Here is a 72,089-nt window from a genome sequence, read left to right as displayed (position 1 = left end):
ACAAGTATACATATGTAACAAACCTGCACATTATGCACATGTACCCTAGAACTTAAAGTATAATAAAAAAAAAAATAGTGAACTAAACTTTGAAAAAAAAAAAATCGCCGAAGATTATGAATAATGGCTGAGGCTGGAGACGGGCAAAGATTTCCAGAAGAAAACATGTGTGCTTTCTCAGGGTCAATGCACAGCACTTAAAACTTCAGACACGGAACTCTTACAACATTGCAACACCCTTCAGTGTTGGCAAGGGTACAGGGAAGTGAGCACTGTCACAGGACTTGGCAAAGCATTTCAAGGGCTTTATGCATGTCCACAACCTCTGGCCAGTAATTGCTCTTAGGGAATTTATACATAGGAAATGATCAGAAATACAGGCAAAGATTGACATTTAGAAATACTTAATGCAGCATTTTGTGTGTGACCCACATGCCATCTGAGGCCTTCCTGTCCTTTGAAAATTAAATAACGTCATTCCGAGACCCTATCTCATATCCTCTGGAAATTCCATTGTCTTCCTCAAGATTTCTAATGATTCTTGGGGGCTTCACCTTTAAGTTCCTGTAATGAATGAACTCTAAATCTTCCCAACATCAACCTAAACTCACAGCTTTATACCAACAGAGGTCAGGGAATATAGTCCCTCTTCTTTACTTTCTCTCCAAAACAAACTCATGGAATTTGTATATGCCTCAGTTTTGATAGAAGAATCAGAAAACTGGAGAGAATAACACCACAGGAACACTTTAAATTTTAAAATTAAAAGACACTTCTCAAAAAATTCCTTCAGTCACCCAGATTTCCAATAGTGCTAGCCCCTGTAATGTTGCTCAACTCATGGCCCATTTTTGTTTCAATCTCTTTACTTCCCCTTCTCTTACTTCTCTACTTGCCCTAACCCTAAATGTTGTCCAACACAATAAACAGAGCATTATAACTGTCTCTGTTTTACTGTCTGTAGGTACACCATACCCTCACAGTCACACCAAAGGGCCTATTGAGACATTCTCCTAAATATGGGCAGTTATGAAGGATTTCTTTTCTTTCCTAATAAAGACATGCAGAGAGTAAGCTTTTCTTTTTGTGAGCTAATATCATCATGCTTTCATGTGATGTCTGAAACTACAGCAGTCATTTTGTAACCATAGCGAGAAAACACAAAAGCCAAGAAAGGAAGAGCAGAAAGGGCCTGGGGCCCTAATAACATTATTGACCTGCAAAAATTAATTCTAAAAGGAATTACTATCATAATTCTTTTTTATGACAAATAATAAATGTTCCTTACTTTTTAAATCATTATTTAAAATATTTTTAGACAGAGAAAACTTTACTTGCCAGCTAATGGCATCTTTTTTTTTTTTTTTTTTTTTTGAGAGTCTTACTCTGGCACCAGGGTAGGAGTACAGTGGTGTGATCTCAGCTCACTACAACCTCCACCTCCTGTGTTCAAGTGATTCTCCTGCCTCAGCCTCCCAAGTAGCTGGGATTACAGGTGCACTCCACCACGCCCAGCTAATTTTGTATTTTTAGTAGACACAGGGTTTCGTCATGTTGGCCAGGCTGGTCTCAAACTCCTGACCTCAGGTGGTCCACCTGCCCCAGCCTCCCAAAGTGCTGAATCGCAGGCATGACATCTTAACAGATGTGTGATACATCAAACTCTTTCAATATCTCTAAGCCTCATTTTTCCCATCTTTACTATGGGCATAACAATAGTAATTCACTACATTGAATTCTTGTGGAGACATAATAATCTACTGTCTACACACAGTGAATATCCTATAGATATTATGATTGCTATTTATGCACTAATTTATTTATTTCTTGAATAATGATTATGTGCCTATTTTGTTTTAGGCAGTGTAGTAAGTATTAGAGATTCCAAAATTTAAAAATTAGAGCTTTAAGGTGCTTATTGACTAATAGCCTTTAACAATATGGTCTTTCGTGCCTTGTTATTTGACAAACCCCACAACAAAGCCTTTGCTCTGAATCCATCTTATTCACATGTCATTCACCTAGTATGCTGTGCTCTTTATTGACTCTTTATTTGCTCTTCCTTCTGTCCTACTCTCTCCTCTCATTCTTCAAGACTTATGGAATTCATCCCTCCCTGACTTACCTACCTGCACAGTATATTGGTCATTTGTTCTTCTCTGCGATCCATAAAATGTGCATATGCCTCCATCAGCATGTCTCATGAATAGTGATGGGAATTTGATGATACAAAGGCAAGGGCTCAAAAAAGAAAAATTGAATTCTACTAATCAATGCTTCTCCCCAATGGGATTCTGAGAGAAATACTCTCAAAGAACTGTAGCCAAACAGGAAGCAAGGCACTGCTATCAGCTTAAAGAGTGCGTACACCCAGCACTGAGCCTCATGAAAATTTGGGTTAGAGAAATGAGTTTAGTTCAAGGCCAAAATAGGGCCTCCTATTTCTTTCTTCCCACTGCTGTGAACTATAAACTTTGCCTCTTGCCACTATCATAGAGGCCACATATAGAAAGAAAGATCAAAGCAAAGAGAAAAGGGAATGGCCAGGTATCAAAGAAGGTGCAACCTTGGGTTGCCAATTCTATAAAATACTGCAGAACAGAGAGAGAGGGACGCAGCCAGCCCCTTCCTAAGGACTAGCTCCATGCAGGTACGTTAACCCAGGGCAACAAGAAGTGCCAGAAGGCACAATCAGTGCCTTGAAGTCAGGTTAATTATATTAGTAAGATTTTCTTCCTTGGGACATTGCTGATGAAGGGAGAGGAGATTAAAGCTTCCTTTCTCAATAGCATGTGTATGACCAACTTCTAAATATTAATATATTTGCTAAGCTATAGTAGTGGCAGGCTATATTACTGTTCAACAATATATACTGCCCTCCCCAAGACAGTTCTGCCTGTGGCCATGTGACTTTCTTTGGCCAATGAAGTACGAGCTTCTAACCAGATGACAACACTCCTGATTAGAAACTTTGAGAACCTGAACTTGCTTCCTCAAAGTACTATTTCACTGTCAAGGTAACCAACCACATTCCAGAAAGTGGTGGTTCCATTACACAGGGCTCTAAGAAGAGGTAGATGAAACAGTGCAGCCCTCAGCCAACCATCAATAGGCAAGTGGTGTGTGAAAACTAAAGTTCATGTTTTTGAAGTGACTGAGAAGTTTGAGGTGTTTGTTTCAGCAGCACAGTCTCACTAATCCTGAGGATCCCAGGAGTTCCTCTAGAAACATATCCAACATGGTGTCATCAGAGCCTGATTCATTATGGTATCAACAGATACCACGATAGCATCATCAGAGCCCAGCACATATCCACGCTCAGTGCATCTGCTGAATAAACTAATGAATGTTTTAAATCAAAACTAGTATTTTCTTCACTTAAAAGCAACATATAGTAAAAGATATTAGACTTTGGAGTCACAAATACTAATTTTAAATCCCATTTGCCACTTGCTAGCTATGAAACCTTAGGCAGTTCAACTTTCTAAGGCTCAGTTTCCTCATGTAAAGAAACATGTTGTTTGCAATACCTTTCTTAAAGAGGTTCTTGTGAGTGTTAAATGAGATAACATATATAAAGAAGCCAGTGTGTTATCAGGACACTGTATATTGTATTTATTCTTAATAATACTATTTTAAAATTTTATTCAAGAAAACTGCACACAAGTAATAACAGTGGAGATAAAAAATGAGTAATGTATCACAAATATTTCTACAGTACAACAGTTCTGAATAATTGATTGGTTATACAGAATTGAGGAAGAAGAGGGGAGAAGTAAAATAGAGGATAATTACTAGATTTACGAAAGAGATGGCACAGGTACTGGTCTTTGATCTAGACAGAGCAGGCTGAGAAGAGTGTATGTGACTTGGTTTAGCTGCTGGGCAGCGGCATGGGATTGTAAATTCGATTTTCAGTATCTGGAATTCCAGAGAGCCATGGATCGCTCAGGTAGAGTTGCTGAATTGATAACTGAATGGACGGGTCTGAAAGTTGGCAAAGATACATGTCTGAGAATATAAATGCTTGTTGACCAAATGAGTGGTTAAATGAACAGTGGAATGCAGGTCAAGAGAGCTAAGGTAACTCTTACGAATTCTTCATAAGCATGTTTCATATTTTATTTTTACATTTTTTGCATAACCCTGCATTGTTTATGGGTAAAAGGATTACTTTGAGCCAGATTTGTATATTATATTCTAAGAAAAATTTTTAAAACTATTCTGAAATTTCAAATTTTGATAAAACAGAGACCATGTCTATTTAACCAAATACAAAGATAGCCACTGAAAATAAACCATTTAGGAAGCATGAAAGAATTAGCCTCATTATGCAAAATTTTCAGAATGCTAATTGTTTAACACTCATTTCTGTGGTTTATACATTTTAGTCAGAAGCATCTGAATGAGTACTAATGATTAAAAGAAAGATGGTAGTTAGAAGATAGCGTGCATTTCTCAAAAGTATTAATTCAACATTTTTTTAAACATCAACTCTGAGAAAGTTGTCCATACCACAAGATGATAAATTAATATCAGATATGACTCTTACCTTAAGGAGGTCACAGCTTCAGATGGGGTGGCGATGTATAGCACGACAGGGCTACACAATGTATAGCATGGCAGGGCTACACGGCAAGACCAGTTTATAGGGAGCAGGCAGTGGCAACTTCAATTAAGGAGGTGGGTGGTTTTTATTTTTCTGGAGATCGTGACTTCCGAGCTTCTTAAAAGTTTAGCATTATTTGTATATGTAGATAAAGTGGTTTGAGGAGGGAATTATAAAGGGAGGAATTACAGGGGAAAGGGTATAGAAGTGAGACAGGTTTTGGTACTTTGTAAAAAGGGAAAAACCTCAATTTGATTAGAGCTGAGTATTTATAAAGTAGTGAACATTAGCAGAGAGAAATGTAGACTGGGGCCAGGTCCCGAGGGATTTTGGAGTATCAGGCTAAGGAATGTGGTCTTTATTCTGTAGTAGATAATAGAACTCCATTGAAAGAACTTGAGCAGAAGAGAGATTGACTCTTACAGGGAGTTTCAAAAGAATGACATATGGGGGCTTTCCTGGGGATAGGTTTTCTCATCATAAAGTCAGGGAAATAATATTTACTGCATGAGGATGGTTTTAAATGAGATAACCTATATAATTCCTTTGCTGGTAATAGATTCCCTTTCCATCCTCTTTCCTGAAAGTGACCTGATAATATCCACCTGCTCCTCATTAAGACCCCAGGGGCAGCAACTGCAACAACATGGAGATATTAACAAGGGCAGGTGCTGTAAAGGCAGCTGGAGCCCCAGAAGCAGGGATTTAGCAGATAAAGTAAAGGCAAGCAATAAAAAGAGAAAGGGGGAAAGAAATGTTTGCCAAGGGCTGTTGAAAAGAAATAAATTGGAAACCTGTTATGCATGTATCTGGGACACTGCTGTTAGGAAGGGAGGGACAGCTTACAAAGGGAGCTCCAGTGACCCTAGAGTGCCCAGGAAGCTGGACCCTTGGGTTGTGTGTGCATATGTGAGGGGACACTGCCACACATCCCAGCTGTATTGACTGGCAGAAGGAAGCTGAAGCTCATCACCGTGACTGTTTCATTTAGAAAAATTGTTCTCATCAAGTCGCAATTGTGACACCATAGCAGTATCTACAGGCAAATTGACACGTGCAAATTTCCTACAGGAAAATCTGCTGAGATGGGAGCAAGAACCCTAAGGGCACCATTAAGGACAAAACAAAGTGTGGAAACAGCTGAAGTTGAGCCTCAACTGTTGCACAGATTAAATCCTTGAACATATGCAGAAAACCCTATCGAGGTAACCTCACAGTCTGGTCCAAATACCAATCTGGTAATTAGTTGGCCTGGCCTCTGAAATATTATTGTCATCAGTACCCAGGGAAAAATGTGCTCACTGTTCAAGAAAGGGGCAGGAAGGACAATGCTTAATACTTGCTCTCCAAAGAGGTCGGAGTCTGGATATCGAGAGACAGTATGCCTTTTTGGAATTATGAAGCCCTCAAGGTCTCCATGAAATGTGTAGACAGATACTGAGGTGTAGAGCCGCTCAGATGGGTTGTATATAATCAAGCTGCTATAATCAGGGTGTTTGCTGAAAGAGGGGGCACATGAGTTAAAGCTTGAAGAATGGGTAACGGAAACAAATAGGGTTGATAATACAAGGTAAACAATAACAATAACAAGGGTGTGTCATTAATAATAGCAAAGTTAACTCAAAGACACCATGACTCTACTCTTTCTGCTTAGTGCTTACTCAGGTTTACAAGTTTTACAGGCATATGACCGTAAAACATCTATGAAAATGTTTTATTTCACCATATACAAAAATCACATTAAAATGGATGAGAGACTTTGGAACTCAAACTATGAAACTACTACAAGAAAAAAAGGGAAGAAATCACTAGGACATTGGTCTGGGTACACATTTCGTGAGTAATACCCCACAAGCACAGGCAACCAAAGTAAACATGGACACAAATGGGATCATATCAAGTTAAGAAGCTTCTGCACAGCAAAGGAAGTAATCAACAAAGTCAAGAGACAACCCACACAATGGAAGAAAATATTTGCAAATATTTTCTACCCATCTAACAAGGGATTAACCAGAATATATAAGGAGCTCAAACAACTCTATAGAAAAAAAGAAAATCTTGCAATCTGATTTTTTTAAATGGTCAAAATATTTGAACAGACATTTCTTAAAAGACATACAAATCGCAAACAGGTATATGAAAAGGTGCTCAACATCACTGATCATCAGAGAAATGCAAATCAAACTACAATGAAGTACTATTTCACCCCAGTTAAAATGGCTTATATCCAAAAGACAGTCAATAACAAATGCTAGCAAGGAAATGGAGAAAAGGGAACCCATGTATGGGAATATAAATTAGTATAGCTGCTATGTAGAAATGTTTGGAAGTTCCCAAAACAACCTAAAAATAGAGCTACCATATGACCCAGCAATCCCACTGCTGGGTATATACCCAAACGAAGGGAAATCAGTTTATCAAAGAGATACTCCATGCTTGTTGCAGCACTGTTCACAATAGCCAAAATTTGGAAGCAACCTACGTATCCATCAGCAGATGAATGGATAAAGGAAATTTAGTGCTTATATACAATGGAGTATTATTCAGCTATTAAAAAAGAATGACATCCTATCATTTGCAACAACATGAATGGAACTGGAGGTCATTCTGTTAAGTGAGTCAGGAACAGAAAGACAAGTATCACATGTTCTCACTTATTTGTGGGACCTAAAAACCAAAACAATTGAAGTCATGGAGAGAAATAGAGAGTAGAAGGATGGTTACCAGAGTCTGGGAAGGGTGGGGAAGTAGGAAGGGAGGTGAGAATGGTTAATAGGTACCAAAAATACAGAAAGAATGAATAGAGTCTAGTATTTGATAGCACAACAGGGTGACTATAGTAAATAACTTAATTGAACATTTAAAAATAACTTAAAACAGTATAATTGGATTGTAACGTGAAGGATAAGTGCTTGAGGGGATAATCATACCCCACTCTCCATGATGTGCTTATTTCACATTTGCATGCCTGTATCAAAACATCTTGTGCAACCCATAAATATATGCATATACTATGTAGCCACAAAAATAAAAAATATCAAAGAAAATGTTTTTAAAAATTATGAATCATTTCTCCTCCTCCTAACCTATCTCCTCAAGGGCCTCTACTAAAAGCTCTTCCACAGGACCCTGCCAGGCAAGCCTTCTGTCTGACTCTGAGATGGTTTTAGAGCTTAGGTTATCTTCTAAGCAGCCACAAAACATCCCAGCTCCAGGCCAGAGAACCTGAGCAAATAATTGCTTGTTTTTCTCTTCTAAAGAGAGAATGTAAGCTCTATAGGATAAGAATGTTATTGAATGAATGGATGGATGAATGAATGGGATAAACTTTTCAAAAGAACCTAAACTAGAGGCCTCATACATACCCTAGCAAGTGGAGTTGGCAACTGTACACACGTATCATTATCTGTTGAATGACTGAATGAAATAATGTAAAAAGTACAGACTAAATAAATGAATAAATTAACTAATGAATATCCTACTTTAAATGATATCACAGTTTTCACCACTGAGAAAACCATCTTTCTGAAGGCGTGCCATGGGGAAGCTTTGTGATGTGTTCACTGTAGCACTCACCTCGTTAGCAGAGCTGAAGGTTCCAGTTCCCCTCTGAGTCCCATGGGACATCTAACCCTGTTCATACCCCCACCCCAAATACACGAGCACACACGACCCACCCACCTTGCTCAATGTAATAGGTGTGTGTGACCATGAAACCTAATGAGTTACCTTGTAAGTTTTTAGGGACATCAAAATCAGTCCATTTTATAGATAAGAAAAATGATACTGGTCCAGACTGAGCTGGAGTTGCAATGATTTCAGGACTCTGTGATTCGGACTGTGTGCCCTTCATGGATTAGGACACTGGTGCCAGGAGAGGGCTCAAGAGTAGTGTTATATCATCGCTCCTATCTCTTTTGGCTTAACACATTTGTGATCTCCTTTTCCAGACATACCTAAGGGACTTGACTTTGCCCTACTAGTAAGTCATCAAGTCCCCTGTGGCAATACCTAGAATCAAGGTATCATAGCCTCCAGCCCATGTTTGTCCCATGCACAGCACACCTGACAACTTTAGCAATGTGTTTCCCCTCCTGGTTGGAAACGAGGTTCTTTGGGGTTGTGAACATCTACAAAATTTTCTGTATAAACCTTCATGTTCTAAGAGCACACGAGTGCTTCCCAAAGAGCACAATCTATAGACAGAGGCTCCTAGCAGAGCTTCAACTCTGAAACTCAGGGTGGATAAAGCCTATTTGCTCATTACCAAAATGTTGCTGGCCACTCTTCCTTCTGCAGAGTGGCACTGCCCACATCGCCAGGAAGTGGCCTTCAACTCAAGGAGCAGCCCACCAGCATGACTCAGACAAGCTCGAGTTTTGTGTGGCATTTCATTTAGTGAACCACCATAAAGTGGTAGCTTGCTTTGGCTCCCTTATGGCAGGCAGTTATCCTCCTAATAATGAAAATGTTGAGGAATGGCACTGCCTTTAGCATCCATTAAGTTCCTGGTTTGCATGAGAGTTTTGTTTAGTTCATAAATCTCAAGCCTCAGTCTTTGCTTCTGAATATAAGCAGACCCTTTACCTGTGGAGACTTGTATCCCATGTGAGAAACAAGAGCAGCTCCAAGCTAGAAAGCAGCACAAGAATGAGCTCACCTAGCAGACAAAGATGGGGTCCATTAGATATTCATCTCAGCCTTGCACACAGGCAGAGCAGTAGGCAAGCAAAGTACCAACTATTAATACTATTGAAGTCAATGATGAGACATGGTGGCCGTGACCAGGAGATGACTCGGGCAAGGCAGAGGGTAGCAGGAGGGCTGGGAGGTGAGCTGGCTGCCTGGAGTGCAGAGGCATAATTTCCTCTACCTTCTTGCCGTCAATCACAGCTCCTTATATAGCACCAATGTCATGCTGCATCAGCTGCACCTGTGCCCCGTGTGATGACTTTCAGACTCAGATAAATACCATCAACGGACTTCAGGATGATGGGCACAATGGAACACCCTAGTGATTGATCTGTTTGTTTCCATCCTGGGGCTGTGGGTCTATTAAATAAACACTGGTATTTTGAAGGAAAAGCAGGAGAAAGGACTCTTAGGTAGACTTCTTATTTCTTGTTTGGTTTGGAAGATGGTGGTGGTTGTTTGCTCTTTGGTTTTGTTGTTGTTGTTTTAAATAGACGAGAGTGAATTTTTCTTTTCAAGCACATAGCTCTGGATACAAACAGCAGGACTTTATTTACCAGCTCCAACTCCTCGCTGAATATCCTCCACAGCTGACAAGAGTCAATGATTAGCTGATTTCTCTGCTCTATTGCAAAGTGCTGCTGTGTTGCCAGACTCCCATGAAAAGTAAAGGGGCTATGTGATGTTCTCCAGAGGCTGCACCTCCTGAATGCTCCCAAAGATGTCCTCTCACATCAAATTGGTGGATAGAGTCTGCAGATCATATCCTTTCCCTCATTTTACACAAAGCTAGCTCGGTTTTGAGAACAATGTTATGCCTAGCTGCTGTATAAGCCATTGCCTTTTGGATTATTTAATTTTAGGGGGAAATTATTTAAAAGGAAAATATTTATAATTGAAATTATTAGGAAATTCTAGGTCATAAAGAGCTACCATCCTTCAAACTTGGATACTGGTTTTATTTTCCAGTTTTTAAAATCCAGGGGAAAAAAAGCACTCACAATTTGAGTGTCTCTTTTCTTATCTGTTCACCCAAAAGAGTCCCTCAGTTAATATGTGACCATTTCTTTACCTATAGAATTCAGATAATATCACTGAGAATTTCACAATTAGAGTGTTTTAAAACTACTTTAAGAAGCACTTCCTTCCCTAGACCCTTCAGAGAACACTATGCCTTGGAGAGTCATTATATCTACACTGAGTAGATGGGCCCTTGGGACACCACACGTCAACTCTGCATCCCGATCAGGCCCTGAATTGAGTGATCCTGGAAACGATGTGAAAAGAACCTGCATGTCCATGTAGCAAATAGTAAATTCTAAGAGATAAACCAGTAACTTCCAGCCTCTGCTCATCAGTTCTCCTGGAATTAGCCTAGGATTAAAGAATAAGAAGTTGGAACATAAAAGACAGTCTGTGCATTGTGAGAATACTACCTCCAGTTTTCTCATTTTGGGTGAAAAAGTTGTGAAGAAGAGTAACTGACAACATGATTCCCTTTTACAAACTACCTCTCTGCAGTTGCGCTACTCCATGTGGTCTACGTACGACAGCCAGTGTGCTAACAATTTGCCACTGATTTATAGCAAGATACATACAGAAGTGAAAAGTAAACACATAGGTATTTGTATAGCAATTTGCCATTGTTATGATATCTAAGGAAGTAATCTGTGGATTTATCTTTTTGAATAGGGTGTAGACCAGGCTGAGTGTTGTCAGACTTAGGTGGTAAATTGCATTGGCTCAAACTATGTTCTAATCATGTGTGATAGGATGCATACATCTGTGACAGATTGGAAATCAAAAATGATAGCTAGATGATAGACAGATAGACAGATAGATTAAAAAACATGTCTTTTGCCACAAATGGTTTGAGAAGCACAGTCTTTTCATATTCACCAAACTTATAAATTACTTGTTCATTGTCCTTCGTACTAGAGTGAATATAAGTTTCATGAGGACAGGAATAATGCCTTCTTTAAAGCTCTATCACCAAAACCTAGTACAATTTCTAGCTTTTTGAATGAATGAATGAGTGAGTGAGTGAGTGAGTGAGTGAGTGAGTGAGTGAGTGAGTGAAAAAAGTTTAGAATTCTGCTTCCCTCTCAGGTTTGGCAGCCATTAAATGTGAAGAGAAGGAGATCACAGTATTAGATACATTTGTCAAATCAAGGCAAGGATCACTCACAAGCTCTCATCTCCCCTCTCAATGCCACCCAGTCTTCAATGTCAAAGCAAGAATATAGAAGACTCAGGATCACATCTCCAAATGTAGAAGGTGCAGTTCTGGAGAAATATGATTCCCACTACAGAATTCATTTTATCACCACTTTTTCAGAATCACAGCTACTCCTAAAGCAGAGTATAACTGACATTTCTTATTAGACTTATTGTTTGGAAGTTATCAGTATTCCATAAACATGGCACAGTTCCTTATAAACTTCGGAGATTAAATAAAGCTAAAGTTCCAGGGTTGCTGACATTATCAAAAACCACAAAAGTCATAACTTTGTTCCCTTAGAGGACACGGGTGAGACAGACCACACTCACCTTATCATAATATTTTGATTTAAAATATATTTTCTTGATAAGCAGTAGAAAGAGAAACCATTAGGCTAGAATCTACAGTGGCTCCCACCTAAGGGTGATACAGTCCCATAAGAAGCAAATAGGGACTCCACTAACCTATCGCTGCAATCCCCCCCAAGTTAAAATGGCATAAAACAACCACTGTATTATGCTCACAGATTTTGTGGGCCTAGAATTCAAACAAGGCACATTGGGAATAGATTTTCTCTGCTCCACATTATCTGGGATCTCAACTAGGAAGATTCAAATAGCTGTTAATTACTCAGATAAATGAAGAATGGCTGGAATCAATTGGAGACTCTGTCACTCACAAATTTGGTAGCTGGACCAACATAACTCAAAGATGGAGCTTAGATGAGGTCAGGGCGACTGTATTTATGACCTCTGTCTATTGATGGGGCTTCCTCACAACATGGCAGCCTCAGGGTAGCTGACATTTAACATGGTGTCTCAGGCCTCCAAGATTAGGGCTCTGGCAAAGAAGGAAGAAGCTATGTGACCTTTTATGAGCAAACCCTGGAAGTGTCACTTTGACTGCACTATGTTGGCCAAAGCACGCACAAGCACACCTAGATTTAATAAGATAGGACCCACCTGTTGATGGAAGAGTGTCAAAGAATGCATAGAGTCATTTTTGAAAGCCTCTCTATTGCAGAAAACATCTAGGGATTTAGTAAACAGCAGCCAGGAGTGCCAAAGATCCTATAAAGATGATGATAATCTCATACCTCAAAGAACCGTTCTCACCAGGATGCCAGGAGTGTCGCTGTTCACAAACACAACTTTAAGGTTCAGAACCTTAAAGTTGGAGACCTACTAATGTCCTGTATCTATAAGGAACTTAAACAAATTTACAAGAAAAAAATAACTCCATTAAAATTTGGGCAAAGGACATGAACAGACACTTTTCAAAGGAAGACATACATGCAGCCAACAAGCATATGAAAAAAGGTCAACATCATTGGTCATTAGAGAAATGCAAGTCAAAACCACAATGAGATAACATCTCACACCAGTCAGAATGGCTATTACTAAAAAGCCAAAAAATATAACAGATGTTGGCGAAGTTTCAGAGAGAAGGGGATGCTTAAACACAGTTGGTGGGAATGCAATTTAGCTCAAACATTGTGGAAAGCGTGTAGCAATTCCTCAAAGAGCTAAAATCATAACTACCATTCAACCCAGCAATCCCATTACTGGGTAAATACCCAAAGGAATATAAATCATTCTACCATAAAGATGTATGCATATGTATGTTCACTGCAGCACTATTCACAATAGCAAAGACATGGAATCAACCTAAACACCCATCAAAAGTAGACTAGATAAAGAAAATGTAGTATATATACGCTATGGAACATGTCACAGCCATAAAAAGAATGAGGAACAAGCAGGAACATGGAGGGACTGGAGGCTTAGCAAACTAATGCAGGAACAGAAAACCAAGTACCACATATTCTGACTTATAAGTGGGAGCCACATGAAAAGAACATATGGACACAAAGTGGAAAAACAGACACTGGGATCTAGTTGAGGGTGGAGGATGGGCAGAGGGGGATGATCAGAAAAAGTAACTATTGGGTACTAGGCTTAGTACCTGGGTGACGAAATCATCTGTAAGACAAACCCCCGTGACACAAGTTTACCTATATAAGAAACCTGGACATGTAGCCCTGAACCTAAAATTAAAGCTTAAATAAATAAACAAAAAGTTGGAGACCTGGAAGAATGATTGAAGCCATTTTACCCAAGAACACCACCCCTCCACCTATTCATTTTACAGAACGGGAAGTAAAGCTGAAAGGTCTGTCTGAGGTTGTTGGGCTGAAACTAGACTCCAGGCCTCTTTCTTCCAAGTTTGATAGTCCTAAGCTCCTTTTTGAGATGAGACACCTTTTCGAAGAAAATCCATTTTAAAATTCCTAGTGCATAAAATCACCAATGGATTTTAATTAAAACTCATGAAAGTGTGATGAGTAACAGGATACGTACAAGATCTCAAAGTATCTGCCCACACATTATTGACTAATTAAACAGAAGAAAAGTGTAACTTTTCAATGGAAAAATCTGGTGGCTACAACCTTTACCTAGTGATCAAAATGATAAACAGGCATTGCTTGGCTCCTAAGAGGAGGCACTGAGAAGACACAACATCACTGCTATGACATTCTTAGCCAAAATGCACAACACGAATCTAATCCTGATTGAGGAACATTCTACAAATATTTGGTTGTTCTTTTCAAAAGCTTCAAGGCTGTGAAACACAGTCTACTTATTCTCAAGTGATTCAGAAAGAAAAATACTACACAGATACACACACAAAGAAAATGTAGTACACATACACTATAGAAAATGTCACAGTCATAAAAAGAATGAGATTATGCCCTTTGCAGGAACATGGATGGAGCTGGAGGCCATTATCCTTAACAAATTAATGCAAGAACAGAAAACCAAATACTGCATAAGAGAAGGATAAATTAAATGAGACAAAATATAAACAGATGGCAAATCTGGAAAAGGGGTTTGCACAAGCCATGGTACTGTTCTTGCAACTTTTCTATACATTTTCTATCAATTTGAAATTATATAAAAATAAAAAGTTACTCAACCAGCAGCAACAACAAAGCATTTTATGTGTAAATTTCTGGGATAGCATTCTCCCAGCTGCTGTAATGAACTCTCCAAGGAGTAATCATTTAGACAAACCACAGTGTCCTGAGCTGCGCTCTCACCAGGCTCTGCCTGGTGTTCAGAAAGTAAATCTGGGCTGTTTGGGGAGATGCCAACCAGAATATTTCAGGATGTAAATAAGTTTACATATAGATATTTTAGAGCATGTCTTAGTTAGGTTACAGGTTTAGTTGGTATAACAGAGATCCAAAATCCAGAGGCTTAAATAACAGAGATGTTTCTTTCCCCCTCACCGAACAGTCAGGAAGGTTGGGAGCTCTGCTATCCTTAACCCGTGGCTTCCATCTCTGGATCCAAAATAATAGCTTCAATTGCCATTTCCTAGCCAGAGGGGAGAGGGAAAGAAAGTGAAAAGCACAGAGCTGCATGATGGAAACTCTGCCTGGAAGTTTGCATACATCAATTTCATTATTACTTTATTGGCTAAAATTTAATTACATGCCACAGCTAGACAGTAGGAGGCCAAGCAATCAGCCTCTATCTGGGTGGACGTAAGCCATGTTCTCAGTTAAAAGTTACAGTGAGGGTCATATTCTATTATCTAAAGGAAGAGAGTGAAAAGGATAATGGTATATAATCAGAGTCTCTGCCCAGGGAATAGAGATCGAGGGGCTTTTAGCAAAGCACCACAGCTATGTTCCCAACATGGGTACAGATTTTCATAGGAGGTAAAAAATTCATGGGAGAAAATGGGCTCCCAAAGTAGACACTGTCCTGTTTGTTGTCCTTTTGAGTAAACTAAGTAACAGTAAGATTTCCAGAGAGATAAGGTCCTTTATTCTGGAGACAAAGACTGATCAAAATTTTCTCTGCAACAGTCAGGATTGTCACAGTCAAAATATTTTCATTCTGTTGACAAAATAAAATGTCTGTAGGCAAACAGAGGTGTTGTCACCCAGCACATGTTCACATCCACATGCACATGCAAACAAACATGTACACACACAGACACAGCGCATGACAACATCCATAGCTAACAGTGTACCAAGTTGCTCCAGGAGCCCAGAGTCCTCTCTTAGTTCTTCTCTTCATTGATTCGGAATGCCAGGATTACTTCTACTTCTATCATCGAGTCTCACTTTATATAGTTACTAAGTGATTTCTGCAAAATAACAGGCAAATTATCCAAACATTGTTTTTTAAGGGATTGTGTCTTGACTCATCAAATTTATGAGTGGCAAATTGCTTTATGCACGTCTGAAAAAAATAACATCACAGAACAGGCAAGTTAACACATCTGTATTCTAGTTGATTAAAGCTTTATTTCACTTTTGAGCGTTTTCCTTCAAAATAACATTCCCAAATGTGCCTTTCTCTTCGCTTTTGTGTTCTCACATCTCTGTAGGATGCAGACCTGTGCACGGTCGGGCTGTAATGGGCTCTGCTTTTTCTCTCCAATTTCGCTGTATCCCTGTGGAGGCTGAGAGGAAGCTACATAGAGTTTGAGAAGGGACTGTCTGCTTTATTAGAATACCCAGTTTGCCATTTTAACCCCAGTCATGAAGACATGTGGACCACCACATGTTAGCCATGTATCCTCATCACAGACGCAGAAGACAAGACAGGGACACTCACACACTAGGAAGTCACAGACCCTGAAGCCTCCAAAGTGCCACAAAGAGGCCTTAAAAGTCACAATTCACCAAGGTCCACCATGCACCCTCCTCTTGGCCCTTCCAGTGCTCCAGATCTGAAGGAACTGACTCCTAGCCACCTGCCAGTTCCACATCCAAATGCCCACCTCAGATTTCTTTTGCTCCCTAAATACCAGCCTGTTCAGCTAGCCCTTCTACACTGGCACAGTCACCACCTCAAAGCAAGGACCTCCAGAGAGGCTGCCAACCCTGGCCAATGCCACAGAATTCTGAATGTCAAGAGCATCCCTAAAGTTCATTGCTCTCTCTGCCATCTTCACTGCTTTATGACACCTGCCCACTCACTTTTCAATGCCCATCTCCAACCAGAGATTGCTCATGGGGGGAATATCCACATCTAACAGAGGACAGCACCCAAGGAAGGGAAGTTTGCAAACATCAATTTCATTATTACTTTATTAGCTAAAATTTAATTACATGCCATAGCTAGACAGTAGGAGGCCAAGCAATCAGCCTCTATCTGGGTGGATGTGAGCCATGCTCTCAGTTAAAAGTTACAGTGAGGTTCATGTTCTATTATCAAAAGGAAGAGAGTGAAAAGGATAATGGTGTGTAATCACAGCATAATGGTTACAGGCGTGATGCTCTGGTATGATTACCTGTGCTTGCATCCTGGCTCAGCCGCTTCCTAACTCTGTGATAAGGACATGGGCAATCTTTCTGTGCCAGTTTTCTTACCATTAAAATCTGGGTGATAATAGTATCTTCTTCACAGGATGGTGTAAAATTAAATTAGCTAATACATGTAAATCCCTTAGAAGCGTACCTGACATAATTAAGGTTCACTAAACATTAGCTATCATTATCATTATTATTATTATTACTGTTATAGAATCTGACACTTAGAAGATCATTAATGACCTTGTCCAAAGTAATTTTAATAAATTACAAGGATACATAAGTCATTGTGATGTGGACAGATGAATGAATGGAGGATGAGAAAGTAGAAACATGGAATTTCGGCAAGAGGAAGAAAACAGCTAGATAATAACTACAGAAGGTCACAGAGTCTAAAAGAATCAATTCCTTCTTTTGCCGTAAAATACCTAAACAGAAACACTATTCTAAAGCTTTGGTAATTCTGATGAATTGGTATGAATGTAAGTGAATATATTAGCAGCAATGAAAATATTAATCATAACTTACTTAAGCAAACTACCTCAAAGTTTACAAAGTAGCGCATGTATATTTCACTTTATTCTTAAGTCTGAGGATACAGGCAGGACCATTGATCCAACTTTACAAATGAGGAAATCAAGTCTCAAGGTAGATGCGTTGTCCCAAGCCACACGTCCAACCAGAGTAAACTTCTCTCTGACCGCTAAATTCTATTTTTTTTTTTTTTTTTTTTTTTGAGATGGAGTCTTGCTCTGTTGCCCAGGCTGGAGTGCAGTGGTATCATCTCAGCTCACTGCAACCTCCGCCTCCCAGGTTCAAACAATTCTCCTGCCTGAGCCTCCCAAGCAGCTGGGATTACAGGCACCCACCATCATGCCTGGCTAATATTTTTTTTGTTTTATTTTGGTTTGGGTTTTTTTTTTTTTTTTTTTTTTTTTTTTTTCAGTAGAGACAGGGTTTCACAATGTTGGCCAGGCTGGTCTCAAACTCCTAACCTCAGGTGATCCGCCCACCTCAGCCTCCCAAAGTGCTGGGATTACAGGCATGAGCCACTGCACCACCCAGCCTCATCTCTAAATTCTCGATATCTCAGAAATGCTTATATATGTTACCTTATACTCACAAACCTCAGAGACTCTCTGGTGTTAGTGACTAGCATCTATTTTATTGGTTTGGAATTAAAGAACTGCCACAATTTGCCGAGAGCCTTCTTGCCTAGGCTTCTCACTCAGGACATGTCCCCAACACAGTCTTCCTCAATATTCCTCCTGAGCCACCTGGAGTCCCTGAGCAGACGTATTTGCTCACACTCTTACCCCCACCCACAATCCCCACCATCTTCCACTTCTCTTTATCTCATCTCTTTTCCACTGAGCCACCTGACACCTGAGCAGAGAGTGATGCCTCCTTTGCAATTCAAAACACTGACCAGCTGGCATTCATTCAGGACTTAATAGTCACTGCTCCTTAACTCATTCTTCTGGGCAGGCATCTCATTTCTATTGGATTCTACACTGGGAAAAGTTCCGCCTCCTAAGAGTCCTCTACCTTCTTATAACACTAGCCTTGTATCTGTTGCCGGATGTTTTGCTCTCTCCTCTGGTTCTATAGACGGTTTTTTATTTAAAGGTGGATATTCTCTTTGACATTTCTCTTCATTGCAATGCCCCACAGTCTCGCTGTCCAAATGGGAGAGGCTCTGTGCTGAGAGACCGCAATGACCAAGATAAGCTTGGCAGCACCTGTTGCTTGCAAGATCACTCTGGGGGCCAGACAGAACAAGGGCATGGCAAGTTCCAGAGACAGCTGTTAATTCCAGGAATACTGAAGAGCATCTGACACCAGATCTTCTGAGCTGATCTTCCTTCCTGCTCACATGTCCAAAGAAGATAGGTACTTTCTGTAGTCATCACTGTAAAGTCTTCATGGGCCTTGTGCCCATATACTAGAAGTCAGATCTGAGAGGCCCTCCTTTCTCCAAAGAAGAGCCCTAACCCTTGCTCCTTCATCACCTTGGCTTATTTTTTATTTTATTTTATTTTATTTTATTTATTTTATTTTATTTTTTTGAAATGGAGTCTCACCCTGTCACTCAGGCTGGAGTGCAATGGCGCAATCTCGGCTCACTGCAAATTCTGTCTCTTGGGTTCAAATAATTCTCCTGCCTCAGCCTCCTGAGTAGCTGGGATTATAGGCATGCACCGCCACGCCTGGCTAATTTTTGTATTTTTAGTAGAGACAGGTTTCATCATGTTGGCCAGGCTGGTCTCGAACTCCTGACCTCATGATCTGCCTGCCTCAGCCTCCCAAAGTGCTGGGATTACAGGCATGAGCCACCAGCCACTGCACCCGGCCCGCCTTGGCTTATTAAGCCATGTACCCTGTGGAGCACTTCATGCTTCTTGCTCCTTCTCCATCCATGACAGAACTGTTGTTTAAAAACTCTCCTTGGATATTTAAAGCATTGTAAACATTTGGTTGTAAAGAGGTTTGGCCCTTTATTTTACATTCCTGTAAGTGACAAGAGCAGCTCTGACACTGTATTTAAATATAAGGGAGTAAGAAAGGATTATAAAATTGGATACTAGGTTAAATAAATCTTCTAAATGTAATTTCCTTTATTAGGAAGAGGGAGGAAGTCAAGGAAGCAAGAAGGCTACTTTCCTTTTGCTGCTATAACAAATTACCACAGTGACTTTAAAAACACGCATTATCTTACAGTTCTGGTGGCCACAAGTCTGCCGCAATGTCTCACTGGGCTAAAATCAAGATTGGGGTAGGGCTGCCTTCCTTTATGGAAGCTTCAGAGGAGAATGCTTTCTAGCCTTGCCATCTTCTAGAGGATGCCCACTGTTCTTAGACGGTAGTCTCCTTCGATTTCCATAGCCAGAGGTGGAGGGCCAAGTCCTTTTGACACCAAATGTCTTGGAGCTTCCCTGTAGTTACATCTTTGCCTCCCTCTCCTACTTTTAAGGACTCTCTGATTGCATTGGGCCCACAGGGATAATCCAGGGTGATCTCCCTATTTTAAAACCAGCTGATTAGCAACATTAATTCTATCTGCAACCCTAATTCCCGTTTGCCATGAAATCAAACGTATTCACAGGTTGCCAGGGTTAGGACATGGACATCTCTAGAGGAACCATTATTTTGCCTAGTAGAGTAGATACAATTGCAGCTATGTCCTCCAGACTTCATGATCCTGGTATGGAGCTCTGAAATTGGGAAGACATTTTCAGAGGGATTGTCTTCTGACCATTCCTTACACCTTCCTCCATCCATAATGTATCTGCTGAGGTTCTAGCCCCAAAGACGGATCAAGACTCAGGTCCCACAGATGTAAGCTAGAGTAGCATCCTCCATGATATGGAAAGAGCTCTGAGGACTCCAAGACAAACCTCTGTGGAATTCATTTATAAGCAAGCTCTCTGAACTGCTCTGCCCATTACCAACTACTTACTGAGTGAGTATTCTCCATGTCTTTGGTAAGTCATGTTGACTGATGGCACAACATGCTCAAAGCTCTCTGCTAGTTGGCTAATCTCTGATATTACTAACGCTGTCACCTCCACCAGTTGAGTTGAATGCTCAGCCATGTCGGTTGTGATTGTATGCAAACCTATTTGTGCCAGTTGTAGATACTCTTGCAATTATGCAATTTAATAAAATGTCACATAAACCAATGAAAGATGAACATGAAAAGAAAGTTGTTTTTATGTACATCGAACTGAACACCTTGAAAAGACTTAATAAAGATGAGTCACAGAAAAGAGACAGGAAACTTGCATGATGAAACAACAGTAAAAGATAGAAAATAAAATTATGAAAAGCAGAATTGGAACCAATAGGGGTTAACTAGCAAAGGTTACAAAACTGGAAGAACCGGAGCACAGTGGAAACCAGGTTGGGGAAAGCCTTGAATATTTATGCCAGCAACATCAGTGTCCTAATCTTGCTTTAACTGGCTGAAGAATGGGTGGGTTAGGTATGACCAATGCGAATATAACATGTAATCCACCAGAGGATGGATTTGAAGGCGTTTGGGAAGTGCTGTACAGAAATGAGAATTATTCATAAAAGATAAAAGGTAAATAAGACAGCTCTTTCTCAGTCATAGCAGGTGCCATTCCTTCAAATTCTCCCTGCCTGGAGCTAGCAGGAGTCTGGGAATCTCCATTCTGTCTGAAAAGCCTGTTATCCTGTGTGATCCCAAGTTGACAGATAGGGCCATTGAGATAATGCTTCCTGAAAAACTACTTCCAGAAAATCCTGGCTTTTAGCTTGGTAACCTTTCCCCCTCCGGAGACAGCTATTAATTCAAGGAATATTGAAGAGCATCTGATGCCAGATCTTTTGAGGTGATCTTCCTTCCTGCTCACAAGTGTGTTCAAAGAAGATAGATACTTTCTCAGTCATCACCGTAAAGCCCTCATGGGCCTTGTGCCCATATACTAGCAGAAGTCAGATCTGAGTCCTAAATGAATTCAAGACGCTGGAAGGCTCATCAGGAGCCCAAGCTGCACATTTTCCCAACTCTGCCTTTCCTTTCAGTGTGTGTCTTCTATCAGTTGGAACACAGAGTCTGCTGCTCCAGGAGAAACAGTTGGTTCATTGAACAAGCTAGAACCCTGGCATGTACAAACAAAGCCATGCAAAACATATGGAATCCATTGCCCTGTTTACCACCTTGGGCCCTAAGGGAACAAGAGATATAACAGAAACAATAGGTGTAATTGCATGTTGATGGGTCAAGAAATGGATATTTTAACATACTTTTAACATCAGAAAATAAACCAATAGATTTAAACTAAAATGTAATGATTGAAGGTTGAAAGAAAAAAGAAGTATAAGTGATGGAAATTTCTCAAATACTAAGCAAATCACAAATGATACTTTAAGTTGGTAAATCATATCTAGGTTACTACTAGAAGAACTGAAAATAGAAATAGTTTAAAGAAGGTGTGGGACAGAAAAGAAACAACATAACCTTTTTCTTTTCATTGCACACACACATTTTTGATTTGTAAATAGTGAAAGGTCTAGCAAAATACACATTAAACGTTTTTAAATGTATCCAAACTGAGATAGAAGAATGGAAAGTGACAGAGAATACTTTTACGTATTGCTTTTCCTAATCTATTTATTGTTCCCAATGAACATGTATTCCTGTTAAACTTAAAATGTAAAAATTTAATAATAAATGATTTTACATTGATAAAGTAGAATATTGTAAAACTATTTAAAAGAATGGTGCTATAGAAGACTAATGGCATGGAAAATGTTCACAGCATATGACCCCACTTGATAAGAAGAGCTTTAAATCCCATTCACACATTCACACAGGAATCCCTGACCACATTCAAACCAAACTAGTTCAGGGCTTAAAATATTTATAAATTACTTGTTTTATTAATTATAAAATTTTTTGAAACTTGCTGGAAATAATACAGTCAAAATAGAAACATAAAAATAAATATTTCCTATTCCTTAGAGATAACATTCTATTGTATGATCTTTTTACTTTTTCCGTAAAAATATAGATTTTCACTCTCTATATATGTATATAGAGATATATACATATACACATTATATTTTCTTAAGCAAAAATGGCATAACTCCTACTATTCTACAAGAATAACAGAAGTGGTTCAAAAATTTATATATCATTCTTGTACTGGGGCTTTGTTAGTTTTTTTTTTTTTATATCCTTCTAAGGGTTTAATATGAACTGCTTTAGTGAGGATAGTGTTTAAAATATTATCAAAATTATAAAGACTTCTGAATTTAAAATGAGTTCAAAGACAATTAGCTTTAAAAGCCCAAAAGGCTTTATTGAGTTAACAGTGAGTTTCAAAAATGAAATTAATTTTAAACCATTGATTTTTTTTTCTAAAAGAGTAAGACATTTAAATTGTTTTTTAATTCAGTGTTTCAACCCAAGAAACTGAAATTAACTCAATTTAGCATTTCTATAGTGTTTGCAAATAGGTGTTAATATTCATATGGCCTAAACCCCACAACATGCCAGCCTCCTGGACTGCTTGCTCTTCCCAGAAAGCTGGATTGTGCAGTCAGCACTGGTGCCCTGGACAGCATTGCTTGGGAGATCAGTGATAGGTTGGGAATACCATTTACTTCTAGAGACTACCAAAGCCCCACTGAGTGTGATGGTTCTATGCCACACATCCTGGAAAGAATGACATTGATATTTTAGGCTAACCTCTATTCTAGGGGAATCTAGTCTTGGAAAAAATTCATCCATCAGCTCTAATTGTTGTCATGCCCTGGAAGCTTGCTTCCTTGACCACGGTATCAGCTCTCACCTTCTGTTGTGCTTCCTCTTGATGAAGACTGACTTCACTGAGAACCGGAGAAAGAAGGCACCTCCTCTGAGTCCAGCGGCCCCTCCAGGACACTGCCATCTGGCAGTTTTACATGAGAAGCAGAAGAGCAACACTGCTAAACAAGGCCGCAGAGAGGAGAACCCAGGCACCTGACTGGGTTGTGAGATTCATGAAAGAAAATTCTGAACCTTTCAAACATACATCAGTGAATCAGATTTTTGTGCTCCAACTCAAGGGCTCCCTAGGAAATCATTAGACGACCTAGAGAAAATGATCTAGCCCCTATGTGACTCAATTTCCTAAATGTAAAATGTGGATAATAATAATTCTGTAATATAGTATATTAAAAATGCTATCTTGACCTGGTTTTAGTTCCTGGCTAGAGGCTGGTCAGTTCCCGTTCTTGAGCAGCCAATTAAATCCATACCCACGACCATCATCCTTTGTTGGACTCTCACACTTGAGGTCTCTACACAGGCTCCCTAATCACACCAGGGCCACGTGCCAGAGAGCAGGGAGCAGTACTTATGCCTCAGAGCCTGATAAAATTATTCAAACCAGCCAACGCAAGGCCTGCTTGCATCGCCTTCCCCATCCTTGCAGCAGAAGCCATGAGAAAGTTACCTGTTCACAGTTCCCCTCCCTCCCTTTGCCTTTCGATCCTTGTGCTTTCCCCCCACCCAGCAGCTCTGCCCAGCATGCTCTGTTCTCCCCCAAGGAAGTGTGAGATAATAACACTGTAAGACTCTTTCCTGTTTCTCTTTCTTGATTCGTGTCTGGCTTCACTATATCTCAACCAAGGTAATATGTCTAAAACAACCTGCCCTGCATAACTCACACACTGATTTGAAGACATATTAAGATAATGGATACAAAAGTCCTTTGAGGCCAGACACAGTCGCTCACTCCTGTAATACCAGCATTTTGGGAGGCTGGGGAGGGTGGATTACATGATGTCAGGAGTTCAAAACCTACCCAGGCAACATGGTGAAACCTAGCCTCTACTAAAAATACAAAAATTAGCCAGGTATGGTGGCACATGACTGTAGTCCCAGCTACTCAGGAGACTGATGAGGAGGTAGAGGTTACAGTGAGCTGAGATGGTGCCACTGTACTCCAGCTTGGGCTACAGAGCGAGACTCCATCTCAAAAAAAAAAAGTCCTTTGAACAGTCAGAGGGATTACAGACATATAATATAGTCTGAGATGCCCTCTTCAGCAGCAGAGAGAAGCATGGCCTCAGGTGACAGACACACACCATGGTACATGTCACTAGCACTCATCAACACCAAGTTCTCACCTCCCTGGGCACACTGGAAACTATATCTCCTAGATCCCCTGAACCTGGGCAGAGCCAAGTGATAATTTCAGAGTAAAGGCTATGAGAGAAAATGATAATGTTTCACTTTCAGGTTGAGGCAAGCAAAACCCTGAAAGACACTCTAGTTCTCTCTTCGCTTAGCAGAGAGCACGAAAATCAAGCATGGAGATTGCAGAACCACAAGTTCCAACAGCCTGGATAATTGATTCAGTGCATACTTGGGAGCCCCTGAGGGTTAATCTGACCTCTAGAAAAATTTTGCTTGGGTGAGAAATAGACTATAAGTCACTGAAATTTGGAAGTACTTTTTTCATAGCATAAGCCCAATCTAGCCTCTACAATACACAAACACATGCAATATTAAAATGCCCTGCAAAGCTTCTGACTTAAAGATACAAACAAATAGAACAGTTAGAACACAATTTTCTATTTGTTCTATTTGTTCTGATACAAACAAATAGAACAGTTAGAACACAGTTTTCCATATATAGTTGAAGTTACTAGAACCAGATAACTAGCTGTTAAGTTGAAGAATTTTCCAAAATAATAGCTTTAATATGGAAAGGAGAAGAAGGAAGATTGAGAATCCTAGCACGGACTTTTCTATGTTAAAAAAATTAATGCTTCATCGTTCAAATCTAAACAAAAATCTAAAGTAAATCACTGGAGGTTTTTTTCACTGGCCATAAGGAAATAACTGGGAGCAGATTTGCCCTCCCTCTGCAAACAATTAGAAAACTACAAAAACATGAAACAACGTATATAATTGTACAATAAGAAGCATAGGATGATGATCATGCAGAGAAGGGAAACAGAACAACACCAGCTCTAGAATTGCCCTACTTGCTTCCTAGGAGCACTTTTTGGACTACAACTTAAGGAGGTAGAACGCAAACAAAATGTGGTTCTCCCTGCGGTGAGGAGTTAGTGATCAGAATTTTGGGAGACTGAAGCAGCCAAAATTTGGTCAAAGTTCCATAAAGAGAGAGGTGTGCAGGAAAAAGAGATCCAGAAATCAGCATCGGGCCTCCTTGAGTCTTTTGCCAGATATTAAGCTGTGCATTCATGGAGGAATGTCGCAAGGAGACAAGTGAGCTGTTCCATGCTGAGACATGGAACAACTCGGCATCTGTAAACTGAATAAATCTTAAAGCTTACATGAGACTGAGAGACATTTTAGTCCCAAGAAGGCAGAGTTGCAAGATTTCCCTGAACCTTCAAGGAACTCACTAGAGACCAATAAAAGACCACGACTTAGAAATAAAGCTAAGCTAGTCCTAAAGTAAATGTTATTCTATGCCCGCTCAAAAAAGTAAAAAAAAAAAGAAAAAGAAAAGAAAGCCACAAAAATACTTTAAAACAAAACAAAACAAAAAAAATCACATCAAAAAGATCAAGCCATTCTGTAAGCAATTTAACCCATTTACACTGGAGGGTGCAAATTGTTTGTATGTGTGTGTGTGTGTGTGCGTGAAAAATCAGACCTTGGCGATGACCTTGAGCAGGATATAAATAAATCCCACAAGTTCAGCATTCCAGTAACGGAATACTAGGCATAAATGGGTTAATTGCTTGCAAAAAAAAAAAAAAAAATCTTAACACCCTTTAAAGGAAGAAAAACTAAATCCATATATTCAACAACATAATAAACAATGTCAGGCATCCAATCAAATATCACTGGAAAAAATATGGGGAAGCAAATATGTATGACTTAAAATCAAAAGAAAAATTAATCAATAAAACATGCCCAGAAATCAAAGAGAAAATAGAACTAGTAGAAGCAGAAATATACATAAAAGGAGGTAGAAAATAGAAGATATTAAAAGAAAAAAAAGAAATTCTGCTGAAAAAATACAATATCTAAAAAGAAAAACTCACTGCATAGGCTTTGTGGCAGATTAGACACTGAATAAGAAAAGCTATGTGAATGTGAAGACACTGGAATTTTAGATCTAGCAATATAAAAACAAAGAGAAAAATTTCCCCAAAATAAATAAATAAGCAGAACCTCAGTGACCTGTGTACAATGACAGTCACAGACAAACCATGGGAATGGAAAAATATTTGAGGACCTAATGCCCCAAATTATCCAAATTTGATGAAAACTAGCAACATACAGGGCTAAGAAGCTCAATGAAACCAACCAATATAAACACAAAGTAACACCAAACACATCATAATATATTAGCTCTAAAGCAGTGATACAGAGAAAATATTTAAAACCTATTAGAGTAAAAAGATACACTACATATAAAAGAGTAAATGTAAAAATAAACACAGATTGGCCAGGCGTGGGAACTCACACCTGTAATCCCAGCACTTTGGGAGGCCGAGGCAGGTGGATCACAAGGTCAGGAGTTCAAGACCAGCCTGGCCAATATGGTGAAACCCATCTCCACTAAAAATACCAAAATAAGCCAGGTGTAGTGGCACGCATGTGTAATCCCAAATACTCAGGAGGCTGAAGAAGGATAATTGCTTGAACCCAGGAGGCAGAGGTTGCAGTGAGCCAAGATCATGCCAGTACACTCCAGGCTGGGCAACAGAGCAAGACTCTTTCTCAAAAAAACAATAAATAAATAAACACAGATTTCAGGTAAAAAAATAACACAAATAAGAAGAAAATGGAATATCTTTAAAGAGCTCAAGAAAAGTCCACCTAGAATTATATATTCAGTGAAAATGTCAATAAAAATAAAAGTAGAATAAAGATACATTCAGACTAACAAAAGCTGAGAGAGTCTATTGCTAATAGAAAACTTTACTGCAAAAAGCAGTAAAGGAATTTCTTCTGTAAGTTGATCTTGACATAAAGGAAAGAAGACCAATAGAAATGGTAAATATATGAATAATTGTAAAAGGCTGAATCTCATGTTTCCAATGAAATGTTTAAAGGCAAAAGTAAAATGCATTGTAGGATTTATAACAAAGGTAGAAAAAGAAATTATGGCAATGATTGCACCAATAACAGGAGGGAACAAATGAGAGCAAACTGTTTTATAACTTGTCTAGGCAAAGTGGTATAATTTAAAGGTAGACTGTGAAGTATTAAATATGCACATTTTAAGTGCTAGAGGAATGGTTTTCAAACTTTGGGATACATCAGATTCACCGAGAAGGCTTAATGAGACAGATGGCTGGGTCATATCAACAGAGTTTTTGATTCAGTAAGACTGGAAATGGGCCTATGCCAAAGCTAGATAAACAAGGCTGATAAGAGAATATATCAGCTAATATTGAAGGACTATGAACCTCACTTTGAGAATCATCACCCTAGAGCAACTTCCAGTAGCAGAGACAAAATGGAATATTTCAAAATACTACATACAAATGAAGGAAGAAAAGGAAGAAAAAAAGACCAAAGAAAACATGAACAAATAGAAACCAAAAGGAAGAATAGTAGACTTAACAAAGTGTTAAGTGATAACTACATTAAATATATTCAAAAGACAGAGATTTCCAGAACAGATAACAAAGCTGAGCCCAATTGTGTTCTCCACAAAGACTCATTTTAAATATGAAGATTCAGATAGATTAAATGTAAAAATAGACAAATAATAAAATAGATTAAAAGAAAGAAGGTGGATTAAAAGAAAAAGGTGGACAAAAGAAAAAAGGTGGATTAAAAGGAAAAAGGTGGACAAATCACAGTAATATGAAAATTTTCATATTTTTATATTATCATAAGAAAATTGACCATTGTTGATCATTCATTATCATAAATGTGTAAGCATCTAACAACAGCTTCCAAATACAAAAGCTGACAGAACAAAAGTAAAAATAGAAAACTCTATTACTATATCTTGTTTATACTATGTCATAAGGATATAGAAGACTTGAAAAATACTCTCAGACTACTTGACCAAAATGACATTCATAGCATGCTGTATTCAATAATGACAAAGTACACATTATTTTCAAGTACACATGGCACAGCAACCAAAATAGACTATATTCTGGGTGATACAGTAAGTCTCAATAAATGTAAGATAATTTAAATTACAGACAGTATATTCTTTGACTAAAATAGAATTAAACTATAAATAACAGAAACAAAAAATATACAAATATTTGGAATTTAATGCATTCTAAATATTTCATGGTTGAAATTATAAAGCAAGAGGAAATTTAGAAAATATTTTGAACTAAATAGTAATAGAAGAACAATTTATCAAAATTTGTGAGGTACAATTAAAGTAGTAGTTGGAGTAAAATTTGTAGTTTAAATGCTACCTTAGAAAAGCAAAAATGCCTGAAATCAAGAATCCAAATTTCCCCTGTGAGTCCAAATAAATGAGCAAATTAAACCCAAAGTTAGAAAAAGATAGGAAGTGATATATAGAAACACAGAAATCAATGAATTAGAAAACAATTTTAAAAATGGAGAAATATTAGTGAAATTAAAAACTGGAAATTTTAAAACCTCAATAAAATTGGTTAAAAATAGAAGATAAAAATTACCAATATCAGAAATTAATGACAGGATATTACTATTATTATAATAGTCATTTTAAAAGAAGAGAATACTATGAATAATTACATGGCTATAAATTTGACAACTTAGATTAAATAGGTAAATTTTTTTTAAAAAATACGAATTAGCAAAACAGCACAAGAAATAGAAAATCTAATAGCAATAATCCATTAAAATAAATGAATTTGTAATTTAAAGCCTTCTAATAAAGAAGACTGCTGACACATGTATTCACTAGTGAAGTCTATTAAACATTTAAGAAAGTAATAATTTCTTTTTCTTTTTTTTTTTTTTTTTTTTTTGGAGACAGAGTCTCGCTCTGTTGCCAGGCTAGAGCACAGTGGCACAATCTTGACTCACTGCCAACTAGAAAATGCTGATTTCACACCCACTATAGGTCAGACCTTTACCATGCATTTACATTCATTATCCCATTTAACGTACTAAGACACCCTATAAAATAATTGTCAATTTCATCATTTTAAGGATGGAAAAGCTGAGGATCAGAGAAATGACCTGTGTGTAAACACAGAACTAGGAGAAGGCACAGGGCCCATTAATATCTCTGTCTTGATCCTATAGCATCCTAATCACAGGTATCTCTCTGCTGCCTCCTACACTAGACTATATATATATATATATATATATATATAGGAGTCATACATTATTCTTCTTTGTATTCATGCCACTAGCACAGGCCCTGTCATGGAGCTGCTACTTTTTTTTTTTCCTAGTCTTCACATGGTATAGAACTATCAGAGAGAGACAGGTGAGGGCTGTGGTAGTCAAATAGGGCTTCCCCGCCCCTCCCAACCCCCCTCACCACCCCCCAACCGAGACAGAATCTCGCTCTATCACCAGGTTGGAGTGCAGTGGCATGATCTCGGCTCACTGCAATCTCCGACTCTGGTTCAAGCAATTCTCCTGCCTCAGCCTCCCGAGTAGATGGGATTACAGGCATGCACAACCACGCCCAGCTAATTTTTGTATTTTTAGTAGAGATGGGGTTTCCCCATGTTAGCCAGGATGGTCTTGGCTGATCTCCTGACCTTGTGATCCACCCTCCTCGGCCTCCCAAAGTGCTGGAATTACAGGTGTGAGCCATCACACCTGGCCGAAAGTAGTAATTTCTACACCAAGACTCTTTCAAATGAGAAGATGTAAGAACATTTTGTATTTCATATTATGAGGTTGTCATTAACATCAATACCAAAACTAGACAAAGATATATAAGCAAATTGAAGCCCAATATATTTCATAATATAGAAACAAAGTTTCTTAACAAAATGTTAGCACATAAGATAATACAACACATGAAAGAGTAGGCCAGGTGCAGTGGCTCATGCCTGTAATCCTAGTGGTTTGGGAAGCTGAAATGGGAACATTACTTGAGGCCAGGAGCTGTAGGCCAGCCTGAGCAACATAGTGAAGCCCCATCTCTACACAAAAATTAAAAACATTAGCTTGGCATGGTGGTGCACACCTGCAGTCCTAGCTACTCAGGAGGCTGAGGCGGGAGCATTGCCTGAGCTTAGGAATTTGAGGCTGCAGTAAGTTAAGATCATGCCACTACATTAGAGCCTGGGCTACCCTGTCTCTAAAATAATTAATTAATTAATTAATTTAATCGACATAGAAAGTTCTAATAAATCTACATAAAAACTTTTAGAACTAATAATGAGTTTAAAAGAGTTACAGGAAACAAGATCAATATACAAAAATCAATTATGTACTAAAACAATTGGAAATTGAATTTTTTTAATATCATTTAGAATACATCAAAAATGAAATACTCAGGGATAAAATTAACAAAATATACGCAAGCTTTGTTTACTTGAAACTGTAAAATTTGGCTTTGAAAAATTAAGGAAGACTAAAATAATATGCACACATTATATGTTTATGAATTAGAAGATTCATGATGTTAATTATCTCCAAATTGATCTATCAATTTCAACTGAACCTAATTAAATTCTCAGCAGAATACTTTAAGAAAGTGACTTGTTTCCCAAGTGTATATGAAAATTTAAGAAACATAGAATACTTAACACAATTTCAGAAAAAATAAAAACAGAACAATTATACAACCTAATTTCAAGATTTACTATAAACTTACAGTAAGACATCGAAATAGACACACAGATCAATAAGAAAGAATTTCAAGCTTAAAATACACACACACATATATACACATATATATACATATATATATATATAATCAATTAATTTTTAGAGGCCAAGGTAATTCAACTGGGAAATAATTATTTTCCCAGCAAATAATGCTGGAACAATGGGATATCCATATGGAAAAATACAAAGCCTAACCAGTTACCTCACACCATAACTGTCACACATAAAAGCTAATATGAAATGATCATTGGGCTTAAGTATGAAAGCTTAAAACTCTAAAACTTTGGAAGAAAGCATAGGAAAAAATCTTTGTGACTTTAGATTGCTTAGATAGAATAAAAAAACCGATTGTTTTGATAGGACCAAATATTTCTTAGATAGGACAAAAAAGAAAACATTGATAATTTGGACTTCTTCCAAATTTTAAACATTTGTTCTTCAAAATGTGCTAATCAAATAATAATAGGCTAGGTTCATATATTTTCAATACACATATCTGACAAATGATTTCTATCCACAATATATACCATACTCTTACAATTCAACAATATGAAGACAAACTGCAATTTTATAAAAGGGCAACACATTTAAACAAAAATATACGAGAGAGAGAGAGAGAAGTAAACCTGAAAAAGATGCTTAAAACCCTTAGTCATAAGGAAATGTAAATTAAAACTAATACATACATTAGAATGGCCAACACTTGAAAAGACTGGTAATACCAAGCATTGGTCAAGATATGGAGCAACTGGCATTCTCATACATTGCTGGTAGAAGTATACCACTTTGGAAAACAATTTGTTGGTTTCCTATAAAGTCATGCACACTTTTACCATATTAACAAGTAGTACTACTCCTAGATATTTACCCAAGAGAAATGAAAACATATGTTTTCTTATGGAAATACCAGACATTAAAAACCACCCCAATAACTATCAACAGGTGAATGGATAAACAAATGTATTTTGTGTTGTATTTATACAATGGATAGTATTTTATCCCACTCCTATAAAAAGAACAAACCACTGATACATGCAACAGGTTTTTCTCAAAAACATATTCTGAGAAAGAAAAAAAAAAGCTAGTCACAAATAATAGGTATTGTATGGTTCCATTTATTTGAATTGCTATCATAATGCAAATCAAATCTAAAATCACATAAAGCAGATCAGTGATTGCCTGGGCCAAATATGTGGTAGTAGAGATCGACTGCAAACAAACAGGAAGGAGCTACTGCAAACAGGAAGGAATGTTCTGGAGTGATAGAAATCTCTATCTTTGCTGTTCTTGTGGTTAACAAGCATAGATATTTATCCAAAGTCACTGAACTGTATACTTAAAATGAGTTCATTTAAGAGTATGTAAATACCCTGGTATACTTTAACTTTAAAAAAAGGTAACCAATTAAAGGTATAGGCTGTTTGTCAATACGAAAATATGAAATGTATTTGAATCTCTATTTTATGGCAGAAATACAGACAAAAGGACTCTAGCTCAAGTTCAGATGCCTACATCTATCTCTGGTTAATATAACAATAGAAGGAAGTTAGCATGTCTGCCCAGCTGTCCCTTCAGAGGATCATCTGAAACAGAAATATCAAAGGACATTTATGAAACAAAATTTGAGCATCTTATTTTACCTAATTAGCCAGGCTTTGTGGAAGCAACAAAGAACATGAAGAAAGATTTATCTTTTTCCACTGGTACCACTCAACTCCTTCAATAAAAGACAAACAAAAGAAATCAAAGGAGAAGATAGAGGGGAAACCTAAGTTTGAATCCCAGCTCCTCTACTTACCAGCCATGTGATTTTGGTAAAGTTCTTAACCTCTTTCAGACTTGCTCTTCACATTTGTGAAATGAAGACAGTGTGTGACTCAAATTCTTTGGAAGCATTAATGAAATACTAGATGGAAAATTACTTAGCAATATTTGAAATCTAATATGCTTACAGTAAGTGGTAGCTATGGAAAAAGAGGTGGACACATAATTCATTTTTTCTTATATCAATATATGTTACTGGGAATTCCTAGGATTTCTAAAAAGTTTACTGTATTTTTCAAATATTTTAACAGTGCCTTTAAAGTCCTATAACTTTTGCTATCAGAATATACTCAAAATAAAATATTTATATATTATATAATAAGTATTTATAAGTAATATATTTACAAAATAAAATAATACACAGAAGTTTTACATATTGTCTTGTCATTTTTTCTTTTATCTTTTGTTTGCTTGTTCTATAGGAAAACTTTTAGAAATGCAAAAGGGATGTGTGGATGATGAATTTCAAGTACCCAGAGAAACCAGAGGGAACAGGTCAAGCAGTTTAAATTTAGTCTGGATTTCCTTTCTCCTGCAAAGTTTGGAAGGAAACGATGTCACCACTTTAAATATGAGAAAGTAGGAAATTCTTATCTGCCCTTGTGGATGATGAGACATGAACAGATCCGTATCTATAAATCTGAAGTAAATATAATGGCTGACCATCCTCAATGTTTAAATCCTACAAATCATCCAGGTTTATTCAAAGATGTATTTACAGTTGCTAAATGTGTTGAAATCTGTTCAACTGTTGACAGGCAACAAGCAGATGGAGTTTAGGATTAGTGAATTCAAATCATCAAGCTCACGAATTGAAAGAATGGACTCAGTCTAAGAACAGACTGTATTGTTGAAGATAAAATGAAAGGGTAACCTTTACACACCAGCATTTTACTGCTGGAAAGTTCCAAACTCTGATGAAAACAGTTGGTTGTCCATCTGGAAAACGTACTTAAAATTAGCTTACATGCAGACGGCTATTTTAAGGTAACAATTGTTTTGCATAGATGTCCATTCTGTTCACATGTAGTCCTAACACTGGAATCTCAGTCACCTTGATGCTGACGTATCTTCTGTAACTCTAAAAGCTACCAGTGAATGACTTTAAAATGGAAACAGTTTGCAAGTAGTAACTAATGTCAGCAATTTATGATGACTTCAGCCTATGAAAATGCCAGATGTTAGGCTATAAGATATATATGACTGCACTTAACAAGTTTTTCTTTTCACATAATAATTCTAGGCTTTTAATAAAGTCTTATAATCAATAGTAAAATGCCTGACCAAGGCTATTAGCCTTAGCATTAGAAGGCTAAAAGGTAATACTATCCCAATTATATCAAAGCTGCTAAGATGGCATGGAAGCAATTAGCCTGGAAATATGGTTAAATTACTTAAGTGTTACCTTGAATAAACCAGGAAGCAGACACACCAATTTCCAGAATTAAAGTCACAATGATCCCACATACCAAGTCTATAGCTGCTTAGTAAGTCCTTTTGGATATCTTGTTCTGCCCCCAAAATATGAAAGTCCATAATCCTTTCCACAGACTTACTGGCCAGAAGGGTTATATCAAAGTAGTATAGTCTCTTCTGTAGCTAGTAGGTTTCCTTGTACATTCATTAGCCAGGCACTCACTTTAGGAAAGGTAAGGCAGACATGTGCCCACCAAAACATCCATAGGCTCCTCTACTTTTCACAGCTTCCCTTGCTTGGTGTTGCAGCCATCTAACTAGGTTCTGGACAATGGAATAGGAGTGGAATTGATAAACCACCTAGCCTAACTGTGAACATCTCACCATGATGGGCTCCTCCAGCCCTTTCCCTCCTGTGTAATGCCAGGCAATTAGACAGAAGCAGCCCAGGACTCAGAACTCACTTCTTGGAGGAAAGATATGGGAGAAATACCCAAGACACACTGAGCAGCAGTACTGCCTCAGAAAGATACGGACATCCTCCTTTTTGTTGTTATTGTTAAGCCACCGGGATTTCAGGATGTACTTGTTATTGCAGCATAGCCCATCATATCCTGACAAATACAGAGCTAATAAAAGCGTCTTTCTGTTTTGACAATAACACAGCAGACAATACTTTTGGTTCCTTTTTATGCCTGATGCATTCCTGAGAGACTTCTGTTATAAAAGAGAACCTTGCTTAATATTCAACCAACAAGAGGATTCGGATGTGTAAGAGTAATTTCAGCCACTTTCAAAAATTAAGAATAATGTAACCTTGCATTTGTGCAGCATTTTCAGCCTTTTTCATAATGCTTTCAGTACAAATCTTTACAACAGCCCTAGAATGTTTTTGTGGGTTTTTTAAGTATGTAAAATTCCAATTTTACGACTGAACAAAATGTGCAACAGCAGGATTTTAGGTGAGGTGTCCAGTAACCCAGCTAGTCAGCAGCAGAGAAGAGACAGGCTGCTGCCTTTAGTCCTTTCGTAATCAAGAAATGCTCCAAGCTTGCAGGCCTGTTGCAGAATTTTACAAGCTTCCCTTTTAATAACCTTTCCTCATTGCATTCCTGACTTATTACCTCCCTGGCTCCCAGCGCTCTTATTTATATTCAGACTCATTCCGGCTGCACATCCCGATGTTTATGCTGTGTTTACTGTGTTGTCTCCTAACTAGAGTCCATTATCTGCTGAAACAAGAAGGATGTTCACGAATAAAACACATCTTGCCTATAGCTGCCAGACTAGTGGAGCCCATCACAGGGGGCAAAGATGTATCTCTGCTGCCAGGGGTAACCTGCTGTTTTCATATGAGCATCCCCTTTGGTGAAGAACTGGCCCCAACACTAGGAGAGGGACTAGAAGGCTTACTCTAGGGAAGCATGCCAAGCAACTTTTCAAAGCCTCACTTCCAGGCAAGCTTTGCCCTCTGGTCAGGAACCAGGGCTCAGGGTAGATAACCCCATTCACCACTGCTGAGTAGACCCTACATAAGGGAGGTTGCACGTGTAGTCTTGACTTAAACAGAAGAAAGACTTTAGGAAGGTGGCTGGAAAACACTTGACCTAAACTGACTACTTGGAATCTTTAACACAGTTCAAAGCCAGGCTCAAAAGCTGTCCACCACTTCCTACCATACACCATGGAATACTATGCAGCCATAAAAAAGGATGAGTTTGCATCCTCTGTAGGGACATGGATGCAGCTGGAAACCATCATTCTTAGCAAACTATCACAAGAACAGAAAACCAAACACCGCATGTTCTCACTCATAGGTGGGAACTGAACAATGAGATCACTTGGACTCGGGAAGGGGAACATCACACACTGGGGCCTATCATGGGGAGAGGGGAGGAGGGAGGGATTGCATTGGGGAGTTATACATGATATAAATGATGAATTGATGGGTGCTGACAAGTTGATGGGTGCAGCACACCAACATGGCATAAGTATACATATGTAACAAACCTGCACGTTATGCACATGTACCCCAGAACTTAAAGGATAATTAAAAAAAATAAAGAAAACATAAAAAAAAATAAATAAAATAAAATACAACACCAGGGGAGAGGGCTTGCTTAGGCAGTGCAGGAGGGCCTGGAGGAGGAACTGCACACCGGGAGATCAGCTCTCACTAAGAGTCATAGGACAAGTTGTGGCCCTCCTTCCTCCTTTCTGCTAGGTATTTCTGACCATGACAGAAGATGGTGAAACATGGGCTGAAATGCAGGGATAATGTACACCTTGTTGGCTTTGCAGTCAGACAATCACCTTTCCAAAATCTGGCTCAGTACTTAATAGCTGGGTGAGCTGGGTTAAGTTATTTAACCTCTCTGGGACTTGGTTTTCTCATATGTAAAATAGGGAATAAGAATGACTACCTTTGCTGAGTTAAGGATTAGCTATTATATATACAAATGCATATCTATATACAAATATATATATATACACACATACACATAGAATGCTTAGTGCAGCATTAGGCCTGGCCTATGACTGGCCCTCAGTAATAAATGATTCTGTGCTCTTGCTCTGATTTCTCTCTCCCTGTCCCTATGAAAACTCCCAATCCCTGAAACAAACAGGCCTTCTTTGAAGGCATCTAAAGCCTAGCACAGTGCTCAGCATTTAGTAAGCACTCAATATATATTCGTTGAATTGAATTGAACTAAATTGTACCCAGAATTTTATATACATAGACGATTCCCTTGGTTTATTTTACTGGTTTCTATATTCCTCTAAAAAATGAGTTTGACTTAGCCCTGCTTAGAGCTTCTGAGTGTCTTCGCTACATTTATGAAGTGTTCACATTTTTTGTATATGAGTAATTTTATATATGATCCTGTGTTTTCATATAAATATTAATACCATGGTGCAATTAAAAAAAAAAAAAAAAGAACAAAATGGATCTCATTTCTATCTAAAGCCATGCATTTTGGACTGGTATTCTGAAAAAAAGCAGGAGAGACTCCCAAGAAGTCTTTAACGTTATAGCTCTATGTGGAGGAGGGTTGATGGTTTAATGCCGCAGAATATTAGTGTCATGTCTTCTATGCCTGTCATGGGATCTTAAGATTGGAAGGGAACTTAGAGGTCATCTAGTTCTACCCCTACCCAGGCAACGTCTGCCAGCTCCTATCAGGAAACCTGTGAACAGCTCTGGCTCCACAGGCTCTGGCAGCAACCCCAAGTCATGTCGCCAGGCCCCAGGGCAGCAGGTGCCCACAGCTAAGGGGGAGCTAATGGGTCTGCGCAGACTGTGTTGACCACTGCTTATGAAGGAGTCCTGCCGGGTCCTCTTCATCTTACAAAATTAAACAGGAATGTTTGAGATTTATTCAATCAGACATACTTTTAGGGCATAGAGCCCTAGAGTGTTACATACGCACACATGTACCTCCAAAGACTGAGATGCAGTTATACCCACAGGGAGGGGACTCAGTGAGCACAAAGCACAATGTAGTTCACAGACAACCTTCTATTCCTGGAGGTCACATACAGTCATGCATTGCTTAATGACAGGGATCTGTTCTGAGAAATGCATCCTCAGGAAATTTCATCATTTGTGTGAATGTCATAGAGTGTGCTTACACAAACCTAAGTGGTATATAGCCTACTATATGCCTAGGTTATATGGTGTAGCCTATCACTCCTAGGTTACAAATCTGGACAGCATGTCACTATGTTAAATACAGTGAGCAACTGTAACACAGTGGCAAGTATTTGCATATCTAAACACAGAAAAGGCACAGTAAAAATATGGTAATAACAATTTAAAATAGCGCATCTGTACAGGGCACTTAACTACAAATGGAGCTTGCAGAACTCAAAGTTCCTCTGGGTAAGTCAGTGAGTGAGTGAGTGATGAGTGTGGAAGCCTAGGACACGACCGTACTTCACTTTAGACTATCTAAACACCATATATATAAAGCTACACTCAAGTTACACAAATTGTTTCCTTTCTTTAATACTAAATTAACCTTAGCTTTTGTAAATATGTAAATTTTTTACTTTAGAGACGTTCCTTTTTTTAAAACTTTTGGACCCTTTTGTAAAAACACTTGCTTAAAACATGAACACAATGTAGAGCTGTACAAAAATATTTTCTGGACTGGGCGCGGTGGCTTACGCCTGTATTCCCAGCACTTTCGGAGGCCAAGGCAGGTGGGACACCTGAGGTCAGGAACTTCAGACCAGCCTGGTCAACATGGTGAAACCCCATCTCTACTAAAACCACAAAAATTAGCTGGGCATGGTGGCACACGCCGATCGTCGCAGCTACTTGGGAGGCTGAGGCAGGAGAATCACTTGAACCCTGGAGGTGGAGGTTGCAGTGAGCTGAGATCGTGCCACTGCATTCCAGCCTGGGCAACTGAGACTCCATCTCCCTGCCCCCCCACCAAAAAAATTCTTTCTTTATATCCTTATTCTATACTTTTTTTAATGTATTTTTTTTACTGTGTAAACTTTTTTGTTAAAAACTAAGACACAAACACGCATTAGTCCAGGCCTATACAGGGTCAGGATCACCAATATCACTGTCTTCCGCCTCCACGTCTTGTCCCATTGGAAGGACTTCAGGGGTAATAACCCACACAAAGCTGTCATCTCCAATTATAACAATGCCTTCTTCTGGAATTTTTCCTGAAGGACCTGCCTCAGGCTGTTTTACAGTTAATTTTTTATATGTAGGAGTAGGAGTACACTCTACAATAGTGGTAAAATGTATAATGTAGCAAATACATAAGCCAGTAATAGAGTCATTTATTATCATTATCAAATATTATGTATCATATATAATTGTATGTGCTATACTTTTACAAGACTGGCAGCGCAATAGATTCATTTACACCAGCATCACCACAAACACACGAGCAATGCATTGTTCTACAATGTCCCCACAGCTAAGACATCACTAGGCAAAAGGAATTTTTCAGCTCCATTATCAGCCTACGGGACCACTGTAGTATATGCGGTCTGTCATTGACCAAAACCTTATTATACAGTGCATGACTGCATTACTTTTTTAAGAACATCTGCTTTGATTATTAACCTAGACTTCATGTACTGCATACTTCCTTTATAAAAATGTGTCTTCAGGCAGGTATTTGTCGTACCTGCTTTCTATCTTTGGGAGCCAGTGGGTGAGAGTGGCATTAAATCCTGCAAATGTAGGTAGTCGAAGGCCTGGTCCAGCCAGTGACCCAGTAAGTACATGAGCGTGTCCCTTGAATGGCTAAGATTTAGCTTCTTGCTCAGAAGAACTAGGCTTGGGCCATGGCTGGTCCCTTCTCTACATGTCTAAAGGTTTCATTTACATTTTAAATCACTGTTGTGTCATCGGGTTCCATTTTGATAGCTGCGAAGTACATTGAACATTTTTCCTCTGAACAGTAAATAGTTTACTTTTCAAATGGCATAATTTCTGAAGCTTTTATTCCACGCCATGACTGTATTTAAGAAAGCTGTCAAGTTTTGGAATTTCGTGGAGAAATGTGAAGTGGCCTTTGTAAACTCCAGAGGAACCTTCTGAGGCCTGACATTTTGAAGGTGATGGCTCTATTTACATATATATTGTCCTTCCAAGGAAATGCTGTAGGTTTAGATTTGGGATTACTGTAGGAGGCCTTATCCTTCTTATGTTCATGGATGCATTCATTCATTCACTCACTCATTCATTTTTTCATTCAAAAGAGTGTATGATTTTGTCTTGGATATCTGGGGAGGTCAGGCTCCTGTCCTGTCACGGAGGAGAGAAACAGGAGTCAGGAGCTATGGCTGCCTAAAGTAGAGTCCAGGTACCCAAGTAAATAAGCAACATGTATTCTTAGCAGTTAAGAGTATCTGGACTCCTTCTAGAGGCCACCTCAAGAAAACCAACTTGCATTTCTCTGTGTCGTAAGACTTTGACCTCTGCCTGTTGGCTCCTTGGCTTGAGTTACTGAGGCTAGCAAAGCTCTAGGCAGTTTGTTCTTGCCCTTGGCTTGGGAAATAAGGCTAATGAGGGGAGGAGGCCAGGAGGGGAGGGAACAGGTTTCTGTGAGCACCACTTCTAGAAAGGAAAAGCTACCTAGCACCTCCCACGGCTGCCAGTCCAGAGCTGCTGCAGCGACTTTAACTACCATGATCTGAGCTGTAAGGACATCACAGACCCTGGGCTAAGAGTATACAGGTGCCAACCTATGGGACAGTCATGCCCACCCTGAGAGGCAGATAGCAATGTCCCACTTCTGCAGATGATAAAACCGAGGACACAAAGGTCACAGAAGTCATGCTAGTCCCTCTCGAATAGCAGGTGTCTGGGTTGGGATACAAAGCAGTTGCTGGGCCACACTGCCTCCCTCAGCCAGCTACCATATTAGAAAGAAGACAGGAATGGGAGCCAGGACATGCCTGAAATTGTTACCCTTTTGTAATTTCAATGGGGTTAGAGTATGTATTGCCTGTTTCCCATTTCACTTCCACATGATGATCATCAGTAAAAGTCATCGGGTCTAGGGTATACGGTGCCTCCCACACTGAATAACCTCAAGGGATATAATGGAGCTAGAGGAAGTCAAAAGAAAAATAAAGACAAAGACTGAGTTAGTGGATCACATTTAAAGAAAAAATGCAGTGTTGGACCTGGATTTAGGGAAAACTTCTAGGATGCAACTATCACAAAGGTTCTATGTTTGGCCACAAATCCCTGGAAGTTTGATTTAAGCTTCTCACTCTTTTCATGTGAGGTTCTCCAGCACAGAGGACTTCAGGTGAAAGAGTGAGCAGCTTAAACCTAAATATAATTTATGGATTTGTTCCTTGTTTTCCCTCATTTGACCTACTTCAGTTCCCCTTAATCATGAAGTATACATAGCCACGCACCCAAGAAAGGGCATGGACATTGAAATGGGGAGGAAAGCCTCTGGCCATTGTTCATTCAGTGAGCACACAGATCCTGAGTCCCATTTCCATGCTAGGTGCAGGCTCAGCACCATCGAGGAACTACAGAGAATCTTGTATCTGAGAAGACAAAACTCCAAAGCAGAGCCACACAGAGGGCCGAAGGCTATCACACATGGGACAGAAGGCATCGGCTTCAAAGTCCACCATCATTGATCCTTGGTGACTGAAGAAGAGGCTCACATTTTCAACTCAGCTACACAGATCTCGCAGGTAGGAGTGGAGAAAACCAGAATGCCAGTGCTCTGCATGAAGTAAGAGCTAGGAAGAGAGGCTCAAAGCCCACACCTTTCCATGACTCATAGAAAGCAGCACGCAAGGCCATTTCCAACAGGCCACAGGTCCACAGATGGGATAAGGTTCACACTCTCGAAATAATCTGGTCATAGATGTCCTGGGAGATTGTGGTAACCATTACTTTTTTGTATTTTTTATAGAGTGACAGTGGAGAGATGAGATCTGGCAAAGGATTCATCAAGACAATAATAATTAGTGTGGGTACTGAAAACTGAGAAAGAGTGTAAGGAGAAAGGAAAGGAAGGTATTCCAAGTGGAGAAAATCATGTTTACAAAGGTAAAGGCCGTTCCCCTGCCTGACACTGGGGGAGGAGGAGCTCCTCCCCTCAGGGCCACCACAGATAAAGAAAGATTCCGCTAGGGGTTGGTACTTCAAGATGTGTTTCCAACAATAATACTGACAATAAAATAGATGTGATTATTTTTCTTTTGCATGGGATTATATCTCAACCACCTAGTTCCCAAAACTGGAATGTATATCATTTATTATTAAAATGTTTCCGAAGCACCTGTTATATTCCTGGCCCTGTGTAGGTAAGTACCAATGTGGGAAGGTGAGAACCTGGGGTGGGGGTGACAGACCTGATGTTCTGCATCGTAGAGCATCAAGCTAATGATCCAGTCATGTAGGCAGGAGGCACTCACATCTCTGCAAACAAGGCCATGGGTAATAATGTGAAGTGATTAAAACAAACCAAATTCTGTAAGATAGCAGAAGTTAGGGGGGTGGGGGCACCCTTTCTTTGCCAAATGACTTGACAAATGAAGCAAGGAAGAGGGTATTGTACATTCCAAGATGAGAATATGTTATGTGGCAATGCAAGGAGCCACAAGTGTGGTGTAAAATTTGGGAATGATGAAAATTACAAAGTGTAGATGAGGGACTGGCAGAAAGGAGAGATTAGAGCTAGATTCCAGAAGGCCTTCAAAATCAGGCTAAGCTTAACCTTTAGTAGACAAAGGGGAGCCATCGAATTTTCTTGTGCAAAGCAGTGACAAGATTAATCTGCCAGAGAGGACAGGATAAACTGGTGTGCAAGGAACAGAGAGGCAGAATGTCCAGGTCAACCACCATCATCTGAATGTAAGATGAGGGCTGGACCAAGGATCTGCTTGTTGACATGGAGATGAGCGATACAAATTGAGAGATGATTAGTGGTGGTGATTTACACTGTGTGAAATATTTAATGAGATAAAATGTGTGAAGAAGGGTGTAATGTTATGGGAAAGGTGCTGAGGTGTAACAAGGAAATGGATGTTCTTAACAACTATTTACAATACTAAGCATGACTTAAACGAGTTAGGGAGAGTGTTATTTTAGAAGGAGTAGGGAAAGCACTCACAAGTGACACACACAACCGCCTTGCCACAATAGCTAGCAAAGGCACCTCCAGGATAGGTCAACACTCACTGCTTCTCTTCCCCTGGACCTAGTCATCTCCTTTTTTCCACACCTCCCAAGATATAGGGCCAAAGAAAAGCAATTCCTTTCTGAGTAACCTGTGGGGTGCCATTTAATGTGTAGTTCATTCGGGGCAGTCAGGCCAGTAGGAGATGAAATATCATCTCATCCCACAACTGTCCCTGAACATGAAAAAAATATTTGTCAGCTACACAGGATTCTATGTGAAAGAAGGCAGGGAATGTGTTTAGATGGAGGAATGGAGAATAGTGGAATAGAATCACCTGGAACCATATCTGCTTCCTGGTGCCTCACTGTCAATATCATGGCTATTTGGAGCCCTGCTGATGACCTCAGGGATGAGAGATGATGTCCATGCTTCAGAGAGAGTGTCTTGAAAAACCAGAAGGTATGTATGAACATGTTGCAGTTCTGTTCTTTCTGTTGTAAGAAAAGTAGTTTCCACTCTCCATAATTCCTTATCTGCCTCCTTCCAGAAGGCTAACTTCCCAACACAATAACAAACAGATGTTAAGTGCTCAGAGGAAGACTGCAGGAGCCTCTGCCCCTCAAGCTGAGCACGCACAAAGACTTCTGCTGAATACTTGAGGTCCCTGAGCTGGCATGGAATTAAACTCTTGCCCAGATTTTCAGTAGGAGCAGCAGACAGCTGTCTTGCAGAGGGCCCTTCTGCTGCAGACCCAAAGCCTTGCAGTAGCTTCTTGACCTCTTGCAAGTCATGGAACCTTATTGACTTCAGGATGATTCATTAAAAATATTCTGAAATCAATAAACTTAGGGTTTCAAATAGTCAGAATACAGAAGGTTTTCTAAGTGGTTCTTTGCTCCATGCTTCCAGTGATAATGAGGCATCGGTCTTCAAATGGTTTCTCAATCACCTGGCAGGGTTTATCTGCAGAATCCCCATCATAAATAAGTGCTGCCTCTCTGAAGACAAAACTGGAAAGCAAAGCTTTAAAAGATGACATCAGGAGCCACAAATTTTTGGAGGTTTGTGCTTCTTTACAGATTATTGATATTTAAATCCCACAGTTACATACTGGGCCACCTCAGTGACTGCCTTTGTTAACTTGTTTAGGAGTAGGTCTTCTTTAAGCTAAGAGAGATTCAATTACCCCTGAGATGCACTATTCCAAAATCGAGGAGGGCCTACAACTTATATTTATATGCAACTCAGTGAGAGAGAGATTTTTGAATCCTGGTGGCCAGGGATATAATATTAGCTATCTTCAACTCATTAATTAATTATTGCTATTAAATGAGTGCCTACTCTCTGCAGTTTGCTAATCTAAGTGCTGGAGAATTAAAAAAAAAAAAAAAAAAAAAAAAAAAAAAAAAAAAAAAAAAAAAGGACATTGCCAATCTTTGTCTCCAAAGTGAGTAGAGTCTCACAGAGTATAGGAATCATACAAAGAAAATAGAGCTGTGGCCCAAAAGCAATAGGAGAGGAAATTTTGAAATAATAATAATAATGATGTATATATATCACATAGTATGAGCCAAACACTAGTGTAAGTATTTTAGACATGGTAATTTTATTAATCTTCTCAATAGCCCTGTGAGGTTGGTGCGACATTTATTTTCATTTTAAAGATCAGAAAACTTAGGCTCATGGAAGTTAAGCTATTTACCTGAGGTCATAAAACTACCAAGCGGCAGAGCTGAGGTTTGAACTAGATTTATACAGTCTAGCTCTGAATGTCATTCTCCGAATGACTGTGATATTGGATTTTGGAGCCAGTCAACTGCAGCATGGTGCAGAATGTTCAGGAAGGCTTCATGTAAGAACTAAGTGGGTCTTGAAAGAGCTAGTTGACTGGGCTCAGTGGCTCACACCTGTTATCCCAGCACTTTGGGAGGCCGAGGCCAGTGGATCTCCTGAGGTCAGGAGTTCAAGACCAGTGTGGCCAACATGGTGAAACCCCATCTCTACTAAAAGTACAAAAATCAGCCAGGTGTGGTGGCTGGCGCCTATAATCCCAGCTACTTGGGAGGCTGAGGCAGGGAGAATTGCTTAAACCCGGGAGGCAAAGGTTGCAGTGAGCAGAGATTGGGCCCCTGCACTCCAGCCTGGGTGACAGAGCAACACTACATCTAACAATAAAATTAAAAAATAAAAATAAAAATAAAGAAGACCTAGAATTTAGAAGTGTGAAGAGAGGGAGAACAGACATTCTATATAGGATACGCTGTATGGGCCAAGTTAGAATGGCAGGAATAACTGTGGAGGAGAGAATGAATGGTACAGTGGCCAAGTTTGTGGTCCCAACTTCAAGACCTGTCATGACCATTTACTTGCTTCTGTGACTTTGGACAAGTTTCCTAACCTCTGTTGTCCTAGGTTTCTTATTGTAAAGTGGACATAAAAACAATGCATCAGAGCAAACTGGTAAATGTTTGTAAACCATTTAGAACAGACCCTAACACAGTAAGTGTCATAAGAGGCATATTCAAGTGAATAAATGTAAGTTAGGGGCATTGAGAGACAGACCTGGCTAAAAGGCTAAATGGTATTCAACTGCTTGCCAGTATGTGTCTTTTCTTATCGTCTTCTCCCTCAAGGGCCATCTCCTTGGCCTCCTAGTGTAATTTTTGTTTGGGAATAGAATTAGAGACAGCTCCTGGTCAAATTCCATTACACAGGACATCAGTGCAATTGACACCAAAATAACCACAAACATTTACCCAGATCTTTCATGCACAAAGCACTTTTAGGTTTAGTCAGTAATTTAGAAAAAAAGAAGAAAGTGCAGTTAGAATCCCTCCAAGTGGAACCAGTTGCGTTGAAAGCCTGCGGCTATATCAAACCCATGGCTGGCTGCAGTACGGCGCAGATGTGGCTGGTTCCGAAGCTCAGAGCACTCCTGGGAGTGAGAGAATGAGTCAAAGGGGTCAGAAGCCCTTACTAGCTCATTAATACCATCCGGATTTAAAAGAGGGATTCCCAAATCCCAGGAGGTGGCTCACTGCTTGGAACAAAACCTGATGCATTAACATCCTAGTATTCCAAAATGATCCCTGAAGCTCTGCAGTTATGCTGATGGAATGTGATTTATACTGAAGCTAGTGCTGCCAAGACCCAGTGTGGGGAGGCAGCCTAGCAAGGGAATAATTGAGAATGCAATGACCTTCTCTAGTTTTGAACCTTTCAATTACATAGGAGAAGCGCATCTCAAGAGTCCTGGGCCCCCAGCCCCAGGCCCCTGCTGACCTCTCTGTCACCACATGCCTATGGGTGGCAGACCTAGCATGTTACCACACCAGATCTCACTCTCAGCAGCTCAGCAGGTTTTGGAAAGTGTCACACAGGCCATCTACAAAGCCTACTCTCTGTGAACTTGCTGCCTTCGACCTGAGGATGAACCCAGGAGATGATCCTAGATCCAGCTCAAAAGCTGTTTCAGTTTATTTTGGGAGGTTATGCTTGGGAGGATGAGACGGGAACATGCTGGTGAAAGGAGAGAAAGAATTCACCTGATGCAACAAAAATGCCCATATGCACTGTTTAAAAATTTTTTACCAACTTAGGAGTATGATGAGTTAGGTTTTTTCCTTACGCTATCGCACAGCACCCTGTAGCTACTACTATAGCCCAGAGAATAGTAGAGAAGAAATGGATCAAGATCATGCTCTCTGGAGTCAGAGAGACCATGGTTTGCATTCATAGCTCTATGGAATTAGAAAATTATACTATTCGTGTTCCCCATCTGGGAGCATGTTCAGTTAGAAACCAAATGACTGTTATTTCCAATCTTAGAGTCAATCAGTATATTAGTTCTGAGATGCTAATTGCCATAACAAACAACTCCCAACTCTCAGTGGCTTAGCACAATAGAAGTTTCCTTCTTACTATTGTCACCCTGTCTGTCTAATGTGGGTTGGCAGCAGGGGGTTGGGGAGTGGGTGCATGGTTCTACTCCACATGTCATAAAGGGATCCAGGCTTCTTGGATTAGCAGGTCTCTCCAGCTCCAAGGACCTTGGCATTTTATACTAGTTCCCTCTACAACTGAGAGACAAGCTAAAAGGAAAGTGTTAAGATCCAGGTTGGGAAAGGACTTACATCACTCCCACCCACGTTTCTATTGTCACATGGCCCCATTTAGAAAGGGATTACATTTCTGATATGGTTTGGCTGTGTCCCCACCCAAATCTCACCTTGAATAATCCCCACATGTCAAGGGCAGGGCTGGGTGGAGATAATTGAATCATGGGGGCGGTTTCCCCCATACTGTTCTCATGATTTTACAATGGGGAGTTCCCCCGCACACACTATCTTTCTCTCCCCTGCCTCCAGGTGAGACGTGACGTTGCTCCTCCTTTGCCTTCTGCCATGATTGTGAAGCCTCCCTAGCCATGTGGAACTGTGAGTCAATTAAACCTCTTTCCTTTATAAATTACCCAGTTGGGAATGTCTTTATTAATAGCGTGAGAAGGGACTAACACAATTTCCATGAAGGGAGGGTAGGCAAATGTAGTCTTATCTCTGCATGCATTAGGAAAGGGAATGAATGGGGCTTGGTGCACATTTATGTTGCCTGCCACAGTTAGGGAGGCTTCATGGAGGCAGTAATATCCAAGCTCCCTGAGAACGTATGTCCGTGCAGACTGTCCTGTCTCTCAAGTTGGAAGTAACCTCAGAGTTCAGCTAAGCACGGAGTTGCGTGTGCAGTAATTGCTTGGAAAACATTTGGTGGTTGATCTTAAATGGGATCTATAGAAAGACATTGCAGACAGGGAGGCTGAGGGTGGAGGCTGGGCCCAGCATCCAAAGCTAGAGTGCTGATACCGAGTGGTTATCAGAGGGACACAGGGAGGACTCCTACAAATTAACCCTCATGGTTGGGGGAAGGAAGGCAAGAGAATCCGTCCAACACTTTACAACCGTCATGTGCATTAGAACCACTTCCTATGCAGTACAAATATCTAGACAACCCCTGTTAAACGCCATGTGTATTTGACAGGTACCTAATTTGGATTCACTAAATGGTACCTGAAACATGTAATCTGAAATACAAATAGAAACTTGTTTACAATTATGCCACTGTTGCTTCTTTTACATAGAGTTAAAAGATTTCTAATCTTGCAGTTCAAAAAAATTCCAATGAAACATTTTCAGTGATAAATCTCTGTTGTTCCAGTGGGTTAGAGTCTTATGACAATGGCCTTGAAAGATCATTTGATCCCTTTTCCATTTTCCTGGGAAGACTCCAGCTAATGATAAGGAGTACATGTCTTGTTTTAGCACCTCAGAAAAGGATAAAACATAGAATATCAGAGTCAGGAGAGTCCATGACTGCTGTGTTCTGCTAAGACTCACCAAGTGCAGACTACTTGTCCATATCACAGCTGGCAACAAGAACCTGCACCTCTGGCCCTGACTCCTGGGGTACTTGTCCTGCCTGAGACTCCAGCCCTCATAGTCAGCCTCCATCCTCTTTGGCTTGGACTACAAAATACCTCAGACTGCATGACTTAAATCACGAAAATCTGTTTCTCATGGTTCCAGAGGTTAGAGGTCCAAGATCAAGGTGCCAGTAGGCTTGGTTTCTAGACAAGCTTTTCTTCCCTCTTGCTTACAGCCTCTTCTTGCTGTGGTCTGTTCTCTGTGTGCAGGTACAGAGAGAAAGAACTCTGGCATCTCATCCTTTTCTTAGAAGGACACTAGTCCTATGAGATTAGGGCTCACCCTATGACCTTATTTAACTACAATGACCTTCATTACCTCCTTAAAGGCTCTACCTCCAAATACAGTCACAGTGGGGGTTAGGACTTAAACAAAGCAATTTTGTTTGGGGACACAGTTCAGTTCACAACAGCTCCTCACTCCTAAGGACCACCCTAAATCCCCACGCCACCGTGCGGAGCTGGGTGCTGACACATAGACGTCCTCCTTGGTCTCAGGGCCCAGTCAGATATGTGTTGCCTGTCCATGATCATCCCCTCCTCTGCTCCTCCCAAAACTAATCACAAACCCCTAGGTGTGCCAAAACAGTCTTCCACGAGACATTGACAAATATTCTGGCTGCACATACTTGGTAGCAGCCTGCGTCCTTGTCTTCTACCTTCAAGGCTCTGACCCTAGAAAACAGGGACACAGTGGCTTCAGGGTTCTGAGTGTTAATCCTGCCTGGACCAAATACTTCCCATGGTCACATGGAACTATATGAATTAGATTTCTGTGTTCTGATCTTATTCACCACCTGGCAGAGATCACTTAGTCACTCAACAAATTTTGCTGATTGTGACACACCCACTGCCTCATGAATAGCATGGCTCTTGTTTCTGCGGTGGGCAGAGAGAGCAAAAGCAAGAGAAGACACAGCCCCTGATCTCCCTGAGCAGTGTGAAGCCTCCTAACAGGTAACGTAGGAATCATTGTCGCATTTCCTTTCAGATTAAGCCAGGACTGCTGGATGGAAGCCAGAGAAAGGAGTGCCCAGAATGAATGCCAGTGTTCTGTTTCCTGCTCACCATCCATTCTGTGTCATTCTGGGTAAGTGACAGCCCCCGCCCAAGTCTCAGTCCCTGATGTATTGACTGGGAAGGTGGTCTAAATGGAACTTCCAGCCTCCCTCAGATCTGGGGTGCCACAGAGGACCAACCTGCTGTCACATCCCTTTTCCTTTCCTTTCTGCCCTGGGACATCCCGGAGTAGCCAATCCCAAGCGCTTCGTGCACTCTGCAGAGCTTCCTGGGAAGTTTCGTAATCACACTCATTCCCTAGATTTCCCTGGATAGAACTGTGGCCCACGCACCTTTTCGTCAAGGGTCTGTCTCATTTTCCAAGTCCAAGAAGATGAATGTTCTGCATTTTCACCAAGGGAATGGAGTATTTCTTCCAGGAAGTTAATAAGATTGTATATTTTAGCCTCAGGGCACTGGAGAAGGGAAAGAAAAATTCCCTGAAACAACATGTCTCTTGTTTAATAAAGTTTTATTATTATTATATATGAGTGTGTGGGAACGAGAAATCTATATCTGTTCTTCGCCGTCACAGCTTTATTGGTTCTGAGCTTAAAAAATCAGTTTGGTGACTAACAGAATAAAGAACTGACTGACCGGTGATTTTTAATATTTGGCTCTTCCTGGAAGCAATCTAATAGAGTAAGAGCTTATTGGAAAGTGTAGATGATGTGGAAATGAGTTACACAGAGGGGTGGGCTGTCTGGGCTGGCACCTTGGGAAGGACAGGCAGATAGGACAGGGGCCTCTGAGTGCTGGTAGGGACAGCTCAGTGCAGCACCTTGGCCTCTGGGAGCAAAATGAAGCTGGTGGTTTTGTTTTTTACTGACTCCTATCTCTGTTTTAAATTCTCCAGCTGAGAACATCATTCTGTCTTCCTCCCACGGTAAAATACGTTCCTTCAGACAGGCCCCCCACCGACTTCTACCTTCATGTGTGTTTATGAATGCGCATATATGTGCATGCACCTGTGTCCATGTGCATTGAGCCATGGTGCCCCATCCCCTGGGGCTTGTAGTCTCAGCTGGGTTCTCTCTGCAGGATAGTAAGCCCCACTTCCCACTTGGAGCTAGGCAAGGGATCTAAACAACCTTAGCCTATCCTTAGGACTCCATAGCCTCCTACATCCCAGGTTGACAATGACAGTTTTCTCAGGTCTAGGGATGGTGGTTAATGCCTTTTTTAGGAAACACCAAATCTGCTTCTGGAACCTCCACTCTGGGGTCAGGCTATCTCCCCTCAATTTCCTGAATTTCTTTGTTAGGAGTCACAGCAACTGATTTTGAAAACCTTGGACTAGATGAAACTTAAAATATTTTGAGATTAGCTGTTCCAGAGTAAAGTAGCAGATACGATTTTCCTTAGATGTTAAAGTCAGCAACCATATTCCCAGGAGACCATGATGACCAAAGGGATGGGTTGGAGAGTGTGCAGTTTTGAGATGATAGGAGACATGGGGTAGAGGAACAGAATTTGTATAGGATCAGCACCAGGGCTCGAGCTATGAGGTAGAAGAGTGTGTCTCTGCTACCTCCAGCATTCTCCTGGTGATGTAGAGCACCTTCCCAGATCTCAGGTGCCAGGGTCCCTGTGAACCATTGGTCCTTGCCCTCTTCACATCTTATTTCAGCACATGATAGGTGTAATGATTGATGAGACATATAAGGCAACCCACACAGGCTTCAAGGGAATACGCTTCTAATAATGGAATTATAAACATCAATTATAGAAGATGGATACTGATTTGGATAAAGGAGATCATGTAGCAAAAGCAGCCACTCTCTCTGCCTCTGCCCAAGGCTAGGGAGGATGGGCTTTATCTGGTCCCTGCATAGCTGAGTCAGCTATATATGGCCTTGCTGCTTCTTTTCTCCAGCAGAAGAGAGTGAGAAACAAGCACCTTAAAATTCCAGAAATGCTAACTGGAGTCCACGGACGCTTATTTGGAACTAGAGGCTGTTCTTCCTGCCTGGATCTCAGAGATTCAGGTTCTACTGCCCAGAAAGAGAGCAAGTATTAGGTTAGTGACATTCTAAGCCTCTTTCAGGGAAACACTGACCTGTATTACTTTTGGTAACAACATGCAAAAATGCATCACAGTTCAGCAGGTTGAAGTGGCTATCACAACCAATCTGTTGGGTAGAGGATTTGGGTCAAGGTTTTGGATTGACCTTCTAAAGGGTGGCCTCCTTCCCATCTAACACCTTCCTTCCAGACTGAGTTTCCTGTGGGGGCACCAATGAGGTGAGCAACAGTGCCATGGAGGTAGCCTCATCCCTTTCTGCTTCCACTGCCCTCTGTCCTCTGCCTTAGGGCTGTGTGTCCTGGGGATAACCATTTAATGCCCCGAGTCTTCTATTTTTTTTTGCATTCAGTTTTCATTACACTTTAAACATTGCCATGGATAGAATTACTGAACAGAGGCCTGACGGACATCCAGCCAGAATTCTCAGAACCCCAAAGGTCTTGACTCCAAGAGTTTGGAACTACTTGTCACTTGAATGATCTGTAATTTTGTCTCTGATTAGTACAGAGTGGTACCCTCAGTTTCTCTGGGGACCCCTCCGCCTTCTTCTTGGCCATGAGCATGTTTGACTCACTCTGCTCTGTGTCTTAAAGGCAAGATTCAGGTCTAGAGGGTGGGAGGTTATGACTCCAAAGGACATGAGCAACTAAGGAGACAATTCTTTTTACAAGACCATCTTAACACAAAGGAAAGCCAACAGCTCCTTGCATGGATAACCAGAAAAAGCCTTTGGCCCCTCAAACTTTCCCCCTATGTTCTTAGTGCCCAGAATTATATTACTGGAATTTGACTCCTTTGGGATTATAAGGCATTTTGGTCTCTCAAAGTTCTTTATTAAGTGCAAAGTCATCTAAGAAGTTTGAAAACTTATATTACCAATAAGAATTTGAAGTCACTGAGGGCAGGAAAGATGACATAAGTGCTTTTTCTTATATATTAAATTCTTAGTTGCCCATGACTCTTAGAAGGTGAAGTCATTCTGTGTAATCAAGGTACTCAGCTTGCTGAATGCTTATCTCTTCTAAGTCTAATTTGAGAAATACGAAATATTTCGGATAGAGATCTCTTCTAAAATGTTTCCTTCTACCCTACTTTCTTAAATGTGCGTATCAAATACAATGAAACATTTTCTTGATAACTCAAGGTCATTACGATGCACTCCCATGACTGCCCTCTGCATTGATTCTCTGGAGGTCCATTATGGCAGGTGGGGGTTGCTTGTACCTGTGGTGGCAGTTCTTGCCTTTGTTTGTAGGCTTTGTGCCTTCTCCCTCTCATTCAGGCTACTTTCAGTCTCTTCTTGCTCGTGCCAAGGTATTTTCCTTAAGCATTCCTTTCTTCCTTCTAATCTATCCTTTCAGAAAGTCACCTATGGGTGAGAAATAAGATACCCAAGCTTTTGGGGGTCTGCACAAAAAAACAAGAGAAGACAGGCTTTAAATAAAAATTTCTTCCATAGACAAAGGCAAAAATGTTATTACAGAAAAAAATTGATTCTTACTACACAGATATTTTTGCTTTTCTCTGGTTCTTAATTATTTGGATAAGTGAGATGGCAAGATATCCTCATGCACGATCAGGAAGGTAAGTTGCTTTAGAAAGTTAGAGACAGCAATGCCCTTCCCTAAAGCATAAAGGAGTGGGCAGCAGTTGGCAATCTCACTCTTCAGTTTCTGCCCAGGGTGCAGGAAGTTTCCTAAAAATAAGGTCCTGTCCAAAGTGGGACAATTTTGAGAATTAAAGGGCACAAAATAAATAATTACTTCAAGACAACAGGCATAGACCGGGGCCTTCCTAGATAAATCAGGACCTACTGCCTCCCTACTTCTAGGAAAACTTTTGGTAACATCAGCTGATAGATAGAACTAAAAATGCAATGGTTTTCTGCACGTTTTGACTTTAGTCGTGGCGTCAATCATAGACCCAGGGTGGACAACTTCTCCAGTTGCATTTAAGTTTAAGGTCATGAAGGTCATGAATTCTGGACAACAGCACAGGATGACTGACATCCCAGAAAGGCTCAAACCAAGACTTTATGGTTTCTTTTATACCTTATATGCCTACTCTTCTGCCTTTAAACACCACTTACTTTCTTGGGTTGACAAATGAAATGTGGATTATTTTTCTTGGAGTATCTGCTATAATAGTGTATGAATCAGTGGTTTGCTTGGGATGAAGAGTTACAATCATTATATTGGACAATGTATTCAAAGCACTTAGTCTAATATCTGAAATATAGTAAGCACTCAAGGTTAGCCAAAGAAAACACATGCTCACTCATGAGTATACACACACAGAGAAAAATAGATAATTCCACTTGAAAACTAAAGTACAATCTGGCAGTATGTATCAATATTTAAGGTATCCTTTGGCCCAGATATCCAGCCTCTAAGACTTTGTCCTAAGGATAAGCATTTTTATCACAATGTTGTTTATAATAGTGAAAAATTGGAAGAAACCCAAATCCATCAATAGATTAGTTAAAAGAATAGCAGCACATCTAAAAACTAGAATGTGATATACAGCTACTAAAAATAAAAAAGAATTGTAATTGTTATAAAAAGTCAATGGCATCAAATTAAAATGAAACTTGCACAGTAGTATTTATGGTTTTTTCTGTCAAAACAAAAGAATGCAAGAAAAATCAAAAAATGTCTTAAAGATATATTCCAACATATTCTTAGTTATTATCTTTATGGGAAAGGGGGTAATCTTTACTTTCTTTTCTGAATATTCTGAATTATGTACACACACATACGTATATACATTTCATAATCAGAATGAAGTTATACAGCTCTTTAAAAATAACTCTTAGCTCAGATCCCAGCTCCTGTGAGAGGTGCTCCTTGGCTCCCCAGGCAGTGTTCAATGATACAGCTCTTCTCTGCTCTCATAATTCCCTGTGCATATAACTTCTCTTGCATTATCTCTCTGCATTCTAGTTTTCTTTTATATATCAGTCTCATCAACAAAAACATACGAATTTGAGGGCAGAACCTTTGCCTCATTCACCTTTGATTTTTCCTTATGTAGCACCTGACTTATGGTTTATGCTCAATAAATGTTTGCTCAATGAATAGAGGAACAAATAAATGGGCCTCCCAGAGCTTTCATTAAAAGACTCTTCTGTTGTGAATTAAATAAGTCTTGAGAGTCTAGTGAAGATGTAAGAATAGAGGTGATGCTTAACTAGCTCTTCATGATCTGGTTGTATCACTTAAGACACATAGATTGGGATCCCTGAACAGGTGCCCCCAAGTACACAGAAAATGCTCAGCATTCGTTCGTCAACAAAAACAATAAGGATTAAATGGATGACAATGAGCAGAAGAGATGGTAAGGAGACCAGCTCCATCCTAAGCAGAGGATTTACTAATGGCTGGTACCAAGACCTGAGAATTGCTCTGGTATCAGAAAACAGAGAAGCAAGGGAGACTTAGAGATCACATAATCCACCTTCCTCATTTCACAGGTGATAAGTCTATGGACCAATGAGGGAGATAACTTACCAAAACCATGCGGAAAGTTAGCAGCAAAATCTAGGTTAGAACCCAGAGCTCTCACTACCCAGCCTGGGGATGCTTTCTGTGAAGATGCCCCTTGCCTGAACCACAGCCTGAGGTTTCCGTTATTTCAGCATGCTCTGGTTTTCTAGTTGGATAAATAAAAGGTGAAATCAGGATGTTCCTATTCATCTCTGTTTGCCTTTTTTTTTCTTCTTCCATTCACTCTATATGCTGTTTGAACCAGACCCCTTCCCAGAGCAACTGCACCTCTGTCAGCAATCTGCATGTGTCTAGAGACCTCACTGCCCTGGGTGTTGAATCTCACCTACCAGGGTTTTGTTCTGTTGAATAAAAGCAAATCCAGCATCAGGCAACAAATACTTTCCAATTCTTGAATAATTGAAAGGCTGGGCCCCAAGCCGCAGCAGGCTAAGAATTGATTAGAAATGGAGAATTGGGGAGGCTAGAAATTGATTAGAAATGGAAAAGTGGGGAGCTGACAGCCTGCATCACCCCTGTGAGTGTGGAGCACTCTACAGGGAAACCTCCTCCCTCAGGGACTGGGCATGGGCTCATGCTTATTTGTGGGACAGCAGCAAGAATTTTGCAAGGATTAGCTGCTCTATACCTTCATAGCAAGCATGTGTTTCTGCTACCAAATTTATCTATATGGTAAAAGCAATGAAAATGCAGATTGCTTGTTCTCCATCCCCAAGCCTGTGATTACCGACCAAGGGAAATGAGAGTGTGACTCAAACAAAGAGCTTCGAATTTTCTCAGATGGAAAATTAGTGAGAAGTAGGCCCATTTCTCAGCTTAAACACGAGGACCAAGAAAATACAAAGTTCATATTAATGCTCTCCTTTTCCAGGTCAGATAAAGAATACAAAATGCATGTCACACTGACAACATTTCACATCCTGCTATGGACTCTCCGGTCTTCTTTATCTCTTGTAACAACTCCGTGAGGCAGACAGGATAGAGGCCTCCTTTATCAGTGGGAGGTTGGGGAGCAGAGCAGGAACTGGACCCAGGACTCTGGTCTCCCAACCAGACACGTGTGATCCTCTGGTGTCAGCTGCCTCCAGTCAATACTGCAACCACACCCATCCATGCAAACTTCAAATAAGGTCATCCCACTTCTCTGTTTAAACCTATCTTTTGTCAGCTATGTCCCATCATCCTTGGCATACAGACCAAAATCCTGAAGATGTTTCTCCACAATCCAGTCTCTATTTGTCTTGTAGTGGTCTCCCCAGCGATTGTCATGGCCCCAACCACAGCAGCTTAGGTCTTCATTCTGTCCTTAGAAGTACCAAATTCTGTGGCTCTGGTCCTTTCATGTGTGTCCACCAGGCCTGGAACATTCCTAGTGAGCACCTTCTCATCACTCAAGATTTTAGTAGATGCAGCTTCCTCTAGGAAGTTCTCTAATCCCCAAGGAGATGAGCACCGCATGATGCACACTGCGACGGCACGCTCTACTCCCCACTTATCTCCCTCATAATCACTGTTCCAGCAACTCCTTCCCATCAGGCTGCGAGCTCCATTCTAGTCGGATCATGACTGTCAAGTTCATGTCTGTAAACCAGCACCACTATTATAGTGCCTGGCTACCAGAAGGGCTTAGTAAAATGGACCATGGAATAAAAAGCAAAAACAGAAACGGAATCAAAATTGTGCCGCTAAAAGTGCTGAGTATTTTTTCATTTGTGATTTTATTCCAATATTAATTTCTTTTGTCCACTTTGTGCCAGGAACTGCTGTAGGCACAGAAGACACAACGGTGAAAAATACCAGGCAAAAATCTTTGCACTCATAGTTTGTCTTATGTTCTACTTAAAGACGACGGGCAATGAAGAAAATTATCAAACAAAATATATAGTTAGTTACACGGTGCTTGATATCATTGTAGGGGTGGTATAGGGAGGAACTAGGAGATGTTTAAACACAGGTGCTGACCACAGGCAGCTAGAATTAATTCTCATGCTACCTAAGAGGTCCCTGCTGTCTCTATTCCACTAAATTTCTTTTTTACCCAAGTCCCCTAATGGTGTACATTTAATTAGCTTTCTATTTTAATGCTACTGTAGCTCATTCTGGGATGATATATGGGTCAGGCATCATTTTGTTCCCATCAAATTATTTCCTTTGGATAAATTCTTAAATGGAGAATTATTTAATCAAAATGTACATTCTGTAAGATCTCACAATGTACTTCCATTTTGTTATCCCAACTAATTTTAGGAATTTATAAGGCCATTTAAGCAAAAATGGGTGCACTACTTTCATTATATCATCAGTGGGACTGAAAACAAGTGTTGTTTGTTTGCTGTTATTATTTTAGTATATTTGAAAAAAAGGTACTTCAAGGTTGCTTTCATTTGTACTTGATTCTCTCATTTTTATTTCTAAGATCTGATTGCCTGAATACAAAACATTGCATTTTTACTTTGTGGAAGGCATAACTGTATTTATTAAACCTGAGGTCTTTGTATTTTCAACCAGAGAGCAGAGACTGCATCAAAGACCAAGACAGGGAAGTAAATTACACAAAACTACAAGGTTTTTCCATTCGGACAATGGAATCATGAAAGGTACTACAGTTGAAATATGAAAAAGACTGATGGAGTTTGCAAGGCAAAACTGCCATGTTGGCACCTTATTAAATATTGGATTATAAAATACTTAAGGTAAATAAGCAATATTCACATGCAGTACTAAGGCCTAGAGTTGACATAATTCTCAAGGGTTCAGAGAATATCAATAATTTTTGACCAATTGAAGAGTGGTCCTAAGGTAATTTTTTAATCCTTTATTTGCTTTTTGCTGAGTAAAAATTTTGGGGTTTACATTCTGAAGGCTTGATTATTTGGATTATTTACACATAGCTAAATAAATTTGTAAGTAAAGGCTTTCTCAGTACGTTATTTCATGTTAAAAATGGTAATAGCTATTTAGACCACTTATGACTCTGTTTTATTGCTATGATTAGCTTTAATATATAGCTTTTAAAGTTGAATATGGGCTCTATCCCAACCGTCTTCAAATTTTTACTTTCAGAAATAGTGCTTGGAAATTTCAATTACTAATTTAAGTCTACTATCAAATATGAAATGCTCTCCACAATTTATGTTTTTCTTATTGTCTGGAGTTTTTATATCGATTAGATATCATGCCTTTTAGTTTCAACTAGATTTTACGTACCTGTATTATTTAAAAAAAAAAAAAAACATGAAGCACAATTTACATATAACATCAACCATTTTTGAAGTGCATTTCTATGAGTTTGAAAATAAGATTATAAATAATGTGCCAGCTTCCAGAATCAAGATGTAGAACAGTTTTATTACCTTAAAACATGTTCCCATATTCCTTTATAGTCAACCTCTCCCCTGTCTTCAGCCCCTATCAACTACTGATCTGTTTTGGCCTTTTCCAGAATATCACAGAAATGAAATTATGCAGTATACAGCCTTTTGAGTCAGCCTCTGTCAATTAGCAGAATGCATCTGAGTTTTATACAGGGTGTTCCTTTATTTTGCTAAATATTGGTAAATAGTATTCCTTTGCATGCATATACCACACTTTGTCTATTTATTTTACTTTAAGTACATTCACATCTTCAGGTTAGACAAATCATGAATAAAGTTACTATAAACATTCATGTACAGGTTTTTGTGTGGTTGTAAGTTTATATTTCTTGTGGACAAACAAAACTGACAAATTGCTTTCCAAAATGGCTGAACATGTTTTATTTTCATCCTGTTGCAATCTGTGATCATTCCAGTTGCTCTACATTCTCATCAGCACTTGGCATTGTCTGCTGTTTTTATTTTAGCCTATTTAGTTGGTATGTACCTCACTGTGATTTTAATCTGCATTTTTTTATGACTAATTAAGCTGAGTAACCTTTCATGGGCTTATTTGCCATCCATATTTTTTGATGAAGTGCCTGTTCAAATATTTTTTCATATTCAATCGGATTTGTTGTTTTCTTATTATTGAGTTTTCAGATGAATTTATATATTCCAAATACAAGTCCTCAATATTTTGCCAATGTTTTCTTTCAGTCTGTGGCTTGTCTTTTCATTTTCTTAACAGTACTTTTTGCAAAGCAGAAGTTTTCAATTGTGAAAAAGTCTAATTTATAATCCTTTTTAACAGTATGCATTTTTGTATTTTTGTTTTTTGCCCCTATCTTTTTTTATTCCTAGTGACACCTCAACTGACCATGTTCAGCAGGAATGGTTTGGTCTGTTTCACTAGCACATCCAGTGGCTACTGAATCTCTAACATGAAGGAAGCAAATAAGAAGACATGGAAAGAACATCAAACTGAGAATCGAGATGTCTAGATTCTTGTTTTGCCTTTGACCTTCAGCTAATGATTTAAATTCACTAGACTTCCATTCCTTCACCTATATTTTATTTTTATTTACTTATTTATTTAAAGACAGGATTTCTCTCTGTTGCCCACGCTGGAGTGCAATAATGTGATCATAATTCACTACATCCTTGACCTCCTGGGATCAAGAGATCTCCCTGCCTCAGCCTCTGATGTAGCTGGGACTACAGGCATGAGCCACCACACCCAGCTCTTATCTACACTTTAGAAATAAACCTGCTTTACTCATCTCAGGAATAATGAGGTTAAAGTTAAATAAAAGATTCGAAAGTACTTGCAAAGTGCTGGAAGGATTATACTTGCATAGGACATCACTAAAGAAACATTTTCTGCTTCTAAAAGCCTCCTATCAACTTTGACGAACTTACTTGGACCCCACATTACAAAGGTATTTCTATAACTACAAACACAAAAACTCTCATATGTTGAGTACTCGGTGCATTCCTATTTTTCTCTAGAATATTACTTAGCAACTTCAAACTTGCTTTTCATTCTATCAAATTTCTTTTTTAAAATTCCATGTATTTAACACTGGATAGTACTAGGATTTTATTTCAAAAACTTGGCTGGGCGTGGTGGCTCACACCTGTAAATCCCAGCACTTTGGGAGGCCAAGGCGGGTGGATCATAAGGTCAGGAGATCACGACCATCCTAGCTAACTCAGTGAAACCTCATCTCTACTTAAAATACAAAAAATTAGCCAGGCACGGTGGTGGGTGCCTGTAGTCCCAGCTACTTGGGAGGCTGAGGCAGGAGAATGCCATGAACCTAGGAGGCGGAGCTGGCAGTGAGCGGAGATCACGCCACTGCACTCCAGCCTGGGTGACAGAGTGAAACTCTTGTCAATAAATAAATAACTTATAGATATTTAAATTTTTCAAAAAGAAATGCCCCAACCAGCAGCATAATTGAGATTCCTTCCTTTGCACATTTGGCAGAAATGTCTTCTTTCATGAAACGTTGGTGTTATTCAATAATGAAGCATGATTTTTCCCCCTCTCTCTCAAAAGCGAAAATTGAAGTCTAGCAGAAGATTCAACATTCTCTAGGATATATATGTGCTTCTTCTAGTAAAAGTAGATTTTAAAAAACAGTATTTATGTGAACAGGAATATTTGTGGTTAACCATTTCATCTATATGGTTCTAAATATTGAAACTAATAGAGGAATATTTTTAAAGAAAAAAGGTTTACCATAATGGTTGAACTAGTTTACAATCCCACCAACAGTGTAAAAGTGTTCCTATTTCTCCACATCCTCTCCAGCACCTGTTGTTTCCTGACTTTTTAATGATTGCCATTCTAACTGGTGTGAGATGGTATCTCATTGTGGTTTTGATTTGCATTTCTCTGATGGTGAGTGATGATGAGCATTTTTTCATGTGTCTGTTGGCTGTATGAATTTCTTCTTTTGAGAAATGTCTGTTCATATCCTTTGCCCACTTTTTGATGGGGTTGTTTTTTTTTTTTTTTTTTGTAAATTTGTTTGAGTTCTTTGTAGGTTCTGGATATTAGCCCTTTGTCAGATGAGTAGATTGCAAAAATTTTCTCCCATTCTGTAGGTTGCCTGTTCACTCGGATGGTAGTTTCTTTTGCTGTGCAGAAGCTCTTTAGTTTAATGAGATCCCATTTGTCAATTTTGGCTTTTGTTGCCATTGCTTTTGGTGTTTTAGACATGAAGTCCTTGCCCATGCCTATGTCCTGAATGGTACTACCTCGGTTTTCTTCTAGGGTTTTTATGGTATTAGGTCTAACATTTAAATCTCTAATCCATCTTGAATTAATTTTCATATAAGGAGTAAGGAAAGGATCCAGTTTCAGCTTTCTACTTATGGCTAGCCAATTTTCCCAGCACCATTTATTAAATAGGGAATCCTTTCCCCATTTCTTGTTTCTCTCAGGTTTGTCAAAGATCAGATGGCTGTAGATGTGTGGTATTATTTCTGAGGACTCTGTTCTGTTCCATTGGTCTATATCTCTGTTTTGGTACCAGTACCATGCTGTTTTGGTTACTGTAGCCTTGTAGTATAGTTTGAAGTCAGGTAGCGTGATGTCTCCAGCTTTGTTCTCAAGGATCTAGAACTAGATGTACCATATGACCCAGCCATCCCACTACTGGGTATATACCCAAAGGATTATAAATCATGCTGCTATAAAGACACATGCACTCGCATGTTTATTGTGGCACTATTCACAATAGCAAAGACTTGGAATCAACCCAAATGTCCATCTGTGACAGACTGGATTAAGAAAATGTGGCACATATACACCATGGAATACTATGCAGCCATAAAAAAGGATGAGTTTGCGTCCTTTGTAGGGACATGGATGCAGCTGGAAACCATCATTCTTAGCAAACTATCACAAGAACAGAAAACCAAACACCACATGTTCTCACTCATAGGTGGGAACTGAACAATGAGATCACTTGGACTTGGGAAGGGGAACATCACACACCGGGGCCTATCATGGGGAGGGGGGAGGGGGGAGGGATTGCATTGGGAGTTATACCTGATATAAATGATGAATTGATGGGTGCTGACGAGTTGATGGGTGCAGCACACCAACATGGCACAAGTATACATATGTAACAAACCTGCACGTTATGCACATGTACCCTAGAACTTAAAGTATAATAAAAAAAAAAGAAAAGAAAAGAAAAACGGTTTAGTCTGTATAAGCATAGAGAGTGGATAATATGCCACTTTCACAAAGTTTTTTAATACATTTGCTTAATATTTTTAAGTAAGCTTTTTTTAATATTAAAAAGTCTTTTCTAAGTTGCGTAGCTAATTATGGCAAAATTGCTGTTAGCTTATTTTGGGAAATAGGTAAATCTCACATTGAACTCTTGTGATAATGAGTCAGCACAAACCTAGAATAATTATTTTTAAATGAAAAGCAAATTGTGTCACCCCTCTAGTCAATGGCTTTGCCATCTCGCTCGGAGTAAAAGCCACAGTCCTCCCCAGGGCCCAATCTCAATGCCCCCTGCCATGTCCTCTCCCATTACTCTCTTCTCTTGCCTGCCTGCTCCAGTTGACTGGTCCCCTTCCTCTTTCTTGTTCATTTCAGGCCTTATGCTCTCACTAGTGTCTTCTGCCTGGAATGCTCTTCCCTGGATAACACATTCCTGGCCCAGGACCAGCTACATAATGTTTCATGCTCAGTGTAAAATGAAAAATGCTTTTCGTTAAAAATTGGTAAGAATCACAAGATGGCAACATCAGAGCACTAAACCAAGTGTGGGGTCCTGTGCAATTGCATGAGTGGTATATTAGTCCATTCTCCCTCTCCTATTAGGACATACCCGAGACTGGGTAATCTATAAAGGAAAAAAGTTTAACTGACTCACAGTTCCTCATCGCTAGGGAGGCCTCATGAAACTTATAATAATGGTGAAAGGGAAAGTCAACATGTCCTTCTTCACATGGTGGCAGCAAGGAGAAGTGTGGATTGTATGTGGGGAAAAACCCCTGATAAAACTCTCAGATCTCATGAGAACTCACTCACTATCACAAGAACAGCATGGAGGTAACCACCCCCATGGTGCAATTATCTCCCATCAGATTCCTACCACAACACATGGGGATTATGGGAATTACAATTCAAGATGAGATTTGGGCGGGGATACAGTCAACCACATCAGATGGTGTGCCCAGGGAAGCCTAACTGCCTGGCTTCTTACTTCCTTCATCTTTGTTCCATTGTCACCATATATTAGAGAAGTCATTCTTCTCTCCATTCTATGTGGGATAGTTTCCCCTGTGGAACTCTTTGTTTCTTTCCCTTGTTTTGCAGTTCTCCTTAGCACTTGCCACCACCTAATCTAGTCTGCACTAAATCATTTACATCTTTCTTTGGTGTCTGTCTCCTCCTGTGGAAATATAAGGGCCATACATGCTTTATCATCCAGGGTGTAGAAAATGCCCATCACATATAGTAGCCACTCGAATATTTGCTGATTGAATGAACAAATGAATAGATGACAAGTAGTGAAAAGCAAAGTTTGTTGTTTTTTTTAAAGGATTCGAGTCACATCAGAATCTAAAACAGAGAATACAGAAATTGTGTTTTGTATGCATGTGGGGGGTCCAAATTTAAGAATGCAAACTGGGGAATGAGGAGAATCAGCTCTAACACTGGCTGGCCCTGCAACTTTGGAGCGGTCTCTTGACCTCTCTGAATCCCATGTTGTCACCAGTGTAGTGAGGGGCCTTCTAGCCCTCTGTGACTTTATGGAACAATCTTACATACTTGTAAGTCCAAGCTCAACATTCTAAATAAACAGTGAAGTAATCTTGTCAGTTGAAGCTATTTCTGTATGTTTGGGTCAAAACCCAAAACTGCAGACACACTCTTTGTATTACCAGTCTAGCATGTATACAGTCCTTTTCCTTCAATATGATAGTCTAGTTATGGCCTCAGAAAACCATTTATCCGAGGAAAAAAAGTTAGTCTACTTTGAGGAAGAGCTAGAATTATTTTAAGTGGCTTGTGCATCACAGTTTGTGGAACTTGAACCCTTAAATGGGGATATATGGATATGCTTATTCAGACCCATGGGATGTTATATGTTGGTTCCTTAGAAAGAGATAGAAACCTAAATGTAGAGCCTGCTGACCCCTCGATTTCCTTACTGCTGGTTGAGACATTCTGGGGTGTCTATTGCTGAATCCATTGTAGAAAACAGAATCCTCATTTAATATGCCAAGCTCCTTTTTTGTATTATTAATTCCAAAAATCAGGAAGAAATGTTCTGATCATAAATTCTCTTGGCATAGATGATAGAAAAAGCACAAAACATTAAAATGCCTTCTGGCTCTGTATATGTCTGTGTTGAAAAATATTTGTTTTCCAAACCTCAGCCTCTCTCCTTTTTGGTCAATAATTGTGCAGAGTATTTGCTTTGTAGTTTGTTTTTCATGTCCATTTTGCTTAAGATAATGTCCTGTGTCCTTTTTTTATACTTCTAATACATTTTTCCTCTGTTCACTGTGTTATTTGCAAAGAAACAAACAGATATTTTCCCCAGAACTCACATTAGTCCTTCCCACTGAAATATTTTTCCATGTGCTTTTATCACTATTTTTTAAAAATCATGTTTTATCTGATGGAATAGGAGCAAGATGGACCTCAATTACATAAAAATAGAGGCAAAAGGAACCAAAGTGAGACTGAATACAGATGCTGAGAACAAGGTTATAGGCTTGGTCAATTGAATAGGGAAAGGCTTAAGAGTTCTATAAATCTCAGTACAAGGTCAGAATAGGAATTGAGAAAGCAGAGCAAGAAAACTGAAGAGAAGGCTCCACCCATCATCCTCCCTTACAAAGACACCAATTTAACAACTATCTACATATATTTTAAAAAACACCCTCTTAAGAACCAAAAATCAGGTGAGCACTCATAGTACCTGGTTCCACCAACTTTGTATTCCTGAAAGAGGCACTGAAGAGGTAGGAAAAGCAGTCTTGAATTGCTAACACCACCCCTCCCCAACCCCAGGTAGCTGTTGCCTGGTACAGAGAGCATCTCTGTGCACTGGGGGAGGGAGAACACAGCAATGGTGACGCATTGAACTCAGTGTTGTCCCGTTAGAGCAAAAAGAAAAACTGGACCAAATCCAGCTGACTCCTGCCCATGGAGGGAACATTTAAATCACCCCTAGCCAGAAGGGAATCCTGGATCCCACAGGTCAGAACTTGAGTTCTGGCAAACCTTGCCACTGGGGCCTAAAGTGCTCAGGGACTCTAAATAAACTCGAAATGCAGTCTAGGCCACAGAATCTGCGACTTTTAGAGGAGTTATACTGTTGAACTGAGCCCAGAGCCAGTAGACTGTAGGGCAGGGGAATGCAACCTGCTGAAGATACCAGCTGGGACAGATAAAGGAGTGCTGGCATCACCCCTCCCCTATCCCCAGGCAGCAAAGCTCATGGCTCCAAAAGAGATCCCTTATTTCTGCTTGAGAAGAGGAGAGGAAAGAGTGGGGAAGAGTTTGTCTTGCATCTTGGATACCAGCTCAGCCACAGCAGGACAGGGCACTGGTCAGCGTGGTGAGATCCCCATTCCTGGCTCTAGCTCCTGGACAACATTTCTAGAATACCATGGGCCAGAAGGGAACCTGCTGCCTTGAAGGGAAGGACCCAGTCCTGGCAGCATTAATCACCTACTAACTAAAGAGCCCTTGGGCCCTGAATAACCAGCAATGGGCCCTGAATAACCAGCCAGGTACTGTGATGAGGGTCTTTTGTAGGACTCTGAGATCAGGTAAAGGAGAAATATACCTCATCATAATAAGAGCCATATATGACATACCTACAGCTAGCAACATAATGAATGGGGAAAAACTGCAATCCTTTCCACTGAGATCTGGAAAATGACAAAGATGCCCATTTTCTCACCACTGTTTTTCAACATAATACTAGCAGTTCTAGCTACAGCAATCTAATGAGAAAAAAGATAAAAGGCATCCAAATTTGAAAGGAGGAAGTCAAATTATCCTGTTTGCACATGATACGATCTTATATTTGGAAAAATATGAAGACTCCACAAAGAAACTGTTAGAACTGATACATCCAGTAAAGTTGCAGGGTACAAAATCAACATACAAAAATCGGTAGCATTTCTATATGCCAACAGTGAAAAATCTGAAAAAGAAATCAAAAAAGTAATCCCATTTACAGCAGCCACACATAAAATTAAATACCTAGAAATTAACCAAAGAAGTGAAAGATCTCTGTAATAAAAACTATAAGACAGTGATGAACAAGAAATTGAAGAGGACACTAAAAAATGGAAAAATATTCCATGTTCGTGGATTGGAAGAATCAATATTGTTAAAATGTCTGTACTACCCAAAGCAGCCACCTACAGATCCAATACATTCCTATCAAAGTACCAATGACATTCTTCACAAAAATAGAAACAATCCTAAAACTTATATAAATTCATGAAAGACCCAGAATAGCCAAAGCTATCCTAAGCAAAAAGAACAAAACTGAACAAATCACATTACCTGACTTCAGATTATACTACAAAGCAATAGTAACCAAAACAGCATGGTACTGACATAAAAACAGACACACATAGATCAATGGAATAGAATAGAGAACCCAGAAACAAACCCGCACACCTACAGTGAACTCATTTTTGGCAAAGGTGCCAAGAGCATGTATTGGGGAAAAGACATTCTCTTCAACAAATGGTGCTGGGAAAACCGGATATCCATATGCAGAAAAATGAAACTAGACCTCTATCTCTTGCCATGTACAAAAATCAAATCAAAATAGATTAAATATTTAAATCTAAGACCTCAAACTCTGAAACTACTGCAAGAGAACATTGGGGAAAATCCCCATGATATTGGTCTTGGCAAAAATTTCTTGAGTAATACCCCACAAGCACAAGCAACCAAAGCAAAAATGAACAAAATTAACATTAAGTTAAAATGCTCCTGCACAGCAAAGGAAAGGAAACTACCAATAAAGTCAAAAGACAACCCACAGAATGGGAGAAAATATTTTCAAACTACCTATCTGACAAGGCATTATTAACCAGAATATATGAGAAGCTCAAACAACTCTATAGGAAAAAAATCTAGTAATCAATCAAAAAATGGGCAAAAGATTTGAATAAACATTTTTCAAAAGAAGACATACAAATGGCAAACAGGCACAAAAAAGGTGTTCAGTATCACTGATCATCAGAGAAATGTAGATCAAAACTACAATGGGATATAGTATCATCTCACCCCAGTTAAAATGGCTTATATCCAAAAGACAGGCAGTAACAAATGTTGGTGACAAAATGGAGAAAAGGGAGCCCTCATACACTGTGGATGGGAATGTAAATTAGTACAACCACTATGGAGAACAGTTTGGAGATTCCTCACAAAAACTAAAAGTAGAGTGTGGTGGTTAATACTAAGTGTCAACTTGATTGGATTGAAGGATGCAACATATTGATCCTGGGTGTGTCTGTGACAGTGTGCTAAAGGAAATTAACATTGGAGTCAGTAGGCTGGGAAAGGCAGACCCATCCTTAATCTGGGTGGGCACAATCTAATCAGCTGCCAGTGCAGCTAGAATATAAAGCAGGCAGAAAAATGTGAAAAAACTAAACTGGCCTAGCTGCCCAGCCTACATCTTTCTCCCATGTTGGACCCTTCTCGCCCTTGGACACCAGACTCCAAGTTCTTCAGTTTTAGGCTCAGACTGGCTTTCCTTGCCCCTCAGCTTGCAGACAGCCTATTGTGGGACCTTGTGATTGTGTGAGTTAATACTTAATAAACTCCCCTTTATATAAATACAGTAGTTCTGTCCCCCTATTAGTTCTGTTCCTCTAGAGAACCCTAATACATAGAGCTACCATATGATCCAGGAATCCCACTGCTGGGTATATACCCAAAAGAAAGGAAATCAATATATCAAAGGATATTCCATGTTTGTTGCTGCACTATTCACAACAGCCAAAATTTGGAAGCACCCTAAATATCCATCAACAGATGAATTGATAAAGAAAATTTGGTATTTATACACAATGGAGTATTATTCAGCCATAAAAATAATGAGATCCTGTCATTTGCAACAATGTGGATGAAAAGTGGAGATTATTCTGTTAAGTGAAATAAGCCAGACACAGAAAGACAAACATCACATGTTCTCCCTTATTTTTGGGATCTAAAAATAAAAACAGTTGGCTTCATGGACATAGAATGGAAGGATGGTTCCCAGAGGCTGGGAAGGGTGGTAGCAGGGAATGGGGAAAGGGAGTATGGTTAAAAGATACAAAGAAATGTTACAAAGAATGAATAAGACCTACTATTTGACAGCACAACAGAATGACTATAATCAATAATAACTTAATTGTACATTTTAAAATAACTAAAATAATTGGATTGTAACACAAAGGATACATGCTTGAGGGGAATGAATGTCCTATTCTCCATGATGTGATTATTACACATTGCATGCCTATATCAAACATCTCATGTGTACCATAAATATATACACCTAATATGTACCCACAAAAATTAAAAATTTTTTAAAAAGTAGGACTTAATACTGAACTCCATTCATGTTGATTCCTTGTTATCCCCTCAATTGGGAATTCTATTTCCAGAGACTAGGAATATAGGTTCTTCCTGGGCCGTGCCCACTATAATAGTTAGGAAGATGTGGATGCAGGAGGCTTGCTTGTTCATCAGAAAGACAGGTTTGGCAGAGTTTGACCTTAGTGCATTAAAGATAAGTTATAATTGAGTGCCTTGTCCCTCAGTAAGGACAAATAAGCAAAAAAAGTGCTTTTTATATAGTATGCCTAAGTGTGTTACCAGCATATCAGAAGCATGCCAATCCAGAACAACTCTTGGGATACACAAGATTCGAGGTTAGTTGCTTGTTTATGAAGGAAACCTCCTCCTTCCTTCCCTCCTAAAAGTTTGAATAAAAGCAGAAGAAATCTTACCACAGAAAATTAAAACAGATTTGACTACCTCATGTAGAAGAAACTATCTCTTTGGTAGAAACTAGAAAACCTATATCTAACTCCAACCATTTCACAAACCAGCCCATCTGTCAGCTGAACACCATGGTTAGGGTGACCTAGTTGATCACATGGAACAGAAGAATCAGCCAGCTAAGCCCTTCTCAAATTTAAGAAGAACATTGTGAAATACAGTAATATATTTGCTGTTTTAAGTTACCAAATTTGGGGGCAATTTTTTGTACCAAGGTGTAGTGCTAATGAAACAGATCCCTAAAGAATGTGACATTGACTTTGAAGCCAAGATGTGGGTGAAAGATAAAAAAGCCTTGAGTAGACTATTGGCAAAGTCTCAAAGGACAATGACAAAAGTGTTTTTGGAGGCTGTAGAAAAGATGTTAGTGGTGGAGAGTTTAGTAAAACTGCTATCTATAGTAATGTAGAATATAGAAAATGTGTGTAACGAACTGTTAGATCTGGCCCAAGAAATGTCATGGCAAAGTGTCAAAAGTAGCAGCTGGTTTATTTAGACTATATGTGATAAAGCACTGATAGAGAGAAATGAGATTAAGCAAGAAAATGTATAGCTTCCAAGTAGAATTTAGAAGAAATATAAGGAATCCAGTACTCACTGGTTTCAAAAACAAAAATATGTCTATTCTCAGCTTCTCTGGATGGTGAAATGATTTCAGAGTAAGAATGGTCTCAGGGCAAACATCTTGAAGATATTGCAAGTAAGAACTCTGTTGAAACTCAGAAAGATTTAAGTGTGCCTAGTATGGCTTCTAAGAATAATAAGGATATACCCAGCAGACTCTCTTTGATAGGCAAGAGAGCCTTTAAGAATCTTAAGGGTGGCCGGGTGCGGTGGCTCAAGCCTGTAATCCCAGCACTTTGGGAGGCCGAGACGGGCGGATCACGAGGTCAGGAGTTCGAGACCATCCTGGCTAACACGGTGAAACCCCGTCTCTACTAAAAAATACAAAAAAAGCTAGCCGGGCGAGGTGGCTGGCGCCTGTAGTCCCAGCTACTCGGGAGGCTGAGGCAGGAGAATGGCGTAAACCCGGGAGGCGGAGCTTGCCGTGAGCTGAGATCGGGCCACTGCACTCCCAGCCTGGGCGACAGAGAGAGACTCCGTCTCAAAAAAAAAAAAAAAAAGAATCTTAAGGGCAAAATATTGTGAAACTCTTTCATCTAGACAAAATGTCTTTAAGAATATTTATATATATAATATATATTTTTATATACATATATATATATATGTGTGTGTGTATATATATATATATATATATATTTTTTTTTTTTTTCCCCGTGAGACATAGTCTCGCTCTGTCACCCAGGCTGGAGTGCAGTGGTACAATCTCGGCTCACTGCAACCTCCGCCTCCCGAGTTCAAGCAATTCTCTGCCTCAGCCTCCCAAGTAGCTGGGATTACAGGCACCCACCACCACTCCTGACTAATTTTTTTGCATTTTTAGTAGAGACGAGGTTTCACTATTTTGACCAGGCTGATCTTTAACTCCTGACTTCGTAATTCACCCGCCTCAGTCTCCCAAAGTGCTGGGATTACAGGTGGTGAGCCACTGCGCCCGGCCGCCTTAAGAATCTTAAAGGCTTTGTACCACAGCATCTTGTGGCACAACAAGCCAGAGAGAAGCTTTTGTGGAAGATAACTGTGAGTGACTTTTATCTAATGGAATTAACCCAAAAAAGAGTCAAAGGAAGCTCAGAGGTTTCTAAGAAAATTATACTTTGGAAGCACAGTAGCTACATAGAGACAATGCAAAATGGAAGACCTTTGTACTCACAACTTACTTAGGGCAGAAAGCCTACTGAGAAAGCTACTCAGCCATAAACATTGGCTATTTCTTTTGTGAAAGAAAAGATGACCCACAGGGTAGAACCAAGAGCCCAAAGAGCAGAGATAGGAGCCATGGAGAATCATTCCCAGAGCAGAAGAGGCCTAACTAAGAAGTGACAACATATGCTCAATTGTACTTCAGCACTGGCTGGATTTCTGAATTGGCCTGGACCTATGACTGCTAAGTGTCTCCTACTATCACCTTTTTAAGTGGGAATGTCTATTATGTTGTCCCATCCACATGTCACCATTGTATTTTGGCTGTGTAGGAGGAAGATAACGTGTCTCTTTATTTTATATATCTTCAGACCAAGAGGAACCATACTGAAAGAACCACACCTGGGGAGCCTCATTAGCTTAGATACTTAGATAAACAGAAACCGGGGGCCTTAGTTTAAGCTTAATGCTAGAATAGGATTAGAATTTTGAGTCTTGAAAGGCAGAAAATGTATGTGTATGTGGAAGAAATATAAAGTTTGTGGCGAAAAGGTAGACTGTGATGGGTGAAAGATGGTCGCAATTCCTTTGGCACTGCTTCCCTGGAAAGGAGAAGCCCGATATACTCCTCCCCTCTAATCAGAGTTGGCCTTGTGAACTTCTATGAACAATGAAATGCAATGGAATTGACATTCTGGGACTTTTGAGATGCTTTCACCTGGGCCTCTGGAAACATTTTCCGGGAACTGTGAGCCACCATGCAGGGGAGCACACGGGGAGACACTCCAGTCGACAGTTTCAGCATAGCTCAGCCCTCCAGCTGCCCACATCAAGGGTCAGACATGGCATGAAGCTCTCTTGAACCCTCCTCTCTGAACCAGCCCATCCACCTGTCAGATACTAAAAGTGACTCCAACCAATGCCATGTAGAGTAGAAGAACTGCCCAGGTAGGCCCTGCCTGAATCTCACCCCATAAAATTGTGAGAATATTAAAGTAAATGTTTATGTAAGCCACTAAGTATTTGGGAAAATTTGTGAGGCAGCAGAAAATAACCAGAATGAGGTCTCTTCCTCCTTCTGGGTCTCAGTTTCCTCACCAACAAAATGTGAGATTTGAATCAGACCTCAGAGTTTTCTTCCAATTTTAACAAAATTAGCAAAACAACACTTAGTTTTATGCAATCGCCACACTTTTTCTTGTAAAATCATCTAAAGGTAGTAAGCATTACAAAATTAAGTCACTTCTAACTTTAACACCTGAACCAGAGTTAAAACGCTGGGGAATTGTTGCCAATACAAACCACCATTCTGGCTGAAGATAAGCTAATAAGG

Source organism: Rhinopithecus roxellana, chromosome 17, assembly GCF_007565055.1.
Source record: "Rhinopithecus roxellana isolate Shanxi Qingling chromosome 17, ASM756505v1, whole genome shotgun sequence".
In the NCBI taxonomy this organism is placed as follows: domain Eukaryota; kingdom Metazoa; phylum Chordata; class Mammalia; order Primates; family Cercopithecidae; genus Rhinopithecus; species Rhinopithecus roxellana.
Note: the sequence above shows the minus strand (reverse complement) of the source record.